We start from the raw sequence: 62,675 nt of genomic DNA on the forward strand, positions 1-62,675 counted from the left end.
CAATTAAGTAAGTTTTCATAGAAGTTAACTAATTCTAACCTTAGGCTGACAGAGAAAAGTTTTGAGTTGTAGGAAAAGATTTTGACTTTTTTTGTATAATAATGCTCCTGTGGATATTGTGTATGCTTCATAGGAATTCAACAAACACCTTTAAAAATAATATGATCAAACTAATTGCACCCTCTGAAAGAAGTTATCTATGAGCCCAATGAAAATCTTTTGGAGCAACGCCAATTGATAAAATTAAATTGATAAAATGATCCAAGCAATCAGATGGTTTATTTTGCTTAAACTAAATATTTGTTTTGTTTTTTATTTTCGCAGGATTAGAATTATGTTTAAATAGAGCTGAAAGCCAAAATATGAATAGAGCCTGCAACATAACTGTAGGAAAAAGAGAATGCTAATGATAATAATTATTATTATTATTCGACACACAGGGTGTCAGATAATCATGTAAACAGGGCGGAGCCCTAAGTTGAAAAAAAAACCAATGGAAGGAATGTATGCTATGCGAAAGCATGAAGCCACTTGAAACTTACTCTGCTGCAGAATAAAGAGAGCTTTATTTTAAGGTGTAAGTCACAATATGCGGCAAAATCTGCTCCTCTGATGAGGTCTGAGCTCTCCTAGTGCTTTCTAGTTAAATATGGCTTTGATTTAAATTTTGTTTCGATCTGTGATTTGATCCAAAGATTAAATTATAAAGCGGCTAATTCTGCTTTTTTGTGGTGCAATTGTTTTATTTGTTTTACTAATGTTTTTGCTTTTGTCTTCTATTTTATTATTTAATTTATGTAAAGCACTTTGAATTGTCCATTTACTGAATGTGCTTTACAAATGAAATTGCCTCTTTTTCAAACTTCACAATCCATTAAAGCATCACTCCATTTAATAAAGCATGTGAACTCTATCACTACTCAAAATAAACGCAAGTTAAATAAAAGGAGGTTAATAAAAAGGGAATTAAGAATTATGAGTCCTTAGGAAAAGTCTCTGAAGGTGTTCAGGTCCTAAGGTTCAGGGATAATGCATCATGGAATGTCCATTAAAATAGCAGAAGTGAAACGTGAACAACTACTGATGGGAGGATCTTAGGTGCATTCAAATGAATAAAAATGTATTTAGTTTTATAGTGAACAATGACTAACAGCTGCATTCAAATTGTAGCAGCAGTAGGTTGCCTGGCCTTAGTAACTTTGCTGTTGCAGTTGGCAACACTGTTTCTCACAAAGTGAATCCTTAAGAACAGGTATCTGGATGCTTTAGTTTTCTCTTTTTCTGCACACCTTGGTGAAACAGTAGCTCATTAGCAGGCATAAGCAGAACTTTGACATGCTGAGGAGGTAGTAACTACCTCTAGGGAGAAGATCCAAGCATATGCAGCCATTAAGACTGAATTTGGACACCACTGTTTTAGAGATTAGCATGACGTTCAACAAATGTGAGAAACTCACTATTTTTTGAAACTCACTCATTATTTGAAACTCACTCATTATTTTGAAACTCACTCATTATTTGTAGTTTATACATTTTATTAAGCCATCTTGTTGCCATGTGGCCAAGTTGTTCAGTAGGATGAGTTCTCAAATCAAAGTTGTAGTTTTTTGTTCTAATGGATTCAATCTTAAACCTCTATTCCATAGTTAAAGTGTTAGGAAAATCCAGACTCCTCTATTTTCTTTTGGGTTTGTTTTTAAATGAAAAATCATAATGAAATAGCTGTCCTTATTTTTTTTTTTTGCTGTTTGTATTCTGAAGTTCTTTATGGGTTTGGAGAATCTGTAGCAGGTGGTTCTATGCACCAATACATCAAGTGGTTTCGAAAAGTTACAAGATTCTCTAAAATTACTCAGAAAATTCTATAGAAATCTGCTGATATTAGAAAATGACATTTGTACTTTTGTATTATTAAGCACTTTTAAATCTATGTACTTTTGAATACTTATGTATTCTAAAAACAGAGAACTTCAGTGCTTTAACTTGAGTAGATTTTTGACAGAGTAACTTTTACTTACCTGAGTAACATTTGATCATGAGTATTAATGCATCAAATCAATTACTATAGTTAAGAACTTTGCCCACTCCACCATATAGTCTGTTGGTGTTTTATTATGTGGTAGATAACAAAGCTGTTCCTTATGATGAGGTGGAAGGAAAAGTAGAATATTTCTTCAGAATTTTCTATAAGAAGATATTGCTCAGCTCTGCAGGAGCATTTGCATTTTTGATCATGTTTTTCCGTGTGAAGCTGTCTGCATTGTTACAAATTTTCCCAGGTCCTCACAAACGTGTCAACCATCAGTCAACTCACCCTTTATTTACACAGAATCCTTCATGCATGGCTTCTTCAATCTATCTTAAACAGAAGGCTTTCTAGTAAATGTAAATATAGCGTTTCTGTTGTGATTAGGACCATGGAGAGCAACTCTCCATCGTCTATCTGATATATAAGGATTATGTCTCTCTGGGATAAATGGCAAAGCACAATCCATCAATTTCTAAAAAAAAAAAAAAAGAAAAGAGAAACAAATAAGTAAATAAGACACAGAAAAAGAAAAGTGGATCCAAAAAATTTAAATGATATGATATGATATGATATGATATGATGTATGGATGGATCCTACATGCATCCAGTGCAGACTGCTGCATGGCAGCTTTTTGCTGTGAATGACAGACCAGGCACAGAAATTTGTATGTGTGAGGCAGCCTTCAAGATAGTTTAAAGAGCTCAGTACTTAGAGTCTAAAGAAGAGCTGCTGCTTTACCCATCAAAAAGATTCTGTTAAGGTGGTTCGGGTATCTGATCAGGTTGCCCTTCTAGAGCCTCCCTTTGTAAAATTTAGAGTAATCCCAATTAGTTGACACCCTGGGGAAGGCCAGAACCTGCTGGAAATACTCTTCATCAACATCGGTCCCAGGATTGTCTTGGGATCCCCAGAATCAGCTCGGAAGAAGGAGATCTGGGATTCCACCTCGGATAACCCTGCAGCCAGAATAAGTTTTCAGGTAGATTTTTGCATAAATAGAAGTGGCAAAGCCAGCTTTCCAAGCATTTCAACAGCAGCAGTATTAAACACAAAAAAGATCTTATATAGCAACTTGAACAAATGAAATTAGCTTCTCTGTGCTCTGTAAAAAGCAAGTGAATACATGTTGTGAGAGCACAGCAAATGCTTTACTGCAAGATCTTTTTTTGGTCATGCTTTTTTTTGTTTATTGTGTCTTCTTTTTGCACCTTGATGAAAAAATCATTCTAAGAACTGATAGTCTTGAAGAGAAAATTATATTATCAAACTTTTCCTCATAGCCTCACAATGGTAGGTTTATTCTTTATTATTCATGTTTATTATTAATCCATTAGCCAGATTAGATGGAGTAGAAGACCTTCCTTCACATGGTGGATTACACTGTGTGTATAGAGGCCATCTAATGAGGACAGTCTTCTTGTCTTTGGAAGATACACAGGTTAAGGACACATCCTGGAGCCAGACTGATAGAGGAGAGCTATCTGTAATCCTGAGGCATAGATGCAAGAGGCACGAAAGTCAGGGCATGGATGGCGTGTCAGTTTCCGACACAAACAGCTATGCATCGCTGTTCGTGTCAGTTTCTGACACGCCATCAATGCCTTTGTTTTGCATTCTTTCCAGAAGCGTTGTTTACCTCTCCCGACAGCTGGTTGCTTTATTCAATTTTTCCAGCAGGTTTCAAATTCCGTGAAAATAAATCAGAAAAAAAAAAACGTGTTCGTACATGTTTACACAATTAAGAAACATGTTGCTCTTCCTTCATGCCAGTGGCTTCAAACAGAGAAAAATATGCCAATAAAAATAAACCTCCAATGTCACACCTTCTGTTTACAGACATTAAAATGAAACCATCTGCATTTTTATTTCCTTATGCCCCGAATCCACATTACACTGAGTTTCACATCTGACGGCCTCACAAAGCAGACTGTGTAAATGGACCTGAAACCAAATATTGACAAATATTTGTTCTTTGAACATGCTGGAATGCATCTTATTTCTGTTTAAGAATGTCCTAAAGCGAAATGTAATCCTCTGCATCTAAAGAAGTTACAAATTCAAACCTCTGCAAGGCCTTCTTATCGTTTATTTTTATCAGTAAAGAAGATCATAGTCTTCGGTGGTATTCAGTTGGGAAAGTTTAAGTTTCATGTTTTTAGAAATCTATAGCTGGAACATTTGCATGAAAAGTAAGAGTTTTACCACAGCAAGAAGAATCAATACACAAATGGGCAACAACAGCGGGATATTTTATTCACTTTCTACCTAATTTCTTCACTTAGATTCATACAAGAAGGACTTGAGTTGCACTTTTTATATAATCAGTAATCAATTATAATGGTGTGCTTAGTTTTGTTCTCTGTTCTCCCAATACCGAGATGCTGGATAAATCTACAACACTGATAAAACAGAAACATTTTTCTTTTCTGACAGGCAATGAAGCTCTCTTAGTGTGAAAAGATAACATCCTTGCTGTAATTACGAACACTAGTTGCCTGTGTGCTTATTCCATTTACTGAGACACATATATGCACAATACACTCAGTTTCATGGTCTTGCATATTGAAAAACAACCTAAATAAAATCTGTAAAAATGCCTTATCATGCTATAAAATAACCAAAGTCTCACCTCAAGTTTACCAAAACTTCTCTACTCTGTATTTAAAAAATATGTTTGATCGACAGCAAAGAGGGATCGATAGCAATAATTTACCAGGATTTCTTCTTGCACATCAGTATTGGAGGGTTATATGACTATTTCCTAACCTTTGTACATACATCAACTAGTGATGCAACCTGGACACATGAAACAGATTATTCACCAGTGAAAATCATTTAAAATGGCCACCAAACGTTCCTAGATTAAGGAAATGTCAGCAGGGTCAGACTCTTTAAAGCTCAAAAAACCTGAGCTCATCTCAGATAAAGTGTACTGTCAGACGACTTCATGAGAGTATGCCTACAGTAAACTAGTTCAGCTTGTTTGGTTTGGGTGTAAGGGAAAATCCCTTTACCATTGAAGAGAATGCAGCAGGACAACGTAGATTTGCAGGGTTGCATTTGAATGAACCGGATAATTTCTGGAACGTTTTTTAGAAGATGAGACAAAAGTAGAGAAGTTTGATTTAAAAATCCTTTTTCCACACTGAGTCATGGTAACGATTTTGTAAAAGAGATGGTCCAACATCCCCAACATATATAAGAGACATGGGGTTGAATTAACTGTTTCAGAACCAGATAACAACTGGTGCCTCATCTCTAAAAATGTGTGCAGCCTTCATATTAAAAGTTGGCTGCGGTGACCAAGCTAAAAAAAAAAAAATTAGAAGCACAAAAGAAAGGTATAGTGTGCAAACACCTTCTGTGCGCCTCTCCTTTCTACCCTGTGGAGAAAGCTCAATTCAGCCTCTTACTGTATATGCACAATCTCGTTCTGTTGATCATCACCCAGATTTCATGACCATAGGTCAGGGAAGGAACGCAGATACACTGGTAAATAAAGAGCTTTGCCTTTTCACTCAGTTCTATCTTTACCACAATAGAGCAGTACAGCGTCCGCATCAATCGATCACCCATTTCATTCTTCCCTCACTCATAAGCAAAACTCCAGGATACTTACCTCCAACCTGAAGACAACAATCCACCTTTTTCTCTTTTTCTGGTCAAGACACATGGCCTCAGACATGAGTTGCTGATCCCGGCCGCTTCACACCTGGCTGTGAACAGCTCCAGTCCATGCTGCAGGTCGTCCAGCTCAGAATTACCTCATCGGTTTTTGTTTTTGATGTTTATTCATAACTGATAAATTAACTTATTGTGTAATACTGCAAGCTTCAAACATAGTGTCTGTTATATTTTAATTGTCTGCAGCAGGGTTTTGTACACAATGAATGTATTTTACAAGCTTATATTTGTGTGCGTTCTATGCAGGTTCAGGTCAGATCCCATAAGGGTGATTGAAAAGCTAGCGTAAAAAAGTAACTTGTGTTTTTTCGTTTTTCATTTAACTTAAGGGGAAAAAAATGATTACACAATTAGTAGGGGGGGTATAAGAATTAAAATACAGGTGTTTGTGTACATGTCTGCACAATGTGTCTGTGGGAGCATGCTTTCACACTTTCAAAGCATGCAATGCACATACATGTTAATTTTATGTTTCTAAAATTACATTTTTTTTTTGTTGTTGTTTGTTTTTTATGGTTGAAACATTTGAAACCTGTCTTTACCCTGGAAGCTAAATCAGGGATCGAGGTTGCAAATACTTTATTGTTAGAAACCTTTTTATGTGCATAGCATCGGCTTGTAATAAGCAATACATTTCCTTATTTAGCAAACAAACATGTACCGTAAATAAATACCATGCACCCAACTGTCTCCCAGAACCTTCAGAATTTTAGTATAGTGTATATATAGTTTTTATATAGAAAAAAATGGTCATAATCCCATCTTAGTAAATCAGTAAATTTACTAATGGAATTATTATGATAAAACTGATCATATCTTTTGTTTATGAGGATAACATTTTTGGAAATAGATATTTTTTGTGCTTCCATAGCTCAGAGTGTCATCAGCTAATCACCTTTTCTTTCTTAGATTTGCCTGATGAATGATAAACATCAGTCTGTTTTATTGTGTAATATTTTCATTGCCTGTTCTGAAACATGGGAGGGAGGATAAGTTAGCAATATGAACTATTTATTATGTTTGGAAATGGTAGTATAAAAAAGGAGTATTAAGTAAGTATTAAGCCATATTGCTTATTTCACTTGTGCATGAACCTCAAAGCATTTTAACTTCAGTTGTGAATGGAAATTGGAATGTAAAACACACAGCTAATGGAAAATGATGTTTGAGTATGGAAAAACCAACAGAGCGATTGTACATTCATGAAATACTTTAGGGTGTGTTTGTTTCCAGTGAGTGACATCACACTCTGCTTTAGTAGTACAGCAAAAGTCTAATATTACTGGTTTGAAAACAAAGTTCCATTTGCTGCATATTTAGCAGCTTCCTCTTCCCCATATCATATTGCAAAACAAGATGTTGGTGATTTTTGTTCATACCTGTGGGAATGCACTGAGGCTACTGGGAGTGGCTACTGTAGCTACACGCAACCCTTTAGGACGCATCCTAAAGGGTTGAGTCATCCTAAAATGCACGACTTGTTCAGCAGCTTAAGCAAATTCTGTTTGAGTATGTTTCACATTTCTGTGGCACAGTAGCTGTTGTTTATTGTATTTCATTAGAACAGAAAAAATGTTTTGGCATATTTAAAAAATTTGAGAAATTTCTATTTATGGTATAATGTAATTAATTACACTGTGATAAGGTGACATTCATTGTTAAGCATAAGAAAAATAAATTTGACTTGAAAATAGATAATCAAAGGCCCGCATTAAAATAAAAATAATTAAATAATGAGACTCACTGATGCCATCATATCCATGCAATTCAAGATATATGTAAAATGTAAAAGAAGATGTAAGTGTAAATCAAGCTCAAATCACGGTCAAACTGTTAATCCCGTGCAATTTTGGAATAAATTCACATCAACTTCCTTTCAAAATTTAAGATTTTATTCACAAAACATTTTTCACTCCAAGGCAAACATATTTCATTTAAAAAGTCTCGACTAAACCAGTCAACCCAACTAAACTAACCTACGCAAAGACAAAGCAATGTAAATGTTTGCTAAATATAATTAATAGAATGAATTGTAACGCCATCCAGAAGAGACAGAGCAGACAGCATTTCTTAAGGATCTTATGGCCTTCAGTGTTTGCAGCAAGAGGCTGCATCATCTATAAGTCTGTTGTGGATTGCGTAATCTCTTCTGCCGTCATCTGATGAGGTCACTGCATCGGATCACAGGATAAAAAAAGGTCAACAAGCAGATGAAGAAGGCAGGTTCATTTGTAGGAACTCCTTGAGGACCTTTGGATATGATTTCACAAAGAAGAATTCTCTATAAAATGAAGCACATTATGAACCTCAGCAGGGCTGTCAACTCTCACCCATTGGATGTGGGACTCCTTCACCTCGGTGTCTTCACACGCTCTCACTCCATATTCCCAATTTCTTGCGCTAAAAAACGACGGACATTAAAACTAAACTCCATTCCACTTATTTATATGTGAAAATAAATTGTTGATAAAAACCCAGTCCGCATTTTCAACACAATCTTAGTGCTGACCAGTGATGGGATTAACATCATTGATACTTACAGTAACTAACGCTGTTACCTTGTTTTAGTAACGAGTAATCTAACTAATTACTTTGACTGTAACTATAACGCAGTTACCGTTGCCGACACCCCATTACTGCACGTTACTCAGGTCGCACAATGAACCTTTTTTCATGATAGGACTCGTGCGCGCCTTGTCATGAGACAGGGGAGGATGAGAATGGCTGATGTATTGTGAGATTCTGTCTGTCAGTTGGGTAGGTGAGTATTTCAGCGCAGGCGATACGATTCACTGCGCAAGTGACAGGAAATGGGCATGCTTGCCCGGGGATGGATGGATGGATGGATGGATGGATGGATGGATGGATGGATGGATGGATGGATGGATGGATGGATGGATGGATGGATGGATGGATGGATGGATGGATGGATGGATGGATGGATGGATGGATGGATGGATGGATGGATGGATGTTGCAGTATCTATAACAACCCAAACACACAGGATTTCAGAATCAGACATCCCCAGTTATTAATTTCATACACTCACCAGATCTGAATGCCCTGTTAAAAAAACTTCACACCCCTGAGCAGAGGTAATGCAGCCTGATGATATTTACACCACATCAGATAGCATTCCCCCAATGTTAAGCAGGAGTACATTCTGAGTACCGTACATTAAACAACTGTTGTAACAGTAACTTCTTACTACTCAAATAACTGTAGTAAAAGTCTGATTTCTTGAGCTGTGCATATCCATAGACTTTATTGATCTCAGAGTGGAGAAATTCACTTGTCACCTCGGCTCCATAGTCATAGCGTATTTAAGATTAGTTTCTGTTCACAGTCTGGATTAAAATGATTGCAGGAGCTGAATACTAAAGCTGTACTGTAATGCTACATTCTGAATACACCACTATGTCTGAGTTTAAGCCATGTATCTCATGTATGATTTTCTTTTGAAAGAGAAAACCACAACAAGGACCTTAACCTGACTGAAGCCTAATTCTGCTAAATACTTCATCATTTAAAAAGATTTTTATAAATTAACTTTTTAAACACATCAAACTACAGTGTTCCCAAAAATAACCTCATTAAAATTATTAGACTATACTAGAAATATATAAGACATGTATGTCTGCATTAACACCAACACTTTTCAGATCACTGTTAAGTTACTTGATAATTTATTTATATAATACAAAATTAAAACAAATCGTGTCAAAGCATTAGAAATTTTTTTTTTTATTAAACCTTAGATTTAAGATGCTGCAGGTAGGGCAAAATTAAGTGGAATCGCCCTTTATTCATTTCTCAAATCGGAAGCTAAAATCTGAGAAAACAAAAGAGAAAACAATATGTATAAATTAATGTACATTTGTCATTTTCTATACATAGTGTACGCAAATGAAATGTCATTTTGTATAGCTTTAAAGACATTTCTTAAAGTGCAGCAATGATCAAATGTAAACAGTGTAGGAGAAAATACATGGTGCAAATAAAACAAAGAAATGTAAAAGAAATTAAGGTTGCACAACGACAATGTTACCAAGGACAAAGTAGAAACTTACAATATTTTAACAAACAATTTGATAAGTTTTCACAATGAATATTACTGTAGATTTTATTTTGCAGGTGCTTCTTTCAACAATAACAATACCTGTATTTTTTTTTTAATATATATAGTTCTGAAGAGGACCAGCGCAGCCGTTAACTGATGCAGTATCTCTACACTCAATGTTGACGATTATCTGAAAATTTTGAGGCTAATGCATCACAGTCATCCAGGTCATAGTCATTCCGTAAAAAATTCAAAAAATATCCACTGGACTTGGTTTCCAAGTCCATGCATGTTTCCAAGCGATACAAGGCTTTGTCTATATAAGACTCAAACTCACTGCGGATCCAGACATTTGAATTGAGAAAGCTTCCTGGAGAGGTGGCGAAACGTCTTCAAATCTTGGAATCCAAGTCCAGTGGATATTTTTTGAATTTTTTACGGAATGACTAATGCATCACAATTTGATTTGGATTTCCTTAAGCAATGCTACGAGGACATCTATGTTATTACGACATGTTATTACGAGCTCAACAAACTGAAATATTCACTGATATCAATGACATCTTGGACAGCGTAAAGACGGTACTTTGCTTCCTAGGGGGAAAAATAACCACACTGGTGGATTGAGATCTGCGATGATCACATCTGGCGGCTGAGGACTGCCATCGTGGGTGTCATAATGGGTCATATACTTTTTGCCCACATGCAGAAACACTCACAGAGTGATTGTCAAAGTTATGAAGTTTATTTTTTCTTATTCTTAAACAAGGAGACAGAAAACAGGTTATCTCAGCTTGGGGGTGTCCTGCGACCAGGAAACCTGGAGCGACTGCACAAAGGAGCGAGTGATTAGGTGAGCTCAAGGTTGGTGGGGAAAATATACAGATGATAAAGCTCTGATCTTGCTAGCACTCATTGTTAGAGTTGGGGGGAGGTCTGGGGTTCCTGTTTTTGGAGGCCTTGGCTGGTTGAAGGTGGAAGTGTCGTTGAAGGGCAGACAGGTTGGCTTATGGTGGCACAAAGGAACAGCGGAGCAGACTGTCAACTGGAAATCTTGAAGTGGTAGGCATTCAAAAAAGGTGAGCCGTGGAACTCTCACCGTCTCGAGAGGATTTCATCCAGAGCAGGAAGGACTTGAAAATCGCTGTGGACCTGTTCAAAGATTCACTCACCATAAGCTCAGAGGGGCTAGAGTACCCAAAACTGGCAAACACTCTGGCGAAGAGGTGATGATGGTCAGCTGCTCAAATACTCCTCTGAGGTGATGACAGATTCTTTGCAGGTGTGGGTAATTGAGACGTGTAGGGAAGCCCTCCAAGACAGAAGTGAGCCAATGGCAATCGTGGGATTGGCATTAATATCATACGGAGAAGAGTTTACTCTGTACCATCACCCCTGGCACTGTGGCACATTGATGGCAATCAGAAATTCAACAAACAACTGGTTTTATCTGGGAGACATGGAACGTGGGATGGATGCGGAGACTCGGAGGAAGGTGTAGACGTACGGCAGAGGGGTTTATGATCTGGGCAACCTTGTAGGGATCAATGAATCGGGGGGACAGTTTCCCTTGAGGGGAATGTCTCGCGTGGAGAGCCATACCTCTTGGCCAATGACGTACTCAGGGGCAGGGCGTCTCTTGAAGTCCGCGAAGCGTTTCGTGGACACAGATGAACGGTTGAGGGTGGCGATGGTGTCCTTCCAGATCTTCTGACAGCGACGGATGTGGTGGTTGACTGAACGGACCGAAATCTCTCTCTCGTCTGCAGGAAAAAGAGGAGGCTGATAACCGAGACTAACCTGGAATGGAGATAGACCGGTGGAAGCTGACTTGAGTGAGTTGTGGGCGTATTCGATCCAAGTTAGGTATTGACTCCAGTCAGTGGGGTTGTTGGAGGTCAGGCAGCGGAGAGTGGACTCAAGCTGTTGGTTCATCCTCTCCGTCTGCCCGTTGGACTGTGGATGGTAACCAGAAGTAAGTGACGACTTACAATTCAGAGCTGAGCAGAAGGCCTTCCAGACTTGGGAGATAAACTGTGGTCCGCGGTCGGAGAGTATTTCTTGTGGGATTCCATGGAGCCGGGAAAACATGCTTCACCAGAAGCTGTGCTGTCTGGAAGGCCGTGGGAAACTTCCTGAGAGGAATCAGATGACAAGACTTGGAGAAACGGTCAACGATGGTTAAGATAGTGGACATACCTCTGGAGATCGGGAGACCAGTGACAAAATCGATGGCGATGTGAGACCAGGGACGAGTAGGAACAGGAAGGGGATGCAACAGACCAGAAGGTGGTTGATTTGAGGTTTTGTTTCTGGCGCAGATGGAACAAGCCAATACGTACTCCTTGACATCCTTGTGAAAGGAAGGCCACCAGAAACGTCTAGAAATAAGGGCGATAGATCGGCTCACCCCCGGGTGAGCGGAAAACTTGGCTGTGTGCATCCACTGGATCAAACGGGATCTGACAGAGGAAGGGACATAGGTTTTATTAGGAGGTCCGTTACCTGGGTCAGGTTCAGAAGCTAGGGCAGAGTTAATGAGATCAGAGATCTCCCAGGAAACCACTCCAACAGTACAGGAGGCAGGAAGAACAGGTTCAGGCGTCTCGGGTTGATCAGCAGAGTATAGACGAGAGAGAGAATCGGGTTTGATGTTCTTGGAACCAGGTCTGTAAGAGATTATGAGATTGAACCGAGAGAAAAACAGAGACCATCTGGATTGACGTGGGTTAGCCTGCTTGGCGGACTGGAGATAAGCTAGGTTCTTGTGATCGGTCCAAACCAAGACTGGGTGTTCGGCCCCCTCGAGCCAGTGTCTCCACTCCTCCAAGGCGAGTTTGATGGCTAGAAGTTCTCGGTCCCCAACATTGTAGTTTTGTTCAGCCGGTGAGAGTCTACGGGAGAAAAATGCACAGGGGTGAATCCTTTGATCAGAGTCGAGTTGTTGGGATAAAACTGCACCAACACCAGAGTCAGAGGCGTCCACTTCAAGGATAAATTGTTTGGCAGGATCTGGCTGGATCAAAACAGGAGCCCTGGAAAACAGGGTTTTTAATTTATCAAAGGCGTTTTGCGCTTCAGGTGTCCATTGAAAAGTCCTTGTAACTGAGGTTAGAGTTGTAAGAGGTAGAGCTGTCTGACTGTAATTCCTGATGAAACGTCGGTAGAAGTTAGCAAACCCAGGAATCTCTGCAGCTGTTTGCGGTTCTCAGGTATCGGCCAGTCCAAAACTGCCTTTATCTTGTCTTCGGATGGCTTAACCTGCCCGCCCTCAAGCACAAACCCTTAAAAGGTGACAGAGGGTTGGTGAAACTCACATTTTTCAGCCTTTACAAAAAGTTTATTTTCCAAGAGTCTTTGAAGGACCAGGCGGACATGTTTCTTATGCTCAGAAAGGTTCTTGAAGTAGATCAAAATGTCGTCAATGTAAACAAACACAAAAATATTCAAAAAGTCTCTGAGGACATCATTGACGCGCGCTTGAAAACATGCAGGAGTTTTTGTGAGACCAAAAGGCATAACCAGATACTCAAATTGGCCCAAAGGGGTCTTAAAGGCTGTCTTCCATTCGTCACCTTCTCTTATCCTGAGAAGGTGATAAACGTTTCTTAAATCGAGCTTGGTGAAGACAGTAGCCCCTTCAACAGGTTCAAAAGCTGATGCTAGTAAGGGAAGTGGGTATTTATTTTTGACAGTTATTTGGTTAAGGCCTCTGTAGTCTATACAGGGTCTTAAGGAACCATCTTTCTTGCCCACAAAAAAGAAACCAGCACCCAGAGGAGAAGAAGATGGACGGATTATCCCAGCAGCAAGAGACTCGTTAATGTATTTTTCCATGGTTTCACGTTCAGGCTTGGAGATGTTATAAAGTCTACTGCTGGGCAGGGGAGCGCCTGGTAATAACTCAATGGCACAGTCATATGGTCTGTGAGGTGGAAGGGACGTAGCACTGACCTTACTGAAGACAGGAGCCAGATCATGATACTCGGAAGGGACAGAAGAAAGGTCAGGAGAGTCCATCTCCCCCCTACCTCTAGGAGACTGAACAGCGGGAGCTGCAGAATGAAGACATGTTTCATGGCAGGAAGTTGACCAAGACTCAATGTGGCGTTCAGCCCAGTTGATATGGGGATTATGTCGTTCCAGCCACTCGAAACCAAGCACCAAGGGAGAACATGTAGAAGGAAAAACAAAAAAGGTCAACGTTTCACGATGATTTCCGGAGATCAACAGCTTTAGAGGTTGTGTTTGATGAGTAACTTGATGGAGTTTCTTTCATCAATAGCAGAGACACTGAGTGGCTTGGTTAACGGGACCGTTTCAATCTGTGATTGCAGGACCAGGTTAGAGTCTATAAGATTACGCTCACATCCAGAGTCAATAAAAGCTGACAAGGTGAGATTCTGGTTTGCGAAAAACAGAGTGGCGGGTAGCATCAAATGAGGAGACTTTTCAGTTTTCAAATGGCCCGTCAGACTCCTCGGTTCCTCTGACGGGCCCCGGCTTTTGACTTAGCTGGGCATGAAGCAATGAAATGACCAGTCTCACCACAGTATATACACAATTTGCCCCTGAAACGTCATAGTTTTTCCTCAGGGGTTAGCCTTGTGTGTCCAACCTGCATGGATTCGGCTTCCGTTCCCTCTGAGTGAGAGACTTGGACAGGCACAGATAAAGTCTGGGTCTTAGACCTTGGCTTGGAAACGGGTTCTGTGGATCCAGAAAAAACAAAAGCATTATTCAATGCAGGGGCAGACACAGAAAAATTTAGACTTCTTTGTTTTGAGCTGTTTCTAGCACGAAGTCTGTTGTCCAACCTAATGATTAGGCGGATTAAATCCTCTAATCTAGCAGGTTCGTCGAGAGTAGCTAGTTCATCCTTGATATTGTCATTCAGTGCCTTAAAATATGCACTTTTGAAAGCACATTCGTTCCATCCAGAGGCTGCGGCTTTGACCCGGAAGTCGATGGAAAACTCCGCCACTGTGGAATTTCCCTGTTTCAAATTCAGCAGAGCTCGTGAGTCAATAGTTTGATCAGAGACTTGATTAAATACCTGGGAAAATTCTGAAACAAACTCAGAAAAAGTACACCTGAAACTGGCCTCAGAGGCGAACCTTGCCTCCGCCCACTCAAGTGCTCGCCCAGTGAGTTGGGACAAAATAAAAGTTATCTTTTTCTTATCTGTAGGGAAACTGCCAGGAGAGTTCTCAAAAATAAGACGACATTGAAACAAAAATCCCTTACAATCCCTCTGGTTACCTGAGAATTTTTCGGGGAGACTGGGAAGGAACTCAGGAGATGACGTCACAGCTGGTGACCTTAGAGGCGGAAGTGGATCCGGAACTGGACGTGCCGCTGACGCGGCGTTAGCACGGCCCATGTAGCTAGCATATGTTTGGAGCATTTGATTTTGATATTCAATCATGGTATGTAACTCACGGAGGGTTTGCGCATGTCCATGGATTTGAGCGTCTTGCTCCTCAAGCCCCTGACGGAGGTGATCTGCTGGGCTTTGTGTTTGGCCGCAGTGTTCTGCCATGATGGGTCTCTGAGCTTAGCCCAAAATGCAGAACACACACGGAAGCTGGGTAAAAGTTCAACAGAGTTTATTGTTGCACAATACACAGGATTAATGCACTGGAAACAGGAACTGGTCAGGGCTGGTTCACTGGAGTCTGCAGAGATGATGGTTTGATTAGCAAACGAACTGATGAGTTATGAGTCTTTGAATATTCAGATGAATACCTTGAAGGAGTCCGGATTTCTCTTTGAGAGAGAGGGAACTGATGGGTCCAGAGACTGTTAGTTCAGCAGAGTCCAAGAGTTGCTTCAGCGTCTTGCTTCTGACTTTGAGGGCAGACCTTGATCTGAGTTTCCAGCTCTTAGCCAAGAGCTGCAGGGGAATCCTCAGAGGAATCTTCAGGTTTGGCTTACGAGGGCAATCTCGGCAGGTTAAGCTCATCCAGAGCCTCAGGTAGAGACAGGTTTCCTGTGAGGCAAAAACAAGGGAGAATTAAAATCAGATCTCATCAAAAGAGATAGCAAAGATTCTCAGGTTCAAGGCTCAGGTCGCTAACCAAACTAGGTCAACACTGCGGCGTCTAAGCAAGGTCTGGAAGCAGGTTATATAGGGCAGGTCTCTGATGAGAAGATGCGCCTCAGGTGTGCTGGAAGGTTCCAGCTCTGGAGGACCCACGGCGCACTCTGCTGGAGAAAGGTGGTACAGCTCCAGATCCCAATACACAGTTCTTCAAGCCTTCCTGGGAGCTGTACAGAAGTTTGCCTTGTCCATCAGAGTCCGAAGTGACAAAGGCAGAGAAAATATTGAAGTAGCTCGATATATGGTAGAACATCCTGAATGAGGGGGAGGTATGTCCTTTAGCATCATGTCATAGTTTTATTTACGTACTGTTAGTACAGAAAGTATTCAGACCCCTTAAAATGTTTCACTCTTTGTTTCATTGCAGCCGTTTGCTAAAATGAGTAAAGTTCATTTTATTTCTCATTAATGTACAATCAGCACCCCATCTTGACAGAAACATTTTTGAAACTTTAGCAAATTTATTTAAAACTGAAAAAAAAAATATAGCATGATAAGTATTCAGACCCTTTGCTTAGTATTGAGTAGTAGCAGCCTTTTGAGCTAGTACTGCCATGAGTCTTCTTGAGAATGATGCTACAAGTTTTTCCCTCCTGGATTTGGGGATCCGTTGCCATTATTCCTTACAGATCCTCTCCAGTTCTGTCAGGTTGGATGGTGAGCATTGGTGGACAGCCATTTTCAGGTATCTCCATAGATGCTCAATTGGGTTTAGGTCAGGGCTCTGGCTACACCTGTCAAGACTGATCACAGAGTTGTTTCCAAGCCACTCCTTTGTTATTTTAGCTGTTTGCTTAGGGTCATTGTCTTGTTGGATGGTGAACCTTCGGCCCGGTCTGAGGTCCTGAGCTCTCTGGAAGAGGTTTTCTTCAGCATATCTCTGTACTTGACCGCATTTTGCCTTCAACTGAAACCAGCCGTGCTTTCCCTGCAGCTGAAAACACACCCATAGCATGATGCTGCCACCACCATGTTTCACTGTATGGATTGTATTGGGCAGGTGATGAGCAGTGCCTGGTTTTCTCCACACGCTTAGAATTAACTCTAAAAAGTTAAACCTTGGTCTCATTTCGACCACATGATTCTCGTTTTCTCTGACTGAACTGTGAGCTGTAAGGTCTTATATAGGCAGGTGTGTGCCTTTCCTAATCAAGTCCAATCAGTTTAATTAAACACAGCTGGAGGATGGAGCAGAACCATCTGACAGAGGATCAGATGGGGTGCTGAGTGTACATTAATGAGAATGAAATTAACTTCATTGATTTTAGCAAATCTCTGAAATGAAACAAAGAGTGAACATTTTTAAAGGGGTCTGAACACTTTCCGTATATGACACATCATCATGTTGTTGTAGAAAATTACACCTGATTATGCATTGCTCTTTATAGAAACAAGAAGTTTTATAACAGGACGCAGTGTCCATAACCAAAGAATTGAGAGGCTATGGAGAGACGTTTGGTGTGTTGTCACTGTGAACTACCGTTATGCCCTGGAGTATCTGGCTGACACTGCAGCTTTGAATCCTGATAGTGGACTGGATTTGGCCTGTATTCATTTCATAATGCTGCTCAGACTAAATCAGCATTTAGAACTGTTTTCTGTGGCTTAGGACAGACATTCCCTATCCACGGAGCAAGGCAGATCATCTCAACAGTTGTGGATTAGGGGTCAGTTACTGGCAAACAGCTCCATAACTGACCCTTTCTGGGAGCACGTTTGGATTCTTAATCATACCATAACAAGTAAAACTGTTTACTATCCATTTACTACTATCATTTTTATTTATTTCATTTAACTGCTTTTGCGTTTTGTAGATTGACACTATGGGGTTGACTGGGAAGTACATACCCCGTTGGACACAGATGAATGTGTGATAATTTCAGACACACCAGAAATTATCAGAAGACAGGTTTCCATCAACCTTCAGGAAAGAATTGACCCTCTGAGAGACAGCGACCGTTTTGGAATGGACATCTGTTTGGAGGCCTTGCAGTTGGCAAGGCAGACATTCCCGCGTTTTTCATAACTAGTAATATTTTTTTATGAATCTTAAATTGGGATTTCACCTAGTTTTTTTTGGAAACTATTTCTATTTCAGGTTCTAATTATCACAATGAATAAGCGACTGGGTGGATAGATGGCTCATTACATTTAAACTACCAAATTATGACCAAAAATAATTTAATAGAATCCTCATGTCTATTTGCTGCTAGCTATTTCAAAGAGGTTAAAGAATCATTTAAATAAAGGTTATTGAGTCCTGAGTCCACTTTGATATCCCAATTTGATGCTGATGCTAAAAGATTTTTTTTTTGTCAAACCAGACCCAAAGCATAACTTCACATAGTGCTCAGCACTCATCATTTTAGGGAAGAAAGTGCTTCTTGTAAGAGTTGTCCTAAAATACAACTTGTTTCTCGTAATTTTAGGATTTTATTTTCCTAATTTTAAGACTTTATTCTCGTAATCTTGCGAATTTATTCTCATAATTTTGCGACTTTATTCTCTTACTGTTATGACTTTGTTCTCGTAATGTTACAACATTATTCTCGCAATGTTACGACTTTATTCTCGTAATTTTCGACTTTATTCTCGTAATTTTTCGACTTTATTCTCGTTATTTTACGACTGTTCTCGTCATTTTGTGACTATTCTCATCACGACTTTTCCTCTCATAAGTTTACAACTTTATTCTCGTGATGTTATGAATTTAGCCTCGTAATTTTATGACTATTCTCGTTGCGACTTTATTCTCGTAATGTTGGGAATTTATTCTCGTAATGTTGTGACTTTATTTTCGTAATGTTAGAACTTTATTCTCGTAATGTTACAACTCTATTCTCGTAATTTTTCGACTTTATTCTAGTAATTTTATCACTATTCTCGTCATTTTATGACTGTTCTCATAATTTTACTACTTTATTCTAGTAATTTTTTGACTTTATTCTCGTAATTTTATGACTATTCTCATGTGGGAATTTATCTCATAATGTTACGACTTTATTCTCGTAATTTTATGACTGTTCTCATAATTTTACTACTTTATTCTAGTAATTTTTTGACTTTATTCTCGTAATTTTATGACTATTCTCATTGGGACTTTATTCCATAATGTTACGACTTTATTCTCGTAATTTTATGACTGTTCTCATAATTTTACTACTTTATTCTCATAATTTTTTGACTTTATTCTCGTAATTTAATGACTGTTCTCATTGGGACTTTATCTCATAATGTTACGACTTTATTCTCATAATGTTACGACTTTATTCTCATAATTTTATGACTTTATTCTCGTAATTTTAAGACTGTTCTCATAATTTTACTACTTTATTCTAGTAATTTTTTGACTTTATTCTCGTAATTTTATGACTGTTCTCATTGGGACTTTATCTCATAATGTTATGAGTTTATTCTCATAATGTTACGACTTTATTCTCATAATGTTACGACTTTATTCTCGTAATTTTATGACTGTTCTCATAATTTTACTACTTTATTCTCATAATTTTTTGACTTTATTCTCGTCATTTTATGACAATTCTCATTGGGACTTTATCTCATAACGTTACGACTTTATTCTTGTAATTTTATGACTGTTCTCATAATTTCACTACTTTATTCTAGTAATTTTTTTACTTTATTCTCGTAATTTTATGACTGTTCTCATAATTTTACTACTTTATTCTAGTAATTTTTTGACTTTATTCTTGTAATTTTATGACTGTTCTCATAATTTTACTACTTTATTCTCATAATTTTTTGACTTTATTCTCGTCATTTTATGACAATTCTCATTGGGACTTTATCTCATAACGTTACGACTTTATTCTCGTAATTTTATGACTGTTCTCATAATTTTACTACTTTATTCTAGTAATTTTTTGACTTTATTCTCGTAATTTTATAACTGTTCTCATAATTTTACTACTTTATTCTCATAATTTTTTGACTTTATCCTCGTCATTTTATGACAATTCTCATTGGGACTTTATCTCATAACATTGCGACTTTATTCTCGTAATTTTATGACTGTTCTCATAATTTTACTACTTTATTCTAGTAATTCACACGTGGAGAATATGAAAAGTCCAGGCCAGGATTTGAAACCAGAATCTTCTTGCTGCAAGGCAGCTGTGCTACCCACTGCTCCACTGAGCAGACTACAATTCCCCGACATAAACGATAAGACAATGACACCTCTAACCAATCTGAAATTATTATTCTATGTTTAACCATATACATGAAATAATAATTTGAAAAAATAATAAATTGAAATTATTACAGGCCTTGTTACAGGCGTCATCTCTGGAGCTGCAGAAGTATTGACACTCCTCCCCAGAGGGATGGGTTAAATGCAGAGAGTTAATTTTGTTGCTTTGTACTTGTGATAGTGTTTCACAGGAACGCGGAAAAATAGGACCTGAACAAAAACTTTACAATGATTGCCATTAATCACAGCCTGAGCAGACCAAACACCTGAAAGAGGCCGCATTTATTGGACAGATTGTAAAGCAAAACTGTACTTCTTTTATGATAAATTGAATAGAATTTAAAAAGCTGAGGCGACTAAAACGTCTCTAGAAAAACAATCTTGACTAGGGCTGGGTAAAAAAATCGATTTAATCGATTTCGAATCGATTCCTTTACATTTTTGAAAAATCGATGTCTAGGAAATTAGATCGATTCGATTTTTTAGTGACGTGCGGGACGTTCACATTCAAATGAGCAGGAAAGATGCACACAAGATTACTTCACGCCAGACAGCTGCAAATATAGCCAATAGGTTGACTGAAGACATTAACAAATGGGGCTGACCAGCAATGACCCTATAGTTGTTACAGACAATGCTGCACATATGGTTTGTGCAGTGGAGATAATGCAGCTCATGCACGTCTGCTTGCTCGAGTGAGGTTTCACTTTTCTCAAACAAGTTTGCACTTTTGAGACAGCTTTGTTCACATCTTATGTTTAAAGTGTCCGATTTACAAGTTTGGAGATTTTACTATGACAGGAAATAAATAGAATACACGAGTATTCTGAAACACAGCTGAACCACTTTCATTATTGTAAAAACAGATTGAATCGAAATTAATCGATTTAGAACTCTATGAATCAAAATCGAATCGATTCATGACTTTGGCGTAAATACCCAGCCCTATTCTTGACCTTATTTATCTTCTACAGTCATGGCCAAAAGTATTGAGAATGACACAAATATATTTTCACATGATCTTCTGCCCTCTGGTTTTCATGTGTATGTCAGATGTTGTCATCACATACAGAAATACAATTGCAATCATATTATGAGTAATAAAAGCTTTTAATGACAGTTAGAATGAGTCAATATTTGCAGTGTTGACCCCTCTTCTTCAGGACCTCTGCAATTCTTCTTGGCATGCTCTCAATCAACTTCTGGACCAAATCCTGACTGATAGCAGTCCATTCTTGCACAATCAATGCTTGCATTTTGTCAGAATTCCTAGGTTTTCGTTTGTCCACCGTCTCTTGATGATTGACCACAAGTTTTTAATGGGATTAAGATCAGGGGAGTTTCCAGACCCACAATCTCTCTGTTTTGTTCCCTGAGCCAGTTAGACATCACCTTTGCTTTATGGCAAGGTGCTCCATCGTGCTGGAAAAGGCATTGTTCATCACCAAACTGCTCTTGGACGGTTGGGAGAAGTTGCTCTCGGAGGACATTCTGGTTCCTTTCTTTATTCATGGCTGTGTTTTTAGGTCAGACTGTGAGAGAGCCGACTCCCTTGGCTGAGAAGCAACCCCACTCATGAATGGTTTCAGGATGCTTTACAGTTGGCATGAGACCAGACTGGTGGTAGCGCTCACCTCGTCTTCTCCCAACAAGCTGTTTTCCAGATGTCCCAAACAGTCGGAAAGGGGATTGATCAGAGAAAATGACTTTACCCCAGTCCTCAGCAGTCCACTCCCTGTACCTTTTGCAGAATATCAGTCTGTCCCTGATGTTTTTCCTGGAGAGAAGTGGCTTCTTTTCTGCCCTCCTTGAGACCTGGCCTTGCCCGGAGCTGAAACACTTTTAAGAGACGGTCCTGCCGCTTGCTGGTCTTTCTTTGGGGCTCTGGAGCCTTTTTGGCAACAATGGAACCTCTCTCCTTGAAGTTCTTGATGATGCCATAGGTTGTTGACTGAGGTGCAATCTTTCTAGCTGCCATTCTCTTTCCTGTTAGGCCATTTTTGTGCTGTGCAATGATGACTGAACATGTTTCTTTAGAGATAACCATGGTTCACAGCAGAGAAACAATGATGCCAAGCACCAGCCTCTTTTTAAAGTGTCCAGTGGCGTCATTCTGACTGAATCCTGACAGATTGATCTCCAGCCCTGTCCTCATCACCACCCACACCTGTGTTAATGGAGCAATCGCTGAAACAATGTCAGCTGGTCCTTTTAAGGCAGGACTGCAATGACGTTGAAATGTGTTTTGGGGGATAAAGTTAATTTTCTAGGCAAATATTGACTTTGCAATTAATTGCTGTTACGTTGATAACTCTTTATAACATTCTGGAGTATATGCAAATTGCTGTTATAAAAACTGAAGCAGTAGACTTTGTAAATATTAACATTTGAATCATTCTATAAACTTTTGGCCATGACTGTATGTATAGAAATAGAGGAGCATCATAATCATTGTTTTCTCTGAGTAGGTAGGTACTGTTTTATGAGCATTTAGAGTTTATTTCAGTGAGAGCTGGTTTGATAAACTCAACTTTTGGTGCATCAAAGTTGGGATAAACAAAAAAAAGTTTTTGTTTTAGATCATAAGTTGAAAAGTTTATAGATTTGTTCTTTATTTTCTCCCAGATCGTCCTGCGATGACTGTGTGTAGAGCCTTTGAAACCACCAAGTTCTTCACGCTTCCGGCTGCTCGCTCCTGCTGTCACTTTTCTATTTTCTGCCCTGTGTTTCTGCAGCTGCTGCTTGTCACTTACTGATGAAGGTTGGTGGGTAAAGCGGCCTGTGCTCCACTCAGCCAGTTGGCCATGGAGCTCCACCGGGTTGCGCTGCTCACGGTCTCCCTGCTCACACTAGTCGCACACGGTGAGTTTATGGGAACATTTTAGGTTTGATCTAAATGAGTTTGACTCCTCTGCTTGACTCTGAATAGTTTTCGGTTTCAAAGTTAGTTATTTCTATTGCTGCTTGGTAATGTCTTTGTTTCCACTTGGAGATGGGGGAAAATATCTTTACATTTCCTTTTAAATATATTCTTGTGTAAGGAAAAAAAAACCTTTAAACTTTACATAATTTAACAACATGCTGCTCTTTGTAGGTCTAACCTTTGTACGACTGATTCATACAATCTCTTTGACTTAAGATTTTATTGTTTTACTTTTATTTCACAGAAAGAAAAAGTGCAATTTAGTATTTCACATAATCCAGAATTAGGCCAAACTAAGATAAGATCCAGTCATTTTGTTTATTGTAAGTTTGTGACCTGAAGATAAAAGGATCTAAACAAGAGATTCTCTGGAGGAACTAAAGCTTTAGGCTGGAAGAAGCCTGTCGGTTCTGTGTGGACAGCTGATCAGGAGCAGGAATCTGATCCACAGAACAGCTGCTGTACAGGAAAGCTGAGCAGCGGCGGCTCATGCAGACACATCCAGCCCCTGTTTGTTTTTCTCCTGTCAGTGTTTGAGAGAACGTTGGTTTACTGTGTTTTTATTGTATTTTTTTATTTAGGAAAACCATTAGTGAGAGGACTGATGTCCAGATCAAATGGACCAGAACCCCCTAGATTCTAGGGGTCAGCAACCCAAACTGTTCAAAGAGCCATATAGGACCAAACAAAAACAATCCGTCTGGAGCTGCAAAAATGTAAAAGTGTATTAGCCCACTGTAAAAAAAAAAAAAAGGGACTGCGTTGGTTTAAATATATAATAAGCATTAATGAATAAATGTTTATCCTGGAACAAATGTCACATAATGTGACTGCTCTGCTGTACGATATTTGGTGCTTTAAGTTTAAATTCCTTTAAAATATAAATGTGTTAGGTTTTGTTGTATTGATGAAATTATAGAAAACAAAGAAATCAGATTTATGGTGTTATTTTATTTTGAGGATTTGGGGGAAAAAATGGAAGAAAGTTCCCATCCCTGCATCAGAGCTCTACCTGTTTGATCTGTGGACGGTTTTCCATGCCTGCCCAAGACTAGCAGCAGTAGTGGAGTCTGGAGATGTAATCCACCTTTTAAATCTATCTTTGATGTGTTTTAATTTATCCAGAAGAAGCCTACCGCAATCACACTTTTTCTCTCACTCCTAACTTAGTGGTTGGCTGCATATTTAGCATGTCTTCCCTGGAAATACCTTTCTAAATGACTCTTTTTATTATTTGAAAACTTCTCCTTACAAAGCATGTTGGTAATAAAAGAAATGGTTCGGTTCATTCTTCTTAGAATCCTCTGTTCTCATTGGCTATCTTCCTTTTTTCCCATAGCCAGAGTCCCACCCAACAGCCACCTGCCTGGCACCTCGCCGCACTGAAACATTTATCGTAGGCTATGGCACAAACCTTTGTTGACATAAATTTTTACATGTATTGTTTAAATTTATTGATTATACAAATTTACACAACAATGGAAAACATAAATGTCCTGTGATGGACTGGCGACCTGTCCAGGGTGTACCCCGCCTCTCGCCTGTACAGCTGGAGTTAGGCGCCAGCACCCCTCGTGACCCCACTTGGGATAAGCATGACGGTAAATGGATGGATTGGAAAACATTATGAATGTTTGTTTGACCTCCTGCACAACATATTTAACATCCAAAAAGAAATCCGTCTTTTTCCATTTTTGAAAAAGCTCCAGGGAGCCGCAAGGGTGGCAATAAAGAATCGCACTCGGCTCTGTAGCTGCAGGTTGCCGACCCCTGTTCTAGACCAAAGGTCCGCTACCTTTTTACTCCAAAGTCCAGCTAAATAAAACCTGCTTAGATCAGCAAATGAACTATTGAAAAAAAAGACCAAACAGGAAATCTGTTTTTGGTTTATAGAAAACCCATTAATTTGTGGGTGTTAAACAATCCATAGAATATTTAACGACCTGGTGAAGGGATTGCACAACTTCCTACTAAACACAATGAATTTCAAAAATGTTTTTCTACATGTGTTTAAAAAAATAGCCTTTTATTGATACACTGCGGGACTAGAGTTAAATTTGGGGGAATAATAATGTTGTGTTTTAGGATTGTTTAGGCATGTCTAAAGGTGCCTCATGTCACACGGCTGCTCTCAGCATAGGCCCCGCCCCCTGCTGGCCAGCAGTATGAAATTAAAGCAAGGTCATGAAACTATCTAGCAACTTATTATCAAAACAGCAGCTAGCAACAACTTAGGCAAATTTAGTTGGAGACCTTGGTGAAAACGCATAGAGCACAGATCGCTCTGAGTTTATGGTCTGCAGTGAATAGAGTTTAATTAAGTGTATTTATATGGTGCCAAGTCACAAAACCTGTCATCGCAAGGCACTTTAATTTTTCAGCTGGTTTTCCATCTAAGGAAAACCAGCTGATTGCATCGACTGGACAGCAATCCCTCATGCCAAGCATGCTTGTAGTGACAATGGAGAGGAAAAAACTCTTTTTAACAGGAACAAACCTCCAGCAGAACCATATGCAGAGGCTGACTGGGGTTCAAGGAGAAAGAAGCAGACATACAGAAGGAACTGCTCAACCAGCTTCACAGGCGGCCCCGTCCAGGAAACACACAGCCAGGCAGACGAGCTCCGAGCCGCCTCCCATGTCAGAGGATGAAAAAAAGCACATACAGTTAGTCATGGTGTTGAAAAACGGATTTTTTTTAAGACTATTTTGAATGGCCTTTATTTTTGAAAGCAGGTATATGGGATATAGTAGTAGAGGGAGGTGGAAGAGACTCGGCATTAGGCCGGGCCTCAAACCCGTGACGGCTTTATGGTCCATAACAGCAGCAATTTTTCACTGTGATGGTGACAAGAAAGTACAAGGTGTTTTGGTTTTATGGTGATACTTCTCTGGATGTAATTCTTTTATAGTTCATATTGAATTAATACTGTTCATTTAAACTGCAGCATTGTAGCATTCTGAGCTGATGCGTGCTCTACATCTGCTCCTGATGGGAATTAACTGATCTGTATTGGTTCTGTGGTGCTAGAATGTGTTCAACACAATGCAGACATGGAAAGGCATCATCAGAGAAATAAAAAGGCTGACCATCGATCTGGAAATGCATACAAGGCCTTATCTAAACAAACTGAAGTCCTTCACTTTACGAAAAAATATTTTTTTTTATATATGATGGACCCTCCATGGATGAAGAGCTGCTTACTTTTATGTTAGAGTCTGACAGCTGGGTCAGAAACAGAGCTTTGATCCAAAACGCAGCAAGGAAAAACTTGTTTAATAACCTAATCAAAGCCCAGGCCTTAGCTGGATTAAAATATTTTCCAAAAAACATCTGAAGCATCAAATATTATGGTCAACAAGAGAGCTGATCCTCTGAAGGCTTTTTTTTTCTTTGTACACACTTCAGTTCAGGCCTTCTCAAAACTGTTGGACGCTCAAGTTAGATTTTAATACATCTGCGACCCGTTAAAGACCAGGTCATGTTTATTATATCCTGATACTAACACCTTATGAAGTGAATGAGGGGAACCTTCTTACAGTGATGATGTAAGCTTCAGCTCCGCCTAGATGTTCTCAGTGTATCAAATTACCATTAAGCTTTGGCCTTAGTGCTCCTCATATAATGACCTTCCAGCTCAGTAAATGACTTAAAGCGAACATCTCGAATCTGACAGCTGGTTCTGTCTGTTTATCAGAGTGTTTGTGCAGGAACGAGGAGGAGCGTCTGATCAACTACCTGTTCAAAGAGAAAAAATACAACAAGGAGTTAAGGCCCGTCCAGAAGCAGCAGGATGTCGTTGACGTTTATCTGGCCCTCACGCTCTCCAACCTCATCTCCCTGGTAAAAAAAAAAACATTTAAAAAAAAAACCCTGCATGTTTATGTGTTTTTTTTATTGTGACTGCCTCAGTGTGGAGGAGAAGGCTTTTTAATAGGATATGTGGAAGAGGCTGTTTAGGCTCCATTCAGTGAGTACCAATGAAGGGACACTTTGTGAACACGATTATTCCTCTTGAAGGAAAAAATCATGCAGGCTTTCCATGGAGTGAGTACCAAATTTGGAACAAAAGGGTACGAGATTATCAGTGATGAAAAAGATTATCAAGCCACAGAAGGAATAATTTGGTCAGAGAAACTGAAAGTGATCCAGCAGGTTGGTCCAGTTTGCTGAAAGGTTATTGAACAACTCAAAGCTCTGTGACACATCTGCTGGTATACATAACTGACATCAGTGCATGCTCCTTATGAGATAGCAGATATTGTCATGATGTAATCCTTAGATCAGAGGTCACAGGTTAGTCGGTCCGGATCCTGCCCCACTTGCTGGCTAATCCGGACCCAGCCTGATTTGAAACATTTATAAATTACTGCAGGTTGTCCGACTTCCGTGTCTAAGTTCACTTGAGCTGCTTCTCCTGTTAATATGGTGAAATGGTGCTCAAAGATGATCCTGCACATTTAGAGGATGTTTGGCTCAACCTGCTGCTGTGAAGCAGGATTCTCCACCATGAACAGAATCAAAAATAAACATGGATGCAGGATCAAAATGAGCTCCTTGATATGTGCTTTAGAATGACTTAGTCTCCATTCAAACCAGGTTTAAAGCCTTCCAGGGCAGCATAAAGCCCACTGCCAACATTAAGACAGAAAAAAAAAACAGTTCAGGTGTTTTATAAAATATGTGAATCAGGAAATTGTCTATAAACCATACTGAACAATTGTTGTTCTCTACTTAAAATGGAAACATTTTCTTTTTTTTTGTGTATTTTTTATTATTTAAAAATTCAATGTATAACATAGATGCATAAACACCTCATTTTGTTTCAGTGTTAAATTCTATTTAAAGTAACAGATTATAATTAAAAATGTCTCCGGACCTTTACTGGTTGATGATTTTCTTTATTCGGACCCCGCTGATTTTTTATTGGTTACCCCTGTTTTAGATAAATGAAAACTAAAAACTAAACTAGATTTCAGTGTAAGAAAATTGGTCTATAATTATTGAACTCTGTAAGATCATCATCTTTAAAAACCATTTAAGTCTTAATTATTGCTCTAAGTTCAGTTGGTACACAGCTTTCAGCCAGAGAGCTGTTACAAATATGTACCATAGGGCCAAAGATTTACAGAAGAATATTTTACTGAGAAACACCAGTTGAGCTCCATGGTGTGGCCAGAGTAGAGTACTGCAGTGCCAACATTTATGAAATCAGGACAGAAGGTCAAAATAGAAGTTGGTTTTACAGGGGATTTAATTAGTAAATTATTAAATCTAATGATTTTAGGATTAGGTTGGTCAATGTTGGGGTTAACTCTCAGTGGAGTAATAAACCGAAAGGATAACATTAGATGTAGGAGTCCACAGGCCAGAGTTTAGGTTTCCTCTAAACTTCCGGTGTAAACTTTGATTTATTTATTTATTGACAAAACTTTATCTGCAGAAGTTTAAATGATGAAGTGAACAAAGAAAAGTGTATAAGCATCTCTACAAAGAGCAGTCGGGTGGCATTTATGTCAAAAAGCTTTGAATTACTGCCTTTATCCTGGAATCTCCTCCTTACTCCTGGGACGGCTGGGAGACGTAGCTGCACAACCTTAGATGCTTAGATTTCTTCCTATTAAACGTCATCCATACACATATCAACTAACAGATTCCTCTATCACTCCTTGAAAAAGAAGCCGTCCCCATAGCATCATGCGTCCACCGCTGTGTTTCACTGTGGGGATGATGTGTGCAGTTTGTCTCGTCTATGTATCACATGAAGCGGTAAAACTAAGCAGTTTATAGTTTTGTCTGTTTCGCATACCTCCTGTAATCTCTATTTCCTTCTCGGCCATCTGTAGAAAGAAGTTGATGAGACGCTGTTGACAAACGTGTGGATCGATCATGTACGTCAAAACAACTTTCTTCCTTTTGTCAGGCATAAAAAGCCTTTATCTGTGTATGTGAACCGTCTCTGTACTGCTGTGACACAGACATGGACCGACTACAGGCTGTCCTGGAACGCCTCGGAGTTCGACGGCATTGAGATGCTTCGCCTGCCGCCCAGCATGGTCTGGCTACCAGAGATCGTTCTGGAAAACAAGTAAAATGATTAATTCATTCAGTTTCATGTTATAGTTTTTTCCTTTTTCCCAAACACAAAACAATAAGGAAAACAGAAAAAAGACCAAAAATATTCCTTCTTTTTATCTCATTTTATGCTTTGTATAAAATATATAATTTTATTGAAATTATTTGCATGGAAAACATCTTTTCTACTCATGTTGCACTAAAACTTATGCAATTACATGCTGGTTTAAAGGTAACAATAGATGTAAGGAAGAAACTCCTTTTTATAGCTTTTTGAAATTATCGTTCAGAAATACTTAAGATTAACTATAAACTACGACCAATGCTGTTTGGTTAATCATCCTGATGTTTATCAGACTGCTGTGTAAAAACATTCTTAAAAGAAGGATTCGCTCAGTCTATCACCTATAAATATTTTCCTTTGATTACTGAAAAAATGGTCATTGTCTGATATTGTTGAGGCCTCAGTTTAAGCTTGGAGACACAGTTTGCAGCAAGATTGATAAAAAAGTGAAGATATGAACTTTGAATATACTTTGTGACGACATTTTGGTTAAAATTTGATATTTTTTTTCATTCCAACTAAGTCACAGGCTTTCTCACGGCCAGACAGCCAGATTGATAAAATATAGCACTCAGGTTGAGGTTCTGCACATAGTTAATCTGGGCCTGCTCTAATCTAATCTGTTCAAACTCCAACACGCAAAGTATAAACATTAACCTGCTAAATGTGAAAATAAGAAAAGTGTTTTTAATTAAAACTGATTCTTCTCTTCCATCATTTTTATCCACTAAGAGACTCCCTAAATATTAAAGCTACAGTGTGTAATAATTACAGGGATATACAGTCAGAAATGTAATATATTATACATAACTATGTTATTTATCATCATCTACGAGCTCAGCCTCTTAACCTTAATATTTGCGTTGCCTTAGAATTCGTTATTTATAATTACATAGGAGCGGGTCTCGCAGCCATGGAGGCAGACATCTTTGCGCTACGGCAGCGCAGAGCCAACAAACTAGCGATTGCGAGATCGCCCATTACGCTCGAAAGTAACTACGGCAAGTTGTTTAAGTCTACATTAAATCTATACCCTGCACAGACTATTGAAATACTTTCTGTAAAATGATCTAAGTAAACAAACCTCATCACTTGAGAAGGTAGGTGATGCGGACGTCGTGGAAGACATTTTGTCCCATAACGCTCGCTGTACAGTTGGGGGGGAGAAGCGGTGGGGGGGAGATGTTCATGTTGCTGCGGTCTGCAGTCTGGACGTTAGATGTCGCTGAAAATTACACACTGTAGCTTTAATCTGACAGGGTGTGAGTGCAGAAGTTGTAAAAAAAAAAAAAGAAGGGGGAATGGTGGAACCTTTGATTTTTTTTAAGCATACATAGCCTTATTTATATAGTCTATTAATCTAAAGCAACATGCATGGTCATTGACCTTGACCAAGGCACCTTTCAGTAGAACTACAGTCAGTCCCTGGACTGGCTTGGCTATCACTGCCTCTACAGAGTTAGCATGGCTATCACTGCCTCTACAGAGTTAGAGACTAATTTCCCACTGGGATCAGCTTCATGGTCATGGTAGGACACTTCTTTGATTTTACTTTGGAAAATCTTTTGGCAAGTAATCTATTAAGATTTGGAACAAAACCTCATAAAACATTCCAAATGAATATCTGAATTCTTTCAAGTCAAGGAATTTTTTTTTATTCAAATTCAATTAATTAAATTGAAACAGTTAAAATAATTTTTAAAATCTGAAAAAAAAATGCTTACAAATTCATATACATTCATATTAGCCTAGAAATGAAATAAGCCTATATAAAATGTATTAAAGTATTTATTTTAGACTGATTATCAGAATATCAGAATTGCTTCTATTGGCTAATTTAATGGAAGCTAGGCTACATGCTGGCAATGAACGAGTTAAATCTATTTAACAGATCCGCCGAACTGAAGCCATTAACCATTGATCGGACGACAGGCATTCTGCAAGTCACATGAGGGACCTTCCAGTCGGACGTCAACATTCAATTCATTTATCACCATTGGCCAGACATTTACATCACATTTGGCAGTTCTTTAAAGATAATAATCTTAGCACGTGTCTTAAATGGCTTAATTAAAATGCATTTTTCAAACCTTCGATTCTGTTCTGCAGGTTTCCTCCACTGCTCTCAGCCACAGCTCCACTTGTCTCTCCAGCATCTTCTAGATTCTGGCTGTCATCCAGCAAAACAGAACTAGTCTACAGATTCATTTTATGTTGAAATCACAACAAAATGCAGATTTTGGATGTTTAGCAATTCCTGTACTCTCCAGACTAATTCTCGTGTGTCATGACAACTTTAAAGACAGAAAAATGTTTGCGCTTCAAACTACTTTACCTAGTCTTGCATGCTATTGCGATGTCCAGAGATTAGGACTTCTACATATTAGGTGACACAATGGTAAGCTTAGAAAAGGTCATGTCTTCTGACTCTTGACTTACCTGACGCGTTAGTTTTTGCCTTCTTATAAATAAAGTCCCTAAAATCACGTTGTCTTTGCTGCTTGGCCGTGATGCTGTTCAGAGCACCGTCAGCTGCTCCGCTGGTTGCACCACTGAGGATGAAAATTAAATTGCATGTGCCCTCTGGGCCACCGTAATTTGGCCAGGTTTCTCGTAAGCACACAACCTGCCAAATGTTGAAAGGGCAATATTATTACTATTACTGCAAATATATAATAGACATTTACACATTCAGTGATAAAATGTCACAGGGAATGGTATGAGGGGGATGCCATCCCCCCTCAACACAAGTACTGAGTGTGTGAATGATATTCCACGGTGACTCACAGAGCATTTTCTAATCCTCTTCTTCTTCAGTAATGATGCCCAGTTCCAGGTGGCCTACTACAGTAACGTCCTGGTGGATTCTTCTGGTCTCTGTTACTGGTTACCTCCTGCCATCTTCCGATCCTCCTGCTCCATCAATGTCAACTACTTCCCCTTCGACTGGCAGAACTGCACGCTCAAATTCACGTAAGAAGCTCCCTATTGCCCTGTGTATCTGAACACAGTAGTTTGATGCAAAACCTAAAGCGCGAGAAATAAAAGCTCAGATCCTGATGAACTGAAACAGATTCTTGTCTTTTAGCTCTCTGACGTACAACGCCAGAGAGATTAAAATGCTGCTGAAACAAGATGGGAATGAAACGCATTCACATACGGTGGAGTGGATCATCATTGACCCTGAGAGTTTTACAGGTAACATCTGTCTTTAAATATCCTGTTTATCCTTTAAACCACAGGTCACGCAATAGCGGACCACGGTCCAGATCCGGATCCACCTGCTGGGTTGCTTCTTGTTTTTTTATATTTTTATTGTTAAGTTCAGTTCTCTTGGTCCATTTATTTCAACACTTCAAGTCAGGCTTTAAGTTAGTTATCCTCTTTGAAGGTTAATGATCGATCCCGAAGTAATGCAAAAACAGATGAATTCAGTCGTTACCTTAAATCTAATTTATTACAGTCAGTAAATTTTAAAAACCTTTAGTTTATCATACAGGATACATTTTTCTGCAACAAAACAAAAGGAATAAATAAAGACCTAATGATCTGAATTTTGCTCTCTGATGTCTGCAGAGAACGGTGAGTGGGAGATCATCCACCGGCCAGCCAAGAAAAACACCTACAAGCACATTCCCATGGAGAGCAACAAGCACCAGGACATCACCTTCTACCTGGTCATTAAACGGAAACCTCTCTTCTACATCGTTAACATCATCATCCCCTGCGTGCTCATCTCCTTTCTGGCCTGCCTGGTCTACTACCTGCCTGCAGACAGTCAGTAACTGCTCACCTCTTCTCTCCTCTAGAGGAACGTTAAATATGAGATGTTTGGAGATTTTGCTGAAGCTGTGTAGGGTCAAAGGGAACCTGTTCCTCTATGATGATTTAGAAAAGTTTCTTATTTACTAAATTCACTATTTTAAGTTATTCAACTTGGACTTTGAGTCCCACTGTCCACCGTTCTGGGAAACAAACTGGATTTTTGTGTTTAGGTGGTGAGAAGATGACACTGTCCATATCAGTTCTCCTGGCTCAGTCTGTCTTCCTGCTTCTGATCTCCCAGAGGTTGCCAGAGACGTCCATGTCTGTCCCTCTGATAGTCAAGTAGGATTTTCCAATATCTACAGACACATACACCTACATCACACTTCCTTAATGTTTTTTGACAGGAGTTCTTTGGATTTCAGTCTACAATCTTATTCATTTAAGCCGGGCTTGCATGCAGCTACAGCTCACACTGTACGACGAAACCACAGAGTTCTGTCGTACAGTGTAAGTTCAGAGCTTACAATGTATGTTCTCACACTATGTGGCCCGACGCTCTGATGCGATCTACCTGCTCACATGGTACGTCTAAAAACCATCTCGGACTCAGCCCTGCGGAGAGATGGAGTTATTCGGACTCGTCTATCCAGAAGCCAAACGAGTAGAAGAGGAAAAATATGGTCATCAAATGGTCACTAATTTCATTAAAGCCATACCAATGAATGTCCTGCAATTTTATTGTAAAGTTTTCCAATCCTAAAGCCTACTTTTTTTTTTGTTTTTTATTTTGTTTTTATGGCGCTACAGCAGTGGCTCGTTTTTCGACAGTAGGCTGACAGGAAAGGGGGTATGAGAGAGAGACATGCGGCAAAGGACCACAGGTCGGATTCGAACCCGGGTCAGCCGCTTCGAGGACTAAGGCCTCCGTACATGGGTCGAGCATGCCATGGGAAGCAGAAGAAGAATCCTTGTTTGCGCACTGTGCGATTTTGTCGACAACGGCCAACTGAAAATCAAACATGATTGATTTTCTCCCGACCTCATGATTCCTGATCAGGAGGTGGTCGTGAGAGGCTGATCGCCCCTCGTTACCCCCTGTACACTACAGGACGCACAGTCAAGCTGATAATTTAATCATTCTCAGGATCAACCCGAAAAGGACAAAAACTCGTACAGAGTATGCCTAACTTTAGAGGACAAATTGTTTTTTTTGTCTTAGCAAACACTGAACTGGATCTTCGTACTATTTCTTTATAGCAACCTGTCAGAGTAAATTCTCTTTTCTTTGGTTGAATCAGTTAAAATACAATAGTATGACCAACAAAGGCTTGGAGATTTTTTCTCTTACACTGATTCCTAAATGAGCGACTGTTGAAATTTTGGCATGCAGTAAATAATTAACTGAAGGTCGATGCATTTCTTGATGTCGGGTCTTTGAAGTTTGACTGTTTCTGGATGTGTTGTTCCATGTAATTTGTTTAAAGGATCAGCATGTAGAAACCAACTGTGTTTCTCCTGTATTTCAGTCTTTATTTCCAGAAATCCATGAGTTTAGTATGTCTTTTCTATTCTTTCCTCAGATATTTGATGTTCATCATGGTGCTTGTTACAATCGTCGTGCTGACTTGTGTTGTCGTGCTCAACCTGCACTTCAGGACCCCCAGTACACATGTTATGTCTGAATGGACCAAGAAGGTAAGGAACACAAAAAAGAAAATAATCTTGATACCTTCAGTACGGAAGCCAAGAGCGGCCGTATCCCTCCAAACTTTTTCACTGTGGTTTTATTAAGAAAAGTAGTTGATTTTCTTATTATCTAAAGATAACGAGAATTACAAGAAGAAATGGCAGCAATACAGCTAAAAGCAGGAAAAACATTGTATCAAATTTTGGAGCAGCGGGCTCATTCTGCATTTTTGATACGAACACCTGAGTTTGAATGCCATGACTTTATTTAACTCTTTGTCCAGTTTTTCCTCGAACGGTTGCCCCGGATCCTCCACATGTCCCATCCTACTGACGACGAACCGGTGTGGGAAGGAGCGTTGCCCCGACGATCTAGCTCGGTGGGATACATCGCTGCGGCAGAGGAATATTACAGCATCAAGTCCCGCAGTGAGCTAATGTTTGAGCGTCAGTCTGAAAGACACGGGCTGTCCAAAAGGCCCACGCACGCCTCAGGTAGGACTGGATCAGATCAGACCCGGTGCACACTTTATTCTGGCTCACTGTAAAAATGGGCATCTGGTGCCTCTGCATGAAGAAAGTAAAGTTTCTAGAACCTGATCTGGTTTTTTTGTTTAGTACTGAAGCCTCAGGAGAGCGACGGTGAGATGGATCAGCTGTGTGGAGAGATCAAGCCGGCTGTGGACGGAGCAAACTACATCGTCAAACACATGCGCGACAAGAACGACTACAACGAGGTGAGAAGTACCCTTATGTCTGAAGTTTTCCTTCAAACCAAAAAGGTCAGAGCAAGTGAGGGGCCAGAATTAGAACATAGAGTTGTGTTGATTGATTGACTTTATTGATCTTACGATAGAGAAATTTACTTGTTACATCAACTCAAATACTCAAAAAGAGAATAAGGTGCCAAAGGAAGAAATGATGTATGGGATATATACAGTGAAGTATATACAGTGTTTCTAAGTATGATAGCTGAAGTCTTTTTTTATATAGCAGGATTATTATACAGGGTTATTGCACAGGGTATTTACATGGATATTTATATGGATTGTGATTATCTCTTGGCCCCTTCGCCTTCTCATACTTTAGCAGTTTGATCAGCGAGTGATTCCTCCTGCTGTCATGTTGGGAGCAAGGTTTCTAACCCACATGCAGAACACACGGACTCAGAGGGAAAAAGTTCAACAGTTTATTGAACACAATGCAAATGAAGAATGTAGAATAACAGGTCCAGGGCTGGTCACGACTGGGTTCTCGGCAGAGAGGGACAGTTCGGTTAGCTGGGATCCAAGTATTGTTGCTAGTTGAATAAATGCAGGTTTGTACCTGTTCGATGATTTGAGCAGAGCGGCAGAGGGGGGAACCAGGAGGGTCCAGAGGCAGAAGGCAGGCAGAGGGCTTAGCAGAGGCAGGGCTTGACTTCAGACCTTGCAGTGTTCTGATCTGAGTTACTTTCCAGTTTTCTTCTTGAGAGCGGGCAGGCAGGTTCTGACAGTTAGACTTTCCAGGGTTCTTCTGAGATCAGACATGCTGGTTTCAACTGAGAAACTCTTCCAGAGTTCCAGGGTTCAGTCAGGTTCTTCCTAGGAAACAGAGAGGACAAAACTGGTTAGGTTCTGGTTCAGGTTTTCAGGGGAGTCAGAGAATCAGACAGGTTGGTTGGCTCAGGCTTGCTAACCGTAACTGGCTTAACACTCTGGCACTGGAGTGTTGCTCTGCCTCTGCTTAAATGCTGGTCTCCTGATGATCAAACAAGCCGCAGGTGTGGTAGTCAGCTTCAGCTCCAGGAGGCCTAGGGCGCCCTCTGCTGGAGAAAGGTGGACAGACCTCCAGATCCCAACACCTGCATCTTCTCTAACAGGTAGAGGTTGCTCTTCCAGGGATAGTTTACACTACAGCTTCCTCAGCATTATGTTCACTAAACTTCTTTGACTAGAACATTTTTGTTTTTTTCCACCACACCACATGTTTTCCACAACTCCTCCTGGAGTTGCACTGCGTAAACTGATCTAAAACTAAGAACAAATATAACATAAGACAACCTTAAAATGGAAGGCTTTCCCCTAAATAACTTTAGATATTATGCCATTTTTGCTAAATCATCTTATTTCCACTGGAAAAATATCTTACCTGTTCATATCAATGGAAAATACATATTACTAAACTCCTATCTCGGCACTAGGACCATAGATTTCTACCCTGGTGCTTTGATTTCATTCTGGTTCTTGAAAATGTTCCTGAAATGGAATAAAAACCAAAAAATTACAGCATAAATATTTGCTTTGGTTAATGTCAGAAGCTGTCATATTTGCTAAAAGGCATCTGTGAGGTTTTAGAATATTGGTTTGAAATGTTTTTTGGACACTGAAACAAAGCAGCTTTGAACTGTTTGGTAGAACCGACCCAAAGTAGTTTCAATCAGAGAAGAAACCAGGCTGTTGTCTCTACAGGAGAAGGACAACTGGAGCGGTATCGCTCGTACGGTGGACCGTCTCTGCCTCTTCCTCATCACTTCTGTGATGACCTTTGGCACCATCATCATCTTCCTCATGGGAATCTGTAACCACCCCCCACGCCTGCCCTTCCAAGGAGACCCACATGACTACAGCGAGGACAATCCTCGCCTTCTGTGACAGCGACTCGTTCTGTTTGTTCTGCTCTGTTCTTACAGATTTTATCCACTTTATCAGCTTCTTATTTTACTCATCTGTGTTTTCAGTGGTTGAAGTGATTATTTCATGTTTGGTTTAATTAAACAATCTGTTTTCTTTACTCTGTCTCGTTGATACAAAACTTATGCGAAAAGTATTTTCTAATGATTACAGTAGATATAGGGCTGCATTTAACAATTGTTTTGCTAATTGATAATCTTTGGATAATGGATTAATAATCATATAGTACAAGATTCCTTTCTAGAGAATTTAAACCAGGGGAAGCTAAAACTGCCCCATCAGGGTTTGTAGACAGAGATTATTCAGGAACAAAAAGGTTTAAATGAAATAATCTTTTTTTTACAATGTTGGTACTCCTCTCTGTGTTGCTCTTTAAGCTAATGGCATGTGTTGGGAGTCAAATTGTAATTGGAAATTGACTAATTAGTTCATTTTTTAAAATAATGATCTATTTACAATAAGTCAAATTAATTGTTTAAGCCCATATGCAAACATATTACTGTCAGAAGCTCAGAAGGTAGGACCCACAATTCAGGCAAGATCGACAGTGGATTACTTTAAAAAACATTACTTTAAAAGCATTTATTCAAACAATAACAGAGATGCTGCAGTGGCAGCGGCTGCAGTGGCTATGGTGTCAGAAGCAGGAACGTCTATTGGAGAGAAACACCAGTTAGCGTCTGTGATAATCTGACAGAGGATGACTATGAAAGCACGAGTCACTAACCTGGTTTGACAGTTCAGTCCTTACCCAGAACGCAAGGATGAATCTAGTAGGTCAACTGAACAGCCGCAGCAGAGCTGCAAGCCCAGAGCTGTGAGGAGATCCGATCTGAGCTGATGAAGGAAGACAGGATAATCCACAGGGCGAAGTCAAAAGGCAGATCTAGGTTCAGTTTACAGAAGAATTCGATAGGCTGCCAAAAACAGGCAGACAAACTAATCAGACAGGGGCAGGCAAGTTCAAAGATCCAAATAAAGACACAGATCAGGCAAAAAGAACAAAATACTAAAGCTAGAGAACTCTCAACACCAAGGGCTCAACAATAGTCTGGCACCAATGGCTGGGAATCAGGCAGCTTAAATAGGAAACTGGGACAGGTGGATCTGATGAGTGATGAGGAACAGGGCAGAGCTAGACAGGTGAATGAAATGAGTAATCAAGCCAGCCATTAGCGCCAAAATAATGACAAGTACAGGAAAATATTTTACATTTTATTTTAGATTAATGTGGTTATTTACTGTCCAAATCAAACATTAAATAGTTATCAGAATGTTTAAACCTCTTAATGCGATATTTATTGGTTTATGTTACCGTTTCATGGAACTTAGATTTCTTCAGTGCATTTAACATGATTCAGCCTTACTGACAGACTGACTCAGAAAACCCCTGATGGAGGCATCAAGAATTGCCTGGATCAAAGACCTGACAAACAGACCACAGTTTGTTACACTAAAGGGTCAGCTGTCTAATCAAATAATTAACAGCACAGGAGCACCACAGAGGACGCTACTCTCACCATTGCTTCTCTGTACACATCTGACTTCCAGTACCAGACAGAGACCTGTCACCTGCAGAAATACTGGGATGACTCTGAAGTCATTGGGTGCATCAAAGAGGGAGAAGAAGGTGAACTGCTTTGTGGCAGATTTAATTGTGCAGCTCTGATCGTCTGTTTTCAATGTTCTGCTCCTCTTCCTGTGCTCAGTTCACCAAGCAGCTTCAGTGTTCAGTTAGGCTACGTTCACACCTCAGCCTGAAGTGACCCAAATCCAATTTTTTTCCATATGCAACCTGAATCTGATATTTTCATGACAATTTAAACATCACAGATCTGATTTTTTCCAATGCGACTCAGGCCACGTGGCTATGTGGTGATATGTATGTATCACACAGGTGATCACATAAATTGGGATATGTGAACAGCAACGCAAAAAATTAATTACTTAGTTACTTCTTAGAGCTGGAAATGCATCATTAGATTTACTGAAAAAGCAACCTTTTCAATCATGCACAGAAAAACCCCAACGGTTCTCCATGTATCAATTTAAAATGTACTAATAAATACCAGCCGTGTAGATCTGGCAAGAACTGGATGGTCAATAAATCCAGATTTAATCTGGAGTAGATTTTAGTGAGATAAAGAATAACTTTTAAGGAAATTAATCTTCAACTGATGAGGATTTTTCATTTTTTACAGATAAGAAATTACAAAAGGCAAGTAATCCTGTGAGTTTTTCTACCTCATAATGTTCAAGTCTTGTTCAAGTTTTTTCCAAAGATTTTTCACTTTCTATTATTAACACCATAAGTTAAAGACAATTTGAAATCAAAAGTCACTCCTCTCAAAAAGAAAAGAAGCCAATATTAAAAAAAAAATAGCTACAACACTATTAATATCTTTCACATAAAGGCTGGGGGGAAAAAATACGATTTTTGCTCTTAAACTGAGGGCTGAGTGTCAGTTTCAGGGACCCGTCCTCCATATAGACAAACAGGGATCCAGGTGGTTAATAAAAATGTACATGATGTCATAATCAGTTTAAGCAATCTGACCCACATGCAGAGAACCACTCAGAGACCAAGGGAAAAAGTTTAACAGGTTTATTGAATGTTGATGAAACAGAAGTAGGAGCTGTAACTCAGTGGACTGGTGAACCGGAACCGGAAAGTCTGAAAGAGAAGTCACAGCGATCAGTTCAGGGACCGTAGAAAAATTGATTGAGGCTTGAATATAGCTGGAGAGAAACTCACGTTTGAGGGGGCTCTTGTTAATCCTTGAATCCAGTTTGTGGGGAATTAATCCAGAAGAGAAGGGAACTTGTTGGAGAGCGGACAGGTAGACATACGTTGGACCCAGAGGAGTAAAGGAGCGGACTGCCACTTGGTTTTCCAATGAGGACTTGAACGGATCCTGTGGAGGTTTACCCCTGCTCAGTGTTTAATCCTTCCAGAGGGGGAAGGTCGAGGTTATCCAGTTACACGGGAAAGGCTTCCTGCCGAAGAGCAAAGACAAAAACAAGATTAGACTCAGAGAAACAAAGCTTCGGTTAGACTCTGCTAATCTCAGCTTGGCTAGAGTACCCAAAACTGGAAAACATTGGTGTCAAGGTAGTGACAGCCCGCTGCTCAAATACTCCTCCGATAATGATCCAACGAGCCGCAGTTGTTCAGGGAGGCCCAACGAGGAGCAGGGCACCACCTGGTGGTGGAGAGAGAAACACAAAAACAACCCACACAAACTGGATTGCTAACACATGAAGGCTAAAACTTAATGCAGGTTTGGCCAAAGACACAGTGTTGCTGAGTCTTTTAGAACTGTAAAGTTAAAACCGGGCAAAATAGAAGAAGAGGAAACCACAGATTGTTTCAACAAAATGGATATGATTGCCAGATTTGGTAGAACAGCGCGGTTCACATGGACAATAAAACGTGACACACATCACATGCACCATTAGGTAAAACAACAGACTGAAGTAATCTGTTAAGAAGCTTGTGCAGACTGGGAGACTATTATGAACAAGCAGAGTGGCAACCGGTTTTTACTGTCAAGTTATGCCTTCAACTTGTGCAGGTTCCCCACTTAAATGGGATTGGAGCGTTTATGCATTTCTATACAGCTGGCAGTGGATAAATAAAATAAATTCCTAGTTCGGCCTGTCTTTGATCATCAGTTGTTATCTTTTTATGAACTCAACGGTCCTAGAAACAAACTTGGGTACATGGTAGTCAAACTCCCTCAGCTTGTCCTGAATATTCTTCAGATGGAAAAGTCACTGGGAGGCTATTCAAGGGGAACCAACTGGCTTAGCAGAGATCAAGAAAGTCCAGTTAGTTGACAGTCTTGAGTAAAAGCTGGTAAGAGATCTTCCTCTTACACCCTACAGCAGAGCGGATGACATTTTCTGTGTCCTTGAGAACCGATATGGGAACCACACTGTCATTGCCATTGAAATAGTGGAAGAGTTGCAAAGTATCCCGGCTGTCAAGGGTAACCAGCCAAGAAGGATAGTAGAACTAATCCAGGTCGTGGAGAAAGCCCTAAAGGACATGAGTGATCTTGGTGATACCGGCGCTATTAAAAATCTGCTTAACAACAAAGTCAATAGAGAGCCAGCTTCTGGAGATCTTTAAAAAGCAGTCGCTCGTTCAAGCAGCAGACAAAAGAAATTATGTGGCACCGGAGAGCACTCTTGACAACCTCTTGGCTTTTCTAAAAGAACAAGAAAGCATGTGTAGTGGTACATGTATGAGCAGCTGGTTTATTTGAAGGAGGAGGAGCTAAGCAGGAGAAAAAACAGAATGGAACCAAGGCTTGCCAGAACCAAGACCGTCAAAGCAAGCAGTGAGTCTACAGGCTGCATGGTCTGCAGTGATACAAAGCACAGAAAGAGACTTTAGTTTTGTAAGCAGTTCCATCGATCCGGCTTCAGACACAAACTACATAACCCACAAAGCTGTAAATAGACTGAGCCTCAGAAGTGAGGATATTTCACTTGTCGTCCATGGTGTTGGAGGAATGAAGGTTTATGTTGAAACAAAGCGTTACCTCCTGAAGATTAAGGTTAAAACAGCCAAAGCTGCCTTGAAGCCAAATGGTTTGTTATGGCCTTGACAACATTGCAGATATTGAGAAGGATGTGATGGCAAAGCAGCTCCAAGCTTTCTCATCAGTTACTGAGAAGGTCAACCGACTCTTCAAAGAATCAAAGTTATGGGAGACCTTGTGTTGTGGGATGGGTCTATTGGAAGAGTAGTCAGAGGAACTCATCCAGAACTTTTTGAAGAGATTACAATGTCAGCTCGTATGACCAAGATGCATTTTGCAAGGTCAATGAGGGCCGCTGCAGTGAAAAACAAAATAAAAATTTAAAAAACTCACACTTTAAAATAAGGGTGTATCTTTGTGATGAAACTTGGTGGGGACGCTCTAAAGATAGTGGCTGATGGACCCGCAGCGCTCAACCTGAACACTTTCAAAAGGTTTATATTTTCCAAAAATGAGCTAAAACATATATTTATTGAATTCTTTCCTGTTATTGAGAACACAAGAGTACCACAATACACTGATATTTATAGACAGATGCCTGCCTTTAGTGTATTATTTATAAAGGGCTCAAAAACATTAATGTAAAAAAGAAAATGACGAATAACAGCCAATACCCAATGCCAACATTAATATATCATGCATCCCTACTATGGAAACAACTTCACTTCCATCCATCCATCCATCCATCCATCCATCCATCCATCCATCCATCCATGCCTGGCTTCCCTTTAAACTGCATCAGTGATTATCCTCCTTCACAAGCAGCAAAATCAAATTTAGAAAATTTGTCCCATATGTCATTAACAGCCAAAGTTATGCATGTCTGTGAGTCTGACTCTCTCTGGATTTGCTGACACAGCTATTTCTGAGTCTTGCTGAACTACCAAAGGCAAAAAGATATGTTGAATTTTAGTATAACGCCCAGTAAGAAAATTCCTAACTTTTAAACTAACTTCAAAGATGAAGTAAAAAAAAAAAAAAAGAAATACCAAAAGTTAATCAGAATCCCTGGAAGGGTTGGAATGTTGTATAAATAAAGGATTATTTCCCTCAACCTGACATCTGAAGGCTGAGATTATTTCCTGGTTAATAATGAACAGCAGCTCATGGCCCCTCTTCATCCATCCCCCTTTAAGACATTTCTCTTTCTTTCTAGATCGTTTTTCACTGTAAAAGCCTGTTTTTGAAAATGGATCGTATGCATATATTATATGCTATTATATCATTTGCAATGGGATGCAAAGTGACATTTTTTAATTTAGTCTAGTAAAATGAATCAATAATTAAATAGGAAATGCGGGGTAACATGAATGGAGCGAGGTGTAAATTGTTTTCATAGTTGTATTTAGGTATTTTATATCTAAATCATTTGAAGTTTTTAAATTTCCTTGAAATGTCTGAATGTCAGAGTTTTAGAACTGTATTAAGAGATTAGTCTAAAGTCAAACATTTGATTCATGTTAAGATCCAAAATTACTAGAAAATGCTTTCAAAGTATAACTCTGTACCTGTGCAGGAAATGCAACCTCAGCTGTTTGCATGAAGCAATCTGATTTTTTTATGGCCATAGTTTCGTCACCACTAAGGAAGTAACCCCCCCACCATGAACACACATGACCTCATTTGACCTTAGATCTCATTTAAATGAGTTACTATTTTTAAACATGTTTAGCTGGTCATGGTCTAAATATAGATCCCTGATGGGAGGAGACTGTATATTTGCTCACAGTAGTAAATACCTGACCTGCTTTCCATTTACCAACATGTCACTTTACTAATGATGCATAAAAGGAAATGTTCCCACACTTTTTTTTGTGTGTTTTGTCATCGTTTGGTTCCATTCAGAGCGAGTTGCTGGTCCGGTCCATGGATCAGTCCAGGGATCTGTAAAAGTACCAAACTGTATTATCCCAAACAGAGTAGCTGCTCTGCAGCACAGTAGCAATGAAAACAAGATCAGCCTCACATTGTACCAACACATGAAAGCTTTTCCTGGAATGTTAAAAGATCATGAAGACATTTTCTGATTTGATTTTACACACAGATCTTTAGACTGGACCAAACGCCATGCAGTTACAACTGATTATCTCTGGGTTAGAATTGCAATAATGTTCTGCAGTCGCCATCATAGATGAGATTTATAAGATTTCTAAAATGTAATTTCTATTAAAATGGTGGAACTTGCTGAGTTAAGTGTGTTGTTATCTGTTCCTCTAGTAGATTCAGGTTTAAAGTTAATATTTAACTTAATCTTCTGACGAGTGGTTATATGAACGGCCCAGTCAGAAAATTCCCAAACTTTAATCCGATGAGGGAAACTTAGAAGGTGCAAAGCTATCAAGGTGATGCCAACATGTGATGGAATGTTGAATAAATAAAGGAATATTTCTCCTCAACCTGACACCTGAAGGCTGAGATTATTTCCTGGTTAATAATGAACAGCAGCTCATGGCCCCTCTTCATCCATCCCCCTGGGAAGTCCCATATCATTGCTTCATGGCCTGTATTTAAGGAGGGAGCTCAGCACATGCTGTAGCAGTCAGTGAGCTCCTTCAAACCTGCCACACCTCTTCAGCTTCTCTCCAGTCAAAGTGAGAACACCGGTCGAGTGAGAATGGCAAACAGACAAGCATGCCTCTCTGCAGCTCTCAGCTCCCTCCTCATTGTTGCCAGCTTCATCTGCGGCTCTGAGTCCGGTAAGGGAGAGAGATCTGGAACATCTCTAATGTGTCTGTGTTGAAGTCAGGGTTGAAGTGTTGTTTTTAGGTGGGATGTAAAGATGTGGATCATTGACAGATGTTTTGTGCTTGTTCACAGCGAGCTGCTGCATGAGATACACCAGGGGGAAGATCCCCTGCAAGGCGCTGACGGGCTACAACATTCAGACCATCAATGGCTCCTGTGACATCAGTGCCATCATGTGAGTCAGGAATCAAATAGTAGAAATCCATGAACCTTTCAGTGCTGCAGCTCTGTTAAAGACAGAAACTAGGCAACAGCTGCTTTTCTCTGCAGTTAAGGTGCTATATAAGTACAGACCATTTACCATTTTAAACACACTGCAGCAAACAGAGCAGGTTAGAGAAGCCGTCCTTAAAGATAAAACAGCTTCTAATGAAAGGTAATTACTGACCAAATCTAATGGGTGATGAGTTAAAGCTGGTTAAACATCCAGCAGAGACACTGAGCAGGTTTTCCACAGCAGCTGTAGGTAGTGACGGCTCATTCATGTGCTTGTTCCTCTCTGTGTTCCAGCTTCCACCTCGGCGGCAGGTTCGTGTGTGCTGACCCTTTGAAAGCTTGGACCTTGAGAGCAATGAAGTGTGTAGAGTAAGTCAATGAAACATTCCTTCTCTGGGTGTCATTTTCTGCTCTTTTGCATCCAGTTATTGATCAAAGCTCTGCTGATCTTTGCAGTGAAAAGAGGAGGAAGGTTGAACGGATCCTGGAAGAGAGAAACTAAGAAACTAAGCTCTACAGCCTGGAGCTAAAACTGCTGAAGAAAATGAGAGAAATTGTTTTTAAGCTTCTCTTTATGTTTCCCTGAAGGGTAATGCTGATTAAAGGGAAGATTGTTTATCTGGGAACTTTTATCTCCTCTGTTTTATAAACAGGAATGTTTGGTATTTAATACCCCAAGTAAAGCTTTAAAATGCTGTTTAATAACCTGTTGGAGGTTCATGTTTTCTGTGTAGTTTTGCTCTGTGCAAAAAGAGAATCTTCTAAACATTTAATATTAAATGTGTCTAAAATAACTTTACTATTAAAGCGTTTTATGTGTTTATGAGCACATCATCAACATGATTACATTTTCAATTCTTATTTTTCAGTTTAATTTTTCACGTGACTAAGAAAAGATAACGGGATTGGTTGGGTGTTGGACGCCACAATCCATTGCTAATGTCTGTGACCTGAAGTAACCCTTCCCTTTTTACACTGAATTTAGACGCCGAACTTAAGACAGTGAAATAGAGCCAGTTGAATCTCAGGTGGCTGAAAATAGTGAGTTTGAATTTTTTTTATATGCAGATTTTTTTTTAACACTCAAAAATTAAACTGAAAAATAAGTATTGAAAATGTAATCACTTTGAAATAGTATTGTGAATTTTTAGCTTGAAGAGAAAATAAATGAAATTTCAGCTGTGTAGAAATAATGACAATAAATTTTTTCTAGGTCAAAAATGTGTTCTGAATATATTTTAACACTGAAACAGTAAGTACAAACATACAACATTTAAATTTCAGTGGCATTTTTAATTCAAATCCCAGCGACACAGATTTACTTCCATATACGTCACATTAGAATGCTTAAATTAGGACCAGCCCACCGGGTATCACAGATTACCAGTCTAAGCCTGGCACTTCATTAAGATTTTTTTACTCAAGTAAAAGTAGAAAGTAGTGATCCAAGATATAAATCAAGTACTTGGTTAAATGGCTACCTATATAGTGAGGTAACTTTTTAACCAGTACATTTGATAACAGATGTACTGGTTAAATGGCATCTTAACATCTGATTTCATGTTTATAATCATGTGATCAAGCAGCCAGTTATGTGCAAATTTGGATATTTACAGGTATAAAATAAGATTTAAATACATAAATAAATGAATAGCATGATTGCAAAGTAAACTTTTTTCAACATAAAGTTATAAAACCAATCTTTTCAGAAGGCAATAAACACTTTTTTTTATGTATATACTTACTGAATGCTGACCTGAACTCCAATAGCTCCATTTACTCACAGTGAGTAAATAAGAGCAGCAATGCTCTCATAAGAATATCCCTTGGGTAAAAAGTAAAGAACAGTACAAGTACTCCTAAAAGTAAATATCTTTGTAAGGTACTCAAGTCAATGTAATTAGTTACTATGCAGCTGTGCAGATGTCTTATGCTGACATGGAGATACAGTAGTTTATTTAAAGCTCTAAATCCCCAAATGATGGTGACACCATTTCTGCTGCCCACAGACTGGTTCTGCAGGTCAAACTGTTCATTCAGCCCATTGGCCTGACCAGACAAGCTGAGGGGAAAATGATCCCTGTCAGACAAAATGCTGATAGATGTTCCACATCTCTGTCTGCTGCTGGTTCCTGCATGTAAATCTGTTTTGTTGTTGATGGAAATGTAACGACTCCCTCTGGTGTTGTGCTACTTGTTAGCATTCATTAGCATGCAGCAGTTTAATCATCTTGTTTGTCTCTGAAAGGCCTCATGAATAAAGAAGATTTATCAAAGCTCCTTACAGACGCTCACTAACTGACAGGAGTTTTTACATTGTTGGGTTTCTTTTAGAGTTTGTGAGACACAAAGAAGCCGAATCTTTAAGAAAAACAGAAAAAGCACCAGTTGTTGGACCGGTGTGATCCCTGGTTGGTCTTATAAAGCATTTTGTGAAGTTTATGTCAACGAGCAGAAGGTTTAAGTCTCCCAAAGTCTGTTTTTCAGGTGAATTTATTTAAAATACTTAATGACAGACTGCACTGGTCTTTTGATTCATGAAGACCTCACATTTCCTAATATAAATCAGAGGAATTGATATTTTAATTGATGGCTTTGTTCATGTTGCAGGTTAAAATGTCTGGACTCTTTGAATAATATTGATCTAGTTATTTTATATGTCTTTCTGTTATCTTAGTAAATTCTTTGTTTACATAATTCCTCTGCAAGTGCCTCAGTGCTCAGTGCTTGGATGAAATCTCTTCGCATTTCTGCTTTACTAGTTTGTCAGAGAGGCTGGTTGTGCTTCTGTGGTGCAGTGGTTAGCTTGCACGACTCATCTGCAGAGGCCTTAGTCCTTACGGATCCCAAACCCAGGTTCAAATCCAACCTGTGGTCTTTTGCTGTCCTCTTTCATATCCCCTTTCCTGTCAGCCTACTGTCAAAAAAACTAATCCTGTAAAAACTCAAATAAAAGATAGACCTACAGGTGCTGGTCATAAAATTAGAATATCATGAAAAAGTAGATTGATTTCAGTAATTCCATTTAAAAAGTGAAACTTGTATATTATATTCATACATTACATACAAACTCATATATTTCAGATGTTTATTTTGTTTAATTTTGATGATTACAAATGACAACAAATGAAAATCTCAAATTCATCATATCAGAAAATTAGAATATTACTGAAGACCAATAAAAACAAAGGATTTATAGAAATGTTGGCCAACTGAAAAGTATGAACATGAAAAGTATGAGCATGTACAGCACTCAGTATTTAGTTGGGCCTCCTTTGGCCTGTATTACTGCAGCAATGCGGCGTGGCATGGAGTCGATCAGTCTGTGGCACTGCTCAGGTGTTATGATAGCCCAGGTTGCTCTAATAGTGGCTTTTAGCTCTTCTGAATTATTGGGTCTGGTGTATTGCATCTTCTTCTTCACAATACCCCATAGATTAAGAACAGGGATACCATGGTCCTTCAACCAGGTACTGGTAGCTTTGGCACTGTGTGCAGGTGCCAAGTCCTGTTGGAAAATGAAATCTGCATCTCCAAAAAGTTGGTCAGCTGCAGGAAGCATGAAGTGCTCTAAAACTTCCTGGTATGTGGCTGCGTTGACCCTGGACCTCAGAAAACACAATGGACCAACACCAGCAGATGACATGGCACCCCAAACCATCACTGACTGTGGAAACTTTACACTGGACTTCAAGCAACGTGGATGAAGTGCCTCTCTTCTTTTCCTCCAGACTCTGGGACCTTGATTTCCAAAGGAAATGCAAAATTTACTTTCATCAGAGAACATGACTTTGGACCACTCACCAGCAGTCCAGTCCTGTTTCTCTTTAGCCCAGGCAAGACGCTTCTGACGCTGTCTGTGGTTCAAGAGTGGCTTGACACAAGGAATGCGACAGCAGAAACCCATGTCTTTCATACGTCTGTGTGTGGTGGTTCTTGAAGCACTCACTCCAGCTGCAGTCCACTCTTTGTGAATCTCCCCCACATTTTTGAATGGGTTTTGTTTCACAATCCTCTCCAGGGTGCGGTTATCTCTCTTGCTTGTACACTTTTTTCGACCACATCTTTTCCTTCCCTTCGCCTCTCTATTAATGTGCTTGGACACTGAGCTCTGTGAACAGCCAGCCTCTTTAGCGATGACCTTTTGTGTCTTGCCCTCCTTGTGCAAGGTGTCGATGGTCGTCTTTTGGACAACTGTCAAGTCAGCAGTCTTCCCCATGATTGTGTAGCCTATAAAACTAGACTGAAAGACCATTTAAAGGCTTTTGCAGGTGGTTTGAGTTAATTAGCTGATTAGAGTGTGGCACCAGGGGCCATCAATTTTGAACCTTTTCACAATATTCTAATTTTCTGATATGATGAATTTGAGATTTTCATTTGTTGTCATTTGTAATCATCAAAATTAAACAAAATAAACATCTGAAATATATGAGTTTGTATGTAATGTATGAATATAATATACAAGTTTCACTTTTTAAATGGAATTACTGAAATCAATCTACTTTTTCATGATATTCTAATTTTATGACCAGCACCTGTAAGTATTGCTATAATGATGATACCTATATTAAAATATAAATCCTAATTAACCCAGTCAGGTCTTACATACTGTAAGTGTAATTGGAAAATGTCTTTTAAAAGGGCTTTTTATTTGACTCCTGAACCCTGTTTTTCTTAATTTACTTTGGGTCAGAAGTTCCAACAATGTTTGGCGGATGTGACTTCAAGTGTGTCCATATTTAATAGGTCGGACCTACAAACAATCAAAGGGTTAAATTCAAGGTGGATTTTGTGGATACTCAGAATAGATGGACATCCAACATAACTCTATTTTATCAGGTCATCCTAAAAGCTATCTGAAAGTACTATAACCTTTACAACTATAGAAGTCTAATATTTTGGACTCTGATGTTAAGGAAGTCTGTAATCTGGTTAATTTGATGTACTGTGGTAATCTTTCCTCTCTAGAGTAATAGTATCTCAATCCCTCACATCTTCAAACTTTCGTTTGAAGCTTTTTTGTGTAAATTGATTTAGTAATTAATCAGTTTTCTCTTTCTTTGTGATTTTCCTTCATCAAAGGAATTAAATAATCATATTTCTGCAAACAAACACAAGTTTCAGAAGTTTTTTTGTTCTTTTGTTTTGAACAGTTTATGCATCATAAATGTATAATTTTCAGTCTGACAGCACAGCGCTTAGATCCTTGTGACTGACAGAAAATCAAATCTACTGATGTTTGATTGATCGCTGAGATGAAAGAGACCCAAAAAGTTTGGTGCATATTTAAATGTATTTAAATCTGTTCCTTCTTTTCAATCTTTCTGCCCAGAAAACGCACAGATTGAGTTATTAATACATCAAAAAGCTCTAAAGTCTTTTTGGCATCTCAACAGTTTTTAATAGAATGGAGGACGCTAACATAAGATGCTGATTTTTGATAAACTGCTATTTTTTTTCTGTATGTTTTTTGCTTATTTAGTCAAACTTTAAATAAAAAGTTCCTGAAAATCTACAAGGAATTGAGTTTATGTTAAATCCAGATTTTCAGATTGATTTTAATGTTAAAATCGACCAAATTTGAAGGAGACCCAGGTGTGTAAAAGTGCTCAGAGTGATCCAAACAATCAATTCTCTGTAAATCAACTGCTTTTTTCTTTTAAAAAATAACAAACAAAATTAAATAAAAAAACTATTTAAATAAAACATAAATTTTTCACTTATTTTGATCAATTCTGTCTTTATATATACCTATATATTATTGATGTATTTTATTTTAAATAGCTGTTTGTCTGAAATGCTCAAATTTAATGATTAAAACAAGTATATATATTGTCAATGTTCAAATAATTTATCTTTAATCTTATTATATTTAGATGCAAAGATAGAATTGAAATAAAAACATGCTTAGAAAAATTAAAAATGTGAACATTTTCTACAGACAGATAAACAACAAAAGGATTTCAGTCTGAACATACTGGACCAAAGAGAAGTTTATCTTTTATCTCTTTAATTTTCCTTCCCAGTTAAAATATCTGCTAATTGATTTCAGAGAAGCTTGGAAAGACTTTATTTTTTAATGTATGGTGTATCTTTTCACATTAGTGGTGCTTAATATGGCTGAGATGGGAATAATCAGAATTATAGTATTCTGTTTTATTTTTAAAATTCATTAAAATGCAGAATTTTCTCCTCTCTTCAGGATTTCTAAAAATAATTTATTTCCTTTAAAGTGTTTTTACATTTTTTTTTCTGATTCATTGAGAATTTATTTATTTTAAACAAAAAAAACAACAGTAATAATTACTTTATGACACCTCTGAAGACATAGTGGGCTTTGACACAAGCTCAGTGAAACAAAAGTCTGTTTTTTCTTACAGGTTTTGAAGAAGTGGAGCATTTAGCAGGAAACTGCGGGATATTTCCCTTTTGCAATGTCTTGCCTCCATATTACCCATGGGCCAATTAGAAAGGAGACAGACTTCTACAAGCTCTCTGATTGGATGAGAGTAAAGGACAGACCTTTGGAAACAGGAGAAAGAGAACAAATATGGATTATGGTGTTGAATTCTGTCATTCATCAAAAGCAGGGAAGGAAATCAGAAAATCAACTATTTGAAGTTCCTTTGGTTGTTCTTCTTCTAACTTTCCCCTGGAAGTTGGAATCGTCTGTTTCTGCATTTGGACCAGGGAGGACAGAGATCTTCTCTGGAGGAAGATCTCAGATTAAAAGTTTCTTTAACTATTGATAGGGAGCTGCATATTTCTGAATGCTTCTCCTTCTCTCTCCTCTCTCTGAATATTGGGACACACCTGAGATGAGAATCTGCAGTTGGCTCTGGGGAACCACCTTCAGCGTGATGCTCCTCATCCTTCCTGGAACAGCTCAGTACGAGGATGGGAGTTTGGTTCCAGGGCGAGGCTCCTGCCAGCCCATCTCCATCCCCTTCTGCACAGACATCGCCTACAACCAGACCATCATGCCCAACCTGCTGGGTCACTCCAACCAGGAAGAAGCCGGCCTGGAGGTCCACCAGTTTTACCCACTGGTCCAAATCCAGTGCTCTGCAGAGCTGCAGTTCTTCCTGTGCACCATGTATGCCCCGGTGTGTACAGTGCTGGAGCGGGCCATCCCGCCCTGCAGGTCTCTATGTGAGCAGGCTCGGCAGGGCTGTGAGGAGCTCATGAACAAGTTTGGCTTCCAGTGGCCCGACAGGCTGCGCTGCCAGAACTTCCCTCTCCATGGAGCTGGAGAGATCTGTGTGGGTCAGAACACGAGTGATGCTGAAGGCTCTGCCTCCGAGCTTATCCCGGCCACAGTCCCTCCCCTTATATGGAGCGACCGTCCATTCTCCTGCCCCGTGCAGCTTCAGGTGCCCCCCTACCTCGGGTACTACTTCCTTGGGGCCAAGAACTGTGGTGCCCCCTGTGAGCCGTCCAAACCAGGTGGACTAATGTACTTCAGTGAGCAGCAGGTAAAGTTCAGCCGGCTCTGGGTTGGAACCTGGTCCATTTTGTGCTGCCTCAGCACTCTCTTCACCACACTGACCTATTTACTGGACAGAGGGAGGTTCCTCTACCCAGAAAGACCCATCATCTTCCTGTCTGGCTGCTACTTCATGGTAGGAATGGCCTACAGCGCCGGCTTCCTGCTGGGGGACAAGGCGGTGTGTGTGGACAGGTTGAAGAAGGACGGCTACAGGATGGTGGTCCAAGGTACGGAGCAGGACGTCTGCACTCTGCTCTTCATTGTCGCCTATTTCTTCAGCATGTCCAGCTCCATGTGGTGGCTCATCCTGTCCTTCAGCTGGTTCCTATCTGCTGGGATGAAGTGGGGCCATGAGGCCATCGAAGCCAACTCTCATTACTTTCACCTGGCAGCCTGGGTGCTTCCAGCGCTGAAGAGAGAGCTCTGATCAACCAGGATAAGGTGGGAAGGAGGTGCAGCAATAGGAGACAACTCAATCTGCATCTTCACAAGCCAAACAAACTAACATACAGAAACTGAACAAGCTAAATTAGGACAGTACTGAGGTTTAGAGTTCTGTCTGGGTTTCTCACCAGAAATGCTTTGAGAGGAAACCTTCCAACTCTGATGATACTCATTTAAATCAGGTCAAAAACTTTGGAGTCATTTGAATCAAATTTAACCTGTAAGCCGAATATCCTTACGGGAACAAAATTTGTTTTATTATATATTATCTACATAATACTTGATTAATAAACTAATTAAACCTGTTTCTGTGTAGTTTGTTTAGGTACTTTTGTGTGAAACATTATTGTAAGTTGTAAAAACAAATTTTCTGCTCAACCTGGTTGCTTACAAACAAGTGTCCATAAACACACACTAATATAAAAATATTATGAAAAAGAAAAATGCATTTACAAACAGCTACAATCTAAACTCTGCTTGATGCACAAGGACGCGCACCGGAGCGAGGTGCAGGGACGCGCACCGGAGCGAGGTGCAGGGACGCGCACCGGAGCGAGGTGCAGGGACGCGCACCGGAGCGAGGTGCAGAGACGCCGCTGGAGCGAGGTGCAGAGACGCACACCGGAGCGAGGTGCAGAGATGCACACCGGAGCGAGGTGCAGAGACGCGCACCGGAGCGAGGTGCAGAGACGCGCACCGGAGCCAGGTGCAGGGACGCGCACCGGAGCCAGGTGCAGAGACGCACGCCGGAGCGGGTTGCAGAGAGGCCCGTCATGGAGCGAGGCGCAGAGGCACGCTGGCGAGAGGCGCGTGTTGGAGGTGACCTCGCAGGCCAGCTACGCTGGAGAGGCCCACACGCGCAGCGTGCCGGAACGAGGATCCAGCGCTGGGGTGGACGGTGTCCTCCATTATACCCGCCAAGTGCCGTCTTTTAACAGACTGGGCCATTGACTCTGCTGCTCTTCACCATCTATATTTTTATCTTTCTTTTTATCTTTTTTTTATTGGATTTTAATCGATTTTAACGTATCTTTTTATCTTTTTTATTGGATTTTAATCGATTAAACTTTTTAAAGCCCTGCTCACAATCGCCGCAGTCTGTTTGGTTTTTATGGTTTTATTTAAAGCTACAGTGTGTAATAATTACAGGGATATAAAGTCAGAAATGTAATATATTATACATAACTATGTTATTTATCATCACCTATGAGCTCAGCCTTTTAACCATAATATTTGCGTTGCCTTAGAATTCGTTATTTATAATTACATAGGAGCGGGTCTTGCAGCCATGGAGGCTGACATCTTTGCTCTACGGCAAGCGCAGAGGCAACAAACTAGCGATTGCGAGATCGCCCATTACGCTCGAAAATAACTACGGCAAGTTGAGAGAGATTAACTGAGACGGTACTGAACAGTAGATGGCAGTATTATGCCTGAGAAGCGTTTAGTCTGCCTGAAACCAAAGAAGAAGAAGAAGCAGGTATACTGCGCCTCAGTAACAAGAAAGGTGAACAAGGCGGCAGGCGTGAGTGACTTTGCAAACTGTTTGGCACTGTGTGGCCAAACATCAGATGAATGGAGGATCATGCCTACTCTGTATCACAACGAAAAGCGGCGGACACCGAACCCCCGTCATCTAAGAAGCGGAAACACGACGAGAATAAACGCAAGCGTGACAAGAAACGCCAAAAAAGACGGATCAACATTGGCACGGCATTTACACGATGGAAGTCACTGATGGAGGAAAAAGGTTTTCAAAGTGACGCTCAAGTTGCCAGTTTTCTTTTGGACAGGTAATTAATCCTACACACACAATTGTCTAATATCACTGCAGTTTTTAGAGTACAGGATGCTCAGACCTGTCTAAAACAATAACATGCTGCGTGATGATGCTGTTACTCTCTAGTATACTTATTCAGCAACGTCCCTGACGTTTCACAGGTAATGATTCAGTAATTTTCTGTAAAATAATTTTCTGGCTATATACCTCGGTTACTTCTCTCCGGCTCCTTTGGAGATCTTCAAGCCTTTCTTCCTCTGCTCTAGTCACCCCGCTGGCACCCCTCCCTCGCCTGGCCCTAGCTGCACGGCCTCCCTGCCCTCTCCCTCTTCCTCTCCCTCTTCCTCGCCTTGTAACCCCCGTGCCACAAACATGACTTGGACTCTGTCAACGGGGAATATATATTCTTCCAGCGAACACAATCTCGCTGTTAAACTAATGACTACAATTACTTCGTCTGTTTATATCACTATGCAAAGCAGCTCACCAAAACGTCACAACGATGTAGAAAAAATAACGGGTATATTTATTATCTTAAGTCTACATAAAATCTATACCCTACACAGACTAATGAAATACTATCTGTAAAATTATCTATGTAAACAAACCTCATCACTTGAGAAGGTAGGTGATGCGGACGTCGTGGAAGACATTTTGTCCCGTAACGCTCGCTGTACTGTTGGGGGGGAGAAGCGGTGGGGGGGAGACGTTCATGTTGCTGCAGTCTGCAGTCTGGACGTTAGATGTCGCTGAAAATTACACACTGTAGCTTTAAGAGGATCGCGCCTCTCGGGTGCCACATTGGAGGGGATTTTGCTGCCGTTCGGCTGGCAGCTGACTGGGAAGGACCATTTTGAATGGCTGGTACTGTATCTATAAAAGACAGCGTAACTATGGGATGCAGGGGTTTGGTGGCAGTTAATGTTGAGCAATAGGGATGTACAGTGTGCAAAACTTGACCAATAAGCTGTAAGCTATTTTAAACACAATTATCTACACAATTATCAACTATGCTTTGTTCATGCTTACAAGAAGGAGTCCAAGACATTGAAAACGTTGCATTGGGCAGATTGGTCCACAGTTTTCATGATGTCATCGCAAACAGTTCCAATTGAGGAGTGATGAATTACAGAAAAACCAGCAACGACTCTTCATCCAGTGTTTGGTTATGATTTAATTCAGACTGCACAAACAGAGCAGGCTGTTTACAGATGGGTCAATTGTGAATGTGGAGCCGTCCTCTGGTCTCAGACTTCCTCTGAAGGAGCATTTTGGAGGAGTTGAGTGAATAGTGAGCTAACGTGGCACTTTATAGTCAAGTGAAATAGTGAAATAAAACATTCAATAGGAAATGTAATGTAATATGACACAAACCCAACAAACATCTAATAAACATTATCATGAAATATTTCTTCATTTCTGGAAACAGATTCGGAATCGTAGAACTGTGTCGTCATTAGAATTATGATAGAGTAGAATTAAATTATACTTTACCACCAAAATATTCTTATTAAACTTCATCCCGTTGGAGCAGCTTAAGGTTTGTCAATAAAATAAAAACAAAGATTCCTTTAAGGTACAGAGCAACTCATTTGTATCCACAAATTAATTATTGCAGAGTAATTTCAAATATAAGTTTTCTTTTATTTTTTAAGGGATTTCTTTGTACTATGTTTACCAAAACATTAATATTGATACAATGATTATGTGTTACACTATGTAAAAACAATGTAGGTGTAGAGTTTAAGGTCAAGTCACTTTTTTTTTCTGAAAAAGAAAGTAATTATTAGAGTAGCCTTAGCCTTAGCCTTAGTCCGTCTACAGTAGTGCAGTAGTTTTACTGCACCATAACTTTATATTTGCTTAAATAAAAATACCAGAAAGAGCTACTAGTTTACAGACAAAGTTTCAGGGGAATCTCACTGTGATAACATGCTTGTTTTAACCTTTCTTTTTCTTTGAACCTTTCAACATTTCTCCATCCTTAAGGTTTGCACAAACAAAAAGGCAAGTTTGAATCAATAGTGGAGTAATCATAAACAAGCTTAACTTTTCAGATGTTTTTTATACACACAAATCCTGTCTAGACTCGTATAGATGAAAATAAAATAAAATTAAATTAAAATAAAGTAAATACATGAATTTCTCCCTCCATCAAGGTGTTGCAGAACTGGTGCCTATCTTCAGAAGTCTAGGAGCAAACGGCAGGATGCACCCTGGACAGGACGGCAGTGTAAAAATGAGATGTAATTAGTAATAAAACAATTAATTACTATATATAAATAAATACTATTTTTTCTATCAAATAATTACACCAATTATTAATAATCATAATATTCCACTTTATTTTTTTAACTCTTGAATGTTAAATGTATTTATATCTTTGTGTTTTATTTTTCACTCTCATTTTTTCTGCCTGTCCTTTTTTCCATTTCTGTTTGCATTTCTACTAATGAGGAGGGGACGGCTTTAAGGCGACACTTTCTGCCTATCCATTGGTTAGAATGCACAGACTCTACATACTTTCACACCGTCTAAACTCCAAACAAACATGGCTACCTTCCATGAGGTTAACAATAAACTGAAGTATTATATAACTTTATTTGAAAACAGAGGACATGTGGACACTCTGACTAAACACGCGTTTCAGATTGCTGCATGCGTTAACACTTGACCTTTATCTCTGCTCATTCCCAACAGAAACTGCAGGCCCTGCATCAGGACACACTTTGCAAAAGGGTTGAATCAATTCTCCCCTCTAATTTCCATTCATCCTAAAGTTAAAATAAGGATGCTATTTATTAAAGGTGCACAACTGTCTTAAAACGTCACCTGTTTGTTCTGGCTGAATTCTGGGTCCTTATTCTCTGAACGTTAAAAAAAAGCCGCACCTCAGATCATGAATGCAAAGCTTTTAACTGTTTTAAGTCCACACTGCAAAGCAAAGAGGAGCTGATCCGTGTTCATTGGTATTCTTTTTGTATTGTGCATCAGTACTAACACCAAAGTGGAAAAATAAAATGTCTACAGCTGCTAAAAGATGTCAAATCTACACCACTGGAACAGTTATGTCTCTTTTCTTTCATTTTTCATGTGCTTGAAGCCAATAAAAAGTATTAAATATTAAAAATCAGGTCAGTTTGTTCCCATGCTGACCTTTTGGTTTGAAAGTAAAATAAAAATAGTTTGCAGACATTACCTTTGGCCTCATTGGGAAGCTATGATGCTGAGTAATTAAGTTATAAAATATAGAAAAGCAATTATAGGCACAATCTATTGAACAACAGAGCAGATCTTTTTATTCTATTCTATGGTTCATCTTTTTAACACTTGGATTTACATATAATTGTCATGATGGGTTTCAGAAAAGCCCAGTATGCAGAACACCACGGAAACAGATGAAAAGTTTAACAATGTTTATTGAATACAAGCACATGGAATAAACACTGGAACTGGTTCAGGCCTGGGGGCAGGTTCACTGGAGTCTGTGAGGATGACAGTTCAGTTAGCTTGGGAGCAGAAGAGTTTGAGAGTTGCTGATTGATACCTTGAGGAGTCCGGGTTTGGCTTTGAGAGAGGAACTGTTGGGTCCAGAGACTGTTTAGTTCAGCAGAGTCCAATAACCGCTTCAGCATCTTACTTCTAACTTGAGGGCAGACCTTGGCTTTGGGTTTCCAGCTCTTAGTCCAGAGCAGCATGAGAATCCAGAGAAGAGTCTTCAGGTTTGGCTCAGAGGGCAGGCTCAGCAGGTTAAGCTCATCCAGAGCTTACAAGGGAAAACTGGATTCCTGAAAGCAGAGACAAGGAGGGATTAGAATCCAATCTTAATCAGAGGCGACAAAGATTCTCAGGTGATGCTAGTCTCAGGTGCTAACCAAACTGGATCAACACTGCGGCGTTGAGGCAAGGTCTGAAGGCAGGTTATAAAGGAGAGGATCCTCTGATGACGAGATGCGCCTCAGGTGTGTTGGAGGCTCGGCTCAGGAGGATCCACAGCGCACTCTGCTGGAGAAAGGTGGAACTTCTCCAGATCCCAACAATAATATATAGTGTGGGTGATTTAGATGTAATAAAGAACAGAAGATCCTGGATACTTTCAGGAGTGTCCTTTTCTGTATTAAGAGGTTTTTTGTGATGAAAGCAAGAGTCTGTCTGAGTGCATGAAGCCCTGATCAGGACTTTAGCGTTACTCAGCTGCCACCACAGCAACACAGGCTTTAGGTTTTCCAAACTGATTTTGTTTTTTTTGATTTCATAACTTTTGTTCATATAACAAAAAAACAAACAAACAAAAAATACTTTAAAAAACTTAAAAGTTGGCCTTAAATATCTAAACATCAGGATACAAAAGTTGGTATACATTTATCTTTTCTTCCTGTCAGTATTCAATTTCAGCAAACGGGCAATCGGTAACTGCAAAGTCTGCTTATACTTCCAGCCGGCTCTGCTTAAGGCTTATAACCCCAGTTAGTCTGTTAACAGATACACAATGCTGCCTCTCTAGTGTTTTTCTAAATGTTGCATCCTCCTTTGGATGATTAACAAACACCCATACTGTACCATGTAAAACTGAGCTCTGCAAACAATTACATTGTTTTTATTAACTTAAAATACTTTATATTATGGCTTAATTTATTTGTCTAAAAGGTAAAAATGTACAACCTCAGCTTGCAAAGAATAAAATGCTAAAACTTAAATTAATTGCTTTTCATAGTATCATGAATCTGTAGTTACAGAACATGCCCACAAGGTGGCAGCCAAGGATATTTGAGAAAATGACCCATTGCACAGCTTCTGAACTGAGAACCCGAATCATGTCTTCTAGGAAGGTAATTAGTTAGTTCTGTAATAATCTAAGCATTGGTTATCTTTTGTTTTGGCAGTTTAGATAAAAACTGTTCTCATCATGTGCAGCTGTGCACATTTCCTGCTGACTGACAGCAACATCTGTCCCCTCCTGTTCAGTCTTTTTATTTCTGGCAGATCTTACAGATGCCACCCAGATGTTTCTGTTAATACTAAAACAAATGCACCTGGGATATTTGGTAAGAATCTTAGCACAAGACACATGTCTACCTCGCAGGACCGTTGTCCCAAACACACAGACAAACTCCTATTTGGTAACAGAGACTAGAACTGATGGATAATGAACAAAAAAAACAGCTTACCTTTATCCAATAAAATAAGACTATATGAAAAGAACTAGAAAAAAAATCATGGTGTACAGCAGAGGCGTAGCCAGAACATTTTTATAAGGGTGGCCAGTCAATAAACAATCTAGACTGAGGGGTGGCAGAAAGTAGATAGGTACCAGATTCTCAGGGTCCATCTATACTCCTCCAACAGGAAAATTAGCAGGCAAAACTTCTATGTTTTCTAAATAAAGACAAACTATACTTTCCTACAGCCTTTGCTAAATAATATACGCATATATTGAAATATCTGTGCTTTCTAAATAAAAGGTATAGTGGATAAAACTCTTTCAGGTTTGAGATCTGGGGCATAAATCTTTTCCATTGTCATTACTTACCTACTTTTATCAATAAACATTCTGCATAAAATGATTATTTACCAGTACTAATATCTACAAAAATTTATTATTTTATAACTTTTTATTAAAATTGTTATTTATCTATGATTTCACTGAAGACTCCTAGATGACTTGCAGAGACATATAATTTTCTCAATAAGGCTCGGGCACAGCGCGTTGCATTCTGGGTACGCCGCCATATTGGTAGCTAGTTGCTACGGTAAACAAAGACCTAAAACAGCATAGAGACAGAGCAGAAAGACGAGTAAACAGCGATGTTAAAAGCGAAGAAAGGATGCGGAATATACCGAGACACACTGCAGAGGGAAGCCAGGGACCGTTATCTGCAAAAGATGGGCTTCATAAACGGACTTGATCTCTACGAAGTAGAAAGCAAGGAGTGGTGCGTTGGGGAAGAATTTCTACCGCCGTTTGCAAGGGAGGACGTATTTTCGTATCTAGTGTGTGGCGTCAGTGCCTACACACATGAAGAGTTTCGCTGCTACAAGTCGCTAGAGGCTTACAAACAGCTGACAGATGGAAAAGTTCATGACATGGAAGTTATCAAGCCGAATGAGAACACAGTCATCAGAGCCAAGGTAAGCTACCGTCTCAACATGGTGTGGTGTTTGTTGTGGTGATAAGACTAGGTGCTGGCACTAACGTAAAACATCAAAAATGTATCTACTGGCTTTCCTGGTGAAACAACCAAAACTATTAACCCTGTTATAAACTATTAATGACAAAATAAACAGAGTAGGACAACTGTTTTGTGTTTCAGTGGACCTGGCTAACCCTCTGGAACACAACCCTACTTCAGCTCATGCTACATGCTACAGATCAGCCAACAACGGTTAACTTGAAATGATACATGAATAAAAACAGTATGTTCTGTAACTTACCAGAATGAAAATGCCGGGAACACACTCTCATGGACGCAGGGATTGAGTTGAAAGTTATATTTGGCCGTCTTACAGCAGCGACCCATGCTAGCCGGCGACTCTTTGTTATGGAGGACATTTGTTTTCCATTGAGACGCCTCCAGGTTGGAAAACGGTAAAAAGACAATCCATTTGGGATTTTTTTCCCCGTCCAGTCACAGCTTGCGCTACTACACCCTACGACACAGCAACGGGCGACCATAACGACAGCAGAGGTAAAATGAAACGGCAAAAAACTAAGCAAACTACTAGCAGAAGAAAGCTCGTCCTTACAGGCGCGAAGTCAAAGTGTAAACAGTGGGCTGACCAGCTATCAATATGGCTGCCGCGCAACGTGTGACGTCATGTGCCCGAGCCTTATACCCCATATTACACAAAATCTAGTTATGAAAAGAGTATTAATTTTGCATTTATCATCTTTGATGTTAGTAGGCCTATATTGATGTGCATAATTAACCACAAAAAATTTAAATGCTTGAGAGTATTGTTGCCACTATCTGTATTAGAGGGGGAAAAAATGGTAGGGGTGGCCTCAGGGGTGGCTAATGATTGGCTAAGGGTGGTCATGGCCACCCCCGGCCCCCCATCTAGCCCCGCCTCTGGTCCACAGAAAGGATGCAAAACATACTCATGATTTAAATGCAGTTCTGGGGGAAATTGGTCAAAAATGCGCCCAAGCAATGAATATGACTGAATGTGAGACACTTTGAAATGTTAAAAAGTGTTTCTTAAAGAATTCTCAGAGAAATAAAGTCTGCATTTTTATTATGTTTTACTGCCGACTTAACAAAACTAGACAAATCAAATGTCAACACAAAGTAGGGTAATATGTTGAATTGCGAAATTCTGATTTTAAACGGTAATGTTTCCAGAGTGACATTGGTTGCCTAGCAACCAAACGTCAACTTGTATTTTTCCTCCAGAGTGTTCACCTTCCAGTTTGGTAGACTTATTGCTCTGACTATAGCATTAGTTCACATTTATCACATCTAAGCTGTTCTAAAAGTTGGGCTTTAATGCCATTTATGAAAGGCGGCGGCAGGTTAGTTTATAGTTTCTCGGCTTTTTGGAAAATCTGTCAGCTCTGCGTTATTCTTAAAAAACATGGAAAGGAGGAGGAAGGAATGTGCGACTGCGAACCAGAAGAAGGTAAGAAGCTCACATTTGAACAGCCCACAGCTAGCAGCTTCAGTGTTTATTAAAGGCTAACAGGCTGTTCAGATCATAGATATCCATAATAAAGGCTAGATGTCTTACGGCGGAGTCTCAAACGTCATCACCGGCGGCCATCTTGCCTCAGGCAGGCTTTCTGTTGTGCTCTGTGGTACCTAATGTAAGGTGAGTGATCAGCACGAACACAAATACTCTTACCTCACGGAATTCTTGACGGATTTACAAACAGTTTGGTTTCTTACAAACATTATGAACGTGGCTATTATTCTTGATGCTTGAACATGTCGAAATTGCAGATTTTCTTGTCGAAAAATGACTTAATCGCGCAGCATAGTTGTGCATCACGGCTACTTGCGCAAGTTATCAAGGCTGAGATTATTAGTCAATTATATAGGTTTTACTGACACCAATAACGATTGTATGACAATTAATCTTTGGTGTAAATTACAATCTTTGTGGATGTGGTTGTAGTTATTAGTTGGCTAATAACAATAATCGGAGTGTTGTTGTATTTTCATTATTAGCCTA

General features: G+C 39.6%; 3 protein-coding genes and 1 long non-coding RNA gene across 4 annotated transcripts; 3 read left to right on the plus strand and 1 right to left on the minus strand.

The window, feature by feature from the left end:
- Positions 1 to 22,894: 22,894 nt before the first annotated feature.
- On the plus strand, positions 22,895 to 37,379 carry chrnd (cholinergic receptor, nicotinic, delta (muscle)). Its single transcript, XM_038275934.1, has 12 exons — positions 22,895 to 22,952; positions 26,712 to 26,857; positions 28,861 to 28,905; positions 28,993 to 29,102; positions 31,971 to 32,126; positions 32,242 to 32,351; positions 32,730 to 32,930; positions 33,149 to 33,260; positions 34,502 to 34,616; positions 34,892 to 35,102; positions 35,226 to 35,344; positions 37,058 to 37,379. The coding sequence occupies exons 1-12, from the start codon at positions 22,895 to 22,897 to the stop codon at positions 37,238 to 37,240; spliced, it is 1,566 nt and encodes a 521-aa protein (XP_038131862.1). The 3' UTR covers positions 37,241 to 37,379.
- A 6,265-nt stretch (positions 37,380 to 43,644) lies between these two features.
- LOC119777141 lies at positions 43,645 to 45,350 on the minus strand. Its single transcript, XR_005279880.1, has 2 exons — positions 44,963 to 45,350; positions 43,645 to 43,713 (listed from the first exon to the last, which is right to left on the minus strand). It is a non-coding gene; the product is annotated as an uncharacterized LOC119777141 (long non-coding RNA).
- Positions 44,374 to 45,405, plus strand: LOC119777140 (C-C motif chemokine 20-like). The gene is made up of 4 exons (XM_038275935.1): positions 44,374 to 44,525; positions 44,647 to 44,749; positions 45,085 to 45,159; positions 45,247 to 45,405. The coding sequence occupies exons 1-4, from the start codon at positions 44,444 to 44,446 to the stop codon at positions 45,290 to 45,292; spliced, it is 306 nt and encodes a 101-aa protein (XP_038131863.1). The 5' UTR covers positions 44,374 to 44,443; the 3' UTR covers positions 45,293 to 45,405.
- Positions 45,406 to 51,389: 5,984 nt separating this feature from the next.
- On the plus strand, positions 51,390 to 52,706 carry LOC119777138 (frizzled-7-A-like). The gene has a single exon (XM_038275933.1). It carries the CDS (start codon positions 51,561 to 51,563, stop codon positions 52,704 to 52,706), a length of 1,146 nt encoding a protein of 381 aa, XP_038131861.1. The 5' UTR covers positions 51,390 to 51,560.
- Positions 52,707 to 62,675: the final 9,969 nt, after the last annotated feature.

The sequence above is a fragment of the Cyprinodon tularosa genome, unplaced genomic scaffold, assembly GCF_016077235.1.
Source record: "Cyprinodon tularosa strain WSP-4 unplaced genomic scaffold, ASM1607723v1 ctg980, whole genome shotgun sequence".
NCBI classification, from domain to species: Eukaryota; Metazoa; Chordata; class Actinopteri; order Cyprinodontiformes; family Cyprinodontidae; genus Cyprinodon; species Cyprinodon tularosa.

Coding starts and splice junctions, on each gene's coding strand:
- chrnd (XM_038275934.1), top strand. CDS start 22,895: ATGGAGCTCCACCGGGTTGCGCTGCTCACGGTCTCCCTGCTCACACTA. Junction 32,127..32,241: donor AACTGCACGCTCAAATTCAC/GTAAGAAGCTCC, acceptor CTTGTCTTTTAG/CTCTCTGACGTACAACGCCA. Junction 33,261..34,501: donor TCTGTCCCTCTGATAGTCAA/GTAGGATTTTCC, acceptor TTCTTTCCTCAG/ATATTTGATGTTCATCATGG.
- LOC119777140 (XM_038275935.1), top strand. CDS start 44,444: ATGGCAAACAGACAAGCATGCCTCTCTGCAGCTCTCAGCTCCCTCCTC. Junction 44,526..44,646: donor CATCTGCGGCTCTGAGTCCG/GTAAGGGAGAGA, acceptor GCTTGTTCACAG/CGAGCTGCTGCATGAGATAC. Junction 45,160..45,246: donor AGAGCAATGAAGTGTGTAGA/GTAAGTCAATGA, acceptor TGATCTTTGCAG/TGAAAAGAGGAGGAAGGTTG.
- LOC119777138 (XM_038275933.1), top strand. CDS start 51,561: ATGCTTCTCCTTCTCTCTCCTCTCTCTGAATATTGGGACACACCTGAG.